The following is a 60,294-nucleotide window of genomic DNA, read 5'->3' on the forward strand; positions in this document are numbered from 1 at the left end:
AAAAAAAACTAGCAGGTTAAGGTGACATTAAAGGAAGAATTAATAATAAATGTGATTTTCAATTTAACAAGTTTAGTGGTTGTTGTTAACCTAATTTTTTTTATTATAAATAACATCAACTAATTTAGAAAGATGTTATGATTATGTTTAGTAAGGTTAATAAATTATGAGTATATTTGGTAAGATTAATAAATTTCTTAATAATTTGTTTGACTAAATTATAAGATTTAACCAGTACAAATGGTTTGATAAGGATTTTATTTTTGAAACTTACTAACTTAATTAGTATATAGTTTATAACATACTTAATTTTCTCAATTATCATTGTTTTATATTTTAATATATCTTATTATCTTAATTTCTTTAGTTATTACTACTTATTTTTAATTTTATAAATACAATCAGCTACTGTACTATTTTTGTATTTGTATTTGTTGTATTATCTTTATTTTTTTATCTAATTTAAATTAATTATTTTTAATATTACAATTTAAAATAACTAATGTTTACATAAAAATTATATATATTTAAAATTGAAAAGAAATGTGAAAGTAGTTTAAATTGATAAATAAAAAATAAATTCATAAAAATTATATTAGATTAGTACCTATTAATTTAACTAGTTTAGATAAAATAAACTATTCAAATAAAAAATATACAGTTTAAAAATTATAAAAGCATTAATTTTTAAATAATACATGTTTGTCTAAAAATAAAAATAAATTTTCAAAAAAATTCTTATAATTTTTGTAAGCAACTCAACATTAAAAATAAATAAATATATATTATTTTAATTCAATTTTTTATTTTTTATTTTTGATTTAGATATAAATTATTTAATTATGATAAAAAAGTAAAACTTACAATCATTTATGATATAAAGAAAAATAAAAATAGCGTAATTTTTAATTCATTTTGTCAAAAAAGTAAGATTAATTTTATTTAATTTTTAAATTTTAAAGTATTGACATTAAGGGATATTAATATAAATGTACTACCGAATATTGAAATGATAAAGTCCTATAATATATTATCGAGTATTGAGATGACGAGGTACCGTAGTGATCTACCAAATGTCAAGATGATGAGGTCCTTTAGTCTATTATCTAATGTTTAAGATCTCGAAGTCCTTTAGTGTATTATTAATAAATGTATAATAATAGCTGAATATTCAAAGGGTAAAAGGCATGTAAAATGGAAGGAATAAGCACAATTATAATCTAGGAACATGTCAAAAATTTCTAACTCAAATTGCACATGAAGAAAACAAGGAATGTGCGTAGAATTGTGCAAAAAAGTGAAAAAAAGAAGACAAACAAGGAAGGATTTGCCCAGTGCATGGATAAGGGATCAACATAATGAAAAATATCAAAACAATGATCGCATCTTCATCCGTCGGGCGAATTGAGCCCAAAACACATGAAGTTTCCAAAAACTAAAGCCTTGAACAAATCCCAAAGGGTTGAGCATATCAAATACTTAACCATGAAGAAAGTCCAATTCCGCTAAGAAAAGGCTCAAGCCTAAAAGTTGGAACTTGGAAGATTTATCTTGGACCTGAAGTCAATCTAACCTTAACTTATAACCAATATTTGGAAGACATTAGAAGGATCTAAGGCTAATCCCGGATGATTCTTTGACTTTGGAATCCTTGAAAGCCCAAAGATTGAAGATTAAAGCTAAAAAGGATTTATTAAGGATGAAAAAAGCCAACCCGCTAAGCAGATTGCCAATTCCCGTGATCCCTGTGAAGCCCAATTCTAAAATCTATAAATAGGGACTTTGGATTAACATCCAAAACATTGAGAGGTAGTGAAAGATACCTATAGGTATCAAGAATTAGGATTAGAAAGTTCAAGTGAGATCCGTCAAAATCTAATCAGGCTTAGTAGGTCAGAGCCTTAGAAGAAGTGAAGACCAATCTCTAGAGAAAGGAGTCTTGAAGCCATGTTGGCCACAACATCAAAAGGATCCTTGTTGTTGTAATTTACCTTCTCATCATGCCTTCTACTGTAAGATTTCATTATGAGTTGTTAAATATACTTTGTTGGGATTGGATGACAGTGTGATATATTTGGAGTTATTATTGTTTGTAGATGCATGTTTTTCTTTTGTATTAAACTTCCTTGTGTCTGATAATGTGCTTAATACTCAACGATGAGGATCGACCATTGATTGTCCATAGGGCATGAATGACACCAAAAGGTGATTTCATGTTTTTGAACCCTATTCAACCAATCATGGGACTCAATGGTCGTAGAGCGCAGAACTTATATCATAGTGAACTGTTCCATATTGCATATGTGATATCATAATAGTGACTTACTGCTTTAGATGACCTTGCGCGAGGAATCTTCCTGGGTTGGCCAAAACTGGAACATGGATTTTGAATGAAACATTACATATATGAATAGCAATAACAAAGGAAAGACACATGGTTATTCCAATTCCAACATCTGTACTATGATGATATTTCCTTGCTTTCGTGATTGATCTAATACTTCATGTAACAACGTTTTTTTTTTAAAAACAAACAAAACCCTTGCCCTCCGTCACGCACCATTCTTCTTCTTTCTTCTTTCTCCCTCCATCTCTCCCTTTTATCTTCTCTCTTAATTTCTCACTTCATACCTCATCTATTTTAGAATTTGATCATACCATGTTGTAGTTGAGGAGCTAAGGAACATTTCTACCTGGTCAGAATTTCAAACAGAGTAAGTTCATTTTTACTCTAAATATTCTTTGTTCTCTGTTTTTCCTTAGGATTTAGTCATCAATCTTGGTGGAGTCAGTTGAGAAGATTAATCCTCTCAACTTATTCTACTATATACTGAATTTATGTTTTGTTTGGATAAAATGTATTAGGCCCTTAAATTTTGAAGCTTATCCAGACTAGGAGGATAAAATTATAGAAGTTGCTTGGAAAGCAAGCAATTAAGGTAAGAGAATCTAACTTTAAATCTCAATAGTACCCTAGGCTAGAAGATCTGCATATGGAGGGGACGTGGTCCCAATATTCAAATTCTCTTGCAGGGATGTTATTTATTTATATATTGTGTGTTTGTTTATATATTATTTAAACTTTATAAATATTATATTTTGATAGTTTGAAAGTTAAATATTGTTTTGATGTTGGAAAAGTTCTTGAATGATATAAATTTTTAAATGTTCTGATTGAATGATATGTATTATATATGAATGATGAAAATTGTATGAAATTGATGTCATACATTTCGGATAATGTATGAGTTGTTATTTGATGGTACATTAAGTATGAAAAACCTATGTTTAACAGAGATCCTCTGGCTTCATTGATGATCTAACTCATTTAAACTAAAATATCAGGTGGTGAGAAGCTGAGAGGGAGTTCATACACACCGGGTCCTGCTTACACTCGGTATTGGATGTTTGAACTTACCCTAATCCTTTCTATTGGATTCGCTGATAATCTTTGGATCAGGTGTTAGTCTCTGGTAGGGGCATACTTAATGAGTCCTCCGGAAGATGAAGTGGGATTGAAATGAAATCCAATGATTGTGATTGAAAATAGATCCATGTGTGGTCTATATGAATGGTAAAATTAATATTGAAATTTTATATGACAACATTTAAAGAAATGTTTATAAATGATTTGTTTGATTGGTTCATTTTGCAAAAATTAGATATGATATGAAATTTCTTTCCTTAGCTTACCCTTGTTTTTCTTGTTGTGTTTGAACTACGATGACTGTACTAAGTACACGAGCATATGACCATACAAGTGTTGGAGGTTCTAGAGGGCATTAGGATGTTCTTTTGAACCGTATATTGTAAATATTTGTATTTCCATAAGTCCTAATCATGTATTAGGACTGTTTTGAAAAGCTCCAAGTTTGTATAGAAATCGGTACAACTTTTATTGTAATATATGTAATTTATGGGGTGTTACATTTAATGGTATCAGAGCAGTTCATCCTTAGGATAACCTGAGGGTAGTGGGTTTATTGTGTTTCTCCTGCGTGTAAATTTTTGTTTAAGTCTAGCTTTAAGGCTTAGCTAAAAGTGCCTAATAGGATGTTTAACAATGTTGTTTTCTTGAAATTTTGTTTGTACTTGAGTCAAAGTAGTTGTTATGAATAAAAATGAAAGTATTAAGAATGAAAAAAATCTTGATAGAGTGGTAAGGGTGCACACTCATGAACAGATCAAGATTATTTTCTATCTTAATTCTAAATAGCTAAAGTACATTTTAGAGATAAGTTTTGATTGGTTTTTACCTGTTTCGTATGATTATTTCTTTTAAGTTAATTTGTCTTAAAGATGTAGCGGGAAATTTTTAGTAATTTCTAATTCAATTCTTTATGTGCTTAGAAGATGGCACGTAGACCACCTACTCCACCTCCACCAGTAGATATTCCCAACTTAGCTCGGGAAATAGAGATGATGGCAACAACCTTGCAACAATAGAGTGCTACTATGGCACAACAACATCAGGCCGCCCTTCATCAATTAGAAATAACTAGATTAGCAGCTGAAACGTCTCAGCTTCATCAACAACCTCACACCTTTAGTCTAGAGGATTTTCTGAGACACAATCCACCCAAGTTTAATGGGTGAGAGATATAAAAAGAATCTTTGAAGCTACTCAATGCTTTGAAGAGAGAAAGTTATTCTATGCCATTTATGTACTAACTGAAGAAGCTTGATTCTAGTGGATAGGCATAAAGCAAATGATGGAAGACAGAGGAGAAGATGCCACTTGGGAGAACTTCAAAGTAAGATTCTTGGAGGAGTATTTTCCTGATAGTGTCAGATATGCAAAAGAAATTGAATTCATGCAGCTGGAACAAGGAAATCTTTCAGTCACTGAATATGATACTAGGTTCAAACACCTAGCTAGATTCTACACCCAGACCATGACTGAGGTTTGGAGATGTAGAAAATTTGAGTTCGGGTTGAAGCAAGAGCTTAAAGAAGTGGTGATTCCTATGTCTATTAGAGATTTCCTTGCTCTAGTGGAGAAAGCAAAAGTAGTGGAGAGTTTGAAAAGTAGTAGCAGACTTGCCAAGCCACAAGTGGGAGGACCTTCTAGAAGCACACCCAAATATGAAGATAAAAAGAAGCCTTATTCCAGATCTCAATACTTCAGGAGTGGAGGGCCTACTTCTCAGTTGCTACTAAATGTCAAATGTTTTAGATGTGGTGGGGAACACATAGTTAAATTTTTTCCTCATTCAGTGTCAAACGTTACATGTGATAGATGCCATAGATATGGTCATGCTACGAAGGACTGTCGTGCCAGACTTCCAGTCCCAAATATTACTGGAATGCGACAGAATAATAATCAGAAACCTAGAACAGCAGGCAAAGTTTTTGCTATTAATGGAGCTGAAGCTTCACAATCTGATAGCCTTGTTAGAGCTATTTGTTCTATCCTTGGAACACAGTTATCTGTATTGTTTGATTCTGGGGCAACCCATTCTTTTATATCTTTTGATTGTGCTAAGAAACTTAAGTTGCCAGTCCGAGAGTTAGAATTTGAGTTGGTGATATCTACAACAACAGAAGGTATTATAGTAACTTCTTCCATGTGTGCTGAGTGTTCAGTAATTATAGATGGGCAGAGATACAAGATCAACATTATTTGTATACCTTTGAAAGATTTAGAGGTTATATTGGGAATGGATTGGTTATCTGCTAATCATATCCTTATAGATTGTGGTCAGAAGAAGTTAATTTTCCCTGGATTAGAAGGAATGCAGGTTATCTCAGCTCATCAGTTTGAAAGAGAGATACAATAAGGTGCAAAATGTTTTATGCTCTTGGCTTGTTCTATAGTTACAAATAAAGTACAAAAAGAGATGTTTGTAGTTCAGGTGTTTATTGATGTATTTCCTGGTGAGATTCTTGGACTTCAACCAAAAAGAGAGATAGAGTTTGCAATTGACTTGATTCCTGGAGCAGGCCCTGTGTCAATTTTTCCATATCGAATGGCACCAACAGAGTTAGCTTAATTGAAGAAATAACTAGAAGATTTATTGGAGAAACAATTCATTTGACCTAGTGTTTCTCCATGGGGAGCTCCAGTGTTATTAGTGAAGAAGAAGGATGGTTCATCACATTTATACTTAGATTATAGACAATTAAACAAGTTAACAATAAAGAATAAATATCCTCTTCCTAGAATTGACGATCTGATGGATCAGTTGCATGGGGCAGTTGTCTTTTCTAAACTAGATCTACGCTCAGGTTATCACCAAATTTTAGTGAAAGCGGAAGATGTTCAGAAGACTGCTTTTAGATCAAGGTATGGTCACTATGAATTTTTGGTCATGCCATTTGGTGTGACCAATGCTCCAGCTATCTTCATGGATTATATGAATTGGATATTTAGACCTTTTCTTGATAAGTTTGTGGTAGTGTTCATAGATGATATCTTGATCTATTCTCGTACAAGTGAAGAACATGCAGAACATCTTAGAACTATCCTGAACATTTTGAGAGAAAAATAATTATATGCTAAACTTTCAAAATGTGACTTCTGGATGTCAGAAATACAATTTTTAAGACATGTTATCTCTGCACAGGGAATATCAGTAGATCTTTCTAAAGTGTAGGTTGTACTTTAGTGGGAACGTCCTAAAACTGTTACAGAAATTAGAAGCTTTGTCGGGTTAGCAGAATATTACAGAAGATTTATAGAAGGTTTTTCTAAAATAGTGGCTCCTTTGACTATAAAGGATCATCCTTTTGCATGGACTGAACAATGTGAGAGAAGCTTTGAAGAGTTGAAAAGAAGGTTGACTAATGCTCCTGTATTGACAATCCCTTATATCAATCAGTCTTTTGAAGTTTTCTGTGATGCTTCCTATCAGGAATTGGGTTATGTTCTGATGCAGAATAAGAAAATATAATTTAATTGATTGTTAACTTTGAAATTTATTTTACTTTATTTTTAAATCATAATTATTTTCATCTCTATCTGTGATGATCTAATTATGAGATTATTATGCATATAAAGATTGTTGATGGCACTATTTTTATGATACCAAATAAAAAAAAAACTATGACATTAAGAAAGACTAAAGACTATCGTTAATACGATTGTAACTTGAATATTTGTGAATATATACTGATTAAAATAGTATAACACATTTTACACATTCCCTCTTTTGAATCGATTAATAAAAAACAAATACTATCACCAAGCATAATTTTAAGTCATCAGTAATAAAATGATAAAAACACTGATTATAAAATTAAAAGTTGTCTTTTTCCAATAAAACATAAATATACTCATTTTTTTCTATAGTTTTTAGTGTATTTTTATATGATTTATAATATTTTAATTTTTTTAATCAATGTTCTTTCTAAAATGATAGAATATCTTTATGGAAGATATCTGGAAATTGTTTTGGATGGTTAAAAATAACTCTTTCATTAGATAATTCTCTATTACATCCTAAAATTATCTAAACATTTTATTATTATTTTTTATAAGCAACTCAACTTTAAAATAAAACAAAATATTTTCCTTTAGTTTTAGATTTTTTAATTTAAATATGTAATAGGCAGAAATTACAAATAGGCACCAACATCAATTGCAGAATTTCTTTTATTTTTAAATATAAAAGTTTTTCTTATTGATCATATTACTCATAAAAATAGAATGTGAAGTGGTTGTTGAAATTGAAAAAAAAGATTTGTCTGACACCACATATACCTTCCAAATTCTGCAACAGTGAATCTTTTCATATTCCAAAACAACCTTTTCATATTCCATTTTAGAAAACAGAACATCTTTTGGGATTCTTAAATCTTTTTAATGCATAACTTCACTTCCTACTTTATTTTTAAAATTCAATTTTATTTTCCTTCTCACATGCTAACTCTATAAAACCAGATGACAGTTGCTTCTCTCATATCATTCTCACATTCATACCAATCTACTTGTTTTTGTTACAAATTCATTCTAGTCAGTAATCCCTATATTTCATATTTTCTTCAACTTTTTCTTTTTTGTTTGTATTCAACATTCCAAACTTCCAAAATTTAACTTCATCTCTAATTTGTGTGTGATTATCTACTAGGGTTCATCCGCTCTAATTTTTTTTCCAAGTGGATATTAACATTTGTTTCCTCAATGGGGAATAACAAGAAAAGGCTTAAGTTGATGTTTGAGAAGTATACTTGGAACATCACCAACTTCTCTAAAGTTTTTTCCTTTCAACTTTTCTCCGACAAATTTATACTCGATGGCCAGACATGGTACTTTGTTCAAATTTTGCTTACTGATTACGCTTCTCACAATGTTTTCTTTTGTTTGTTTTAATAATGTTTTAACTTTTCTTTTAGGCAGATTTTTATCACCCTAATTCCGAGCAAGGACGATTACTTGGAAATTTATTTAAAAGCAGATACGGAATCTTCTAATTTACGTGTGGGCTGGGAAAAAGCTGCAAATTTCAGATTTGCTGTAATCAACCAGGTTAATGACAAAATGACTATAAGAAAAGGTATTTTTCATACTTTAGTCTTTCTAAATTTTAGGTTTTGTTCACTGCTTTTGTCAAAGTAGACCTTGTAATCTATTTAAGACCAACTTATTATGCTTTGGGAGGAGAGATTTTGGGTGGAAGAATCAAATTATGATTTGTTTTAACCTTAATGAGTCAATTTTTTTAACCTGAAACAACTAACCCTTGGTATATGAATTTTCCAGGATATGATTATGCATCTGGCAATAGTTGTTTCGGTCATATCTCATCTTCACATGGACTTAAAGACCCTGGTAGTGGATTTATTGTGAATGATACTTGTGTGATTGAAGTTGGGACTTTTGTCACCAAATATGTGGATGAGAATAAAGAATATCAGCCTGTTTGCAAGATTGATGACAATCCTACGAAGGACAACAATAATCCTTTACTTCATGAAATGTTCAGAAGTTCATATGAAAAAATAGAGGAAGATTTTGTTCCGCTATTAGTAGAAGCATGTTCACAGCATCCCTCACTTGTTGTAAGTCAGGAGAAGAGAAGTTGCAGGTTTACTGAATGGGCATTCACAGCTTTGGGTCGAGTTCTTCATTTCCTCAATACTAAAAAATTAAAAGATATGGATGAAGAAGCATGTAATCATCTCCAAATTTTGTGGGATGAACTTAAGACATGTGGGTTTGATTTGACTTGGTTAGAGTTTTATGTTGAATCTGCGTTGAATGTGAAAGATTATATGGAGAATGTTGATGAGATGAGAAAGAGTTTGTCTGCTTTAAAGATTGAAACAGATAAGTTGAAGGCAAGGTTGATTGAAAGAGAGACACAAACTTGAAATGTCAATTTGGAACAATTATAAGGATTTTGAAGGGAAGCATTCATAATATGAATTTCTTTTGGAGACTGATTAGCTTCATCTAATGTCAATTTAGTTTTATGAAACTTCTGATTGGTGCTGATATTGCAATTTGATTAATGATTATGATAGTATTTGCTCTAGAGATTATATTTAATATGTTAGAATTAATTGTAATTTTGACTTTTTATATTTTAAGAAATCTTTAATTTTAGTTTCTAAAATTATTTTTCATAATTTTGATAATTTAATTTCTAATTATATTTAATTTTTCTCTTTAATTTTTTTTAAATAGGTTTTGTAAAATGTCAATATATAAAACTACAGTTGATCATTTTGTGGAAGTTATGTGTTTTATATATTCATGTATTGACACATTAACTTATTAATTAGTTTAGATTAACTTTTTTAATTTTAATTTTGAATAATATGAACATAATAAATATAATTATTTTTTTATAAAGTAGAATAAATAATTAAATTTGAGTAAATTTATAGGTGTCTCGTCTAGATCCATATACAATTGATTATATGCTATTGCATTTCTACTTTCATAAAAGTTTAATTTCTAATATGTAATTTGGATTTTGTATATTTTCTAAGTTGTTTTTTTTTTATATTTCGGATTATATAATAAAGATACATTTTAAAATATATCTCTAGATCTAAAAATATTTTTCAAAATGCATATTCAAAATACATTTGTAATCCAAAATATAAATATTTTTAAGAGATAAATTTATCATTTTAAAATTTCAATACAAGAGGCATACCCAAATCCAAATCTCAAAATTCTATATAGGAGGTTATTGTAACATTGGAGGAAGAATTAATATAATAAAGGTGATTTTCAATTTAACAAAGAAAGAAAAAATTTAGTGGCACTTGTTCACCTAAATTTTTATTATAAAATAAATAACATTAGGAAATTTAGAAACATATGTTATGATTGTATTTAGTAAGGTTAATAAATTATGCGTATATTTTGTAAGATTAATAAAAATAACTTATATTAGATTTTCTAAAAATGAAAAGAAATGTGAAAGTAGTTTAAATTGATAAATAAAAATAAATTTATAAAAATTATATTAGATTAGTACCTATTAGATTAACTAGCTTAGATTAATTATATTAGAAAAAATATTCATTTTAAAATATATAAAATTATAATTACATAATAAATAATCATGTTTGTTTATAAATAAATAAAAATATCTAAAAAAATTCTTATTATTTTTGTAAGCAACCCAACTTTAAAAAAAATATTATTTTACTTCAATTTTAGACTTTTCATTTAAATAAAATTAAATATAAATTATTTAATTGTGATGTAATAAGCAGAAATTACAAATATGCACCAACTTCAATTGCAGAAATCATTAGTCATGGTGTTTTTATCTTAAAACTCACATCAGGTATAAATAAAAATAAAAATAACACTATGTTTAAATCACTTTGTCAAAAAAAGAGAGTAAGATTTCTGTTATTCAATTTCTAAATTTTAAAGTATTCACAATAGTAGGAAATATTAATCATAACATTTAATATTTATAAGATTTTGTATCAAAGAAAGAGCTAAAATTTGTATAGTAAAAGATAAAAAATTCTCAAATTTTGAAAGAAAAAAAGTCATATTGTAAAAGAAAAAAAAATCTAGAATCTCAAAAAGTTACTCAAAATCTTAAATAAAATTTATTATTAAAAAAATTAAATAAGATATTAAAAGATGAAAAGAATTAGTGGAATGTGATCTTACACTAAAAGGATGTATTAGAATCCCATAAGCTTGACCTAGACAGAACCCAATGCCACCATTTACCTTCCATAACCAACTTTTCATTTCCCCTTTTTAAAAAAAATACATATTTTCGGATTAAACTTCATTTCTTATCTTATTTTTAATATTTCCTACTCAAATAGATTCGTGTTAATGTCACGTGAGAATAAATATTTACAAATAATTTGATAGGCGTTCGATAATGTCAATATAATAGTTTCTAAATAATTTTGATATTATCTTAACAAGTGAATTTAAGTTTAAGTCAATTTTACAAAATTAATAGATAAAATTTATACTTTATACTTACTTGTGCACTATAAAATGTACACTATGAAATGATCTTATAGTTGAAGTAGGTCTTCTAACACTACACTTTACGTTTTTTATTGTTTCTGTTTTTCTTTCATTCCTTTTAGTTAAACTTCCATGACATTAGTGTTGTTATTGGAATTGAAAACCACTAAAGAATGCAACTCTCCAACCATTTTTCAATCTACTTTTGTTTTCATCCCTTGCCATCTATCTAATTCCCCCTTAAATAGAATGAATAAAACTTAAAGAATTTGAATATTCTCTTTATATCAAAGAAAACAATTCATGTCATTTTCCAAATGAATATGGTAGAACTAATTGTAATTTTGATATTTAATATTTAAAAAAATTGATTTCATAATGTCACAATTAAATATAAAAAATTAGTAAAACTTGTTGTGTCATCAGACTTAAACAAAAGATATTTCAACTGATTTAAAATTCGAATCAACTAACTAAAATTAACACAAATTTAAAAATAAAACTTTCAAAAGAGATTTCAAATCATACAAACTTAGATCATAACTATGTGCAAATTAAAAACTAAAAATCTACCAAACTATACACACACACAAATTCTTCATGGCAGATTTGAAAATCATCAAAGTCACCTTGTTCAACATTAATGAGTACCATGACGAGGTCTCGTGGTGTGTTACCAAATGCTGAGATGATGAGGTCATGTAGTGTACTATCTGAATCTCTAAGATCTCAAGGTCCTGTAGTGTACTACTGATAAATGTATAATCATAGTTGAATTCATAGGATAAACGACATGTACAATGGAAGGAATAAGCACAATTATCATCAAGGAACATGTCAAAACACTCTAACTCAAGTTGCACATGAAGAACATGAAGAAAACAAGGAATGTGCAGATAATTGTGAAGATAAGTGCAAAAAAAAAAAAGGCAAACAAGGAAGGAGTTGTAGAGCCAATTCGCGAGTGCATGGAGAAGGGCTCAATAGAATGAAAATACCAAAACAATGAGCGCATCTTCATTCATCGAGCAAATTGAGGCCAAAACACATGAAGTTTCGAAAGACTGAAGCCCTGAGCAAATTCCAAAGGGATGCGCAGATCAAATACTTAACCATGAAGAAAATCCAAATTCGCTTAAGAAGGGCTCAAGCCTAAAAAACCAAAGTTGGACTTGGAAAATTTAGCTTGTATCTAAAGCCAATATAACCTTAACTTATAACCAATATTTGGAAGAGATTTGAAGGATCTAAGGCTAATCCCTGACGAATCTCTAACTTTGGAATCCTCGAAAGCCTAAAGATTGAAGATTAAAGCTAAAAAGGATTGATTAAGGATGAAGAGAGCTATTATGATGAACAAATTGTTAATCCCCATGATCCATGTGAAGCTTAATTCAAAAGCTATAAATAGGGACTTTGGTTTAACATCCAAAGCATTGAGAGGTCTTGAGAAATCTAGAGAAAACCCATTGAGAGGTACTGAAAGATACATAGAGGTATCAAGAATTTGGGTTAGAAAGATCAAGTGAGATCCTTAGAGAGACTTAAATAATGATGTTCTGTTGATTCAAACTCAAAGAGCCTGAACCTTCAGAATCCAATCAGGCTAAGTAGGTGAGATCCTCATAAGAAGTGAAGACCAATCTCTAGAGAAGGGAGTCTTGAAGCCATGTTGGCCACAACATCAATAGGATCTTTGTTGTTGTAATTTAGCTTCTCATCATGCGTTGTACTGTAAGATTTGATTATGAGTTGCTAAATATACTTTATTGGGATTGGATGACACTGTGATATATTTGGAGTTAATGTTGTTTGTAGATGCATGTGTTCTCTTTTGTAATAAACTTCATTGGGTCGGTAGTGTGCTTAATACTCAACTGTGAGGGTCGACCATTGATTATCCAGAACTTGGGTTGGTCAAAACTGGAACATGATTTTTGAATAAAACATTGCATATATGAATAACAATATCAAAGGAAAGACACATGGTTATTCCAATTTCAACATATGTACTATATCGATATTTCTTTGCTTTCATGATTGATCTAACACTTCACCTCTCAATCTAAATATTAATTAGTATGTTGTTATTATTATTATTACTATTACTCTTACTATTATTATTATTATTATTATTATTATTATTATTATTATTATTATTATTATTATTATCATCCTCATCATATACGTAAACCATCTCCAATTCATGTTTCACTTCATTATAAAAGATAAAATACACTTTGATATCATTAATTTCCTATGGATCCATTGGTTGTACTACAGTTGTCTCTATCCTCTTTTTGACTAAAAGAGTGGAACTTATCTGAGCTTAATTAATTTACACCAAAGATCTCTGACATCTTGCCAGTTATTAACACAAACCACTCATCAAGTACCCAAGTGCTCAAAATGTCAAGGTCCAACTCCACATCCCGAAATCTAGGCAACAATTTAAAAATGATGATTAACGGTACTTGGACCTACTCGGATCTAACCTAGTCATCCATATATAGGAGCAATACCATCACCATAAATAGGTGAAGACCAAAGGAGAAAAGGTAATAAATTTTTGACTTTATTATATACTCACTACTTCGAGAAGTGACTTAAACATCGGAATATAATCACAAGTACCTTATCAAGGACTTGAAGATCGAATACTCCATATCCTAAATAATTAAAAGAGTGCGTAAAATAGAAATTAAACCCTATAAAAATATTAACAAACAATAAAATTTATTATTTATAAGACTTTCTATAAGAAAAAGCTAAGATTTGTATAGTAAAAAATAACAAAAATTCTCAAATTTTGAAAGAAAAAAGTCATATTGTAAAAGAAAAAAAAAATCTAGAATCTTAAATGCTATTTAAAATCTTAAATAAAATTTATTAGTAAAACAAAAAATTAAATAAGATATTAAAATGAAAAATAAAATAGGGGAATGTTATCTTACACTAAAAGGATGCACTAGAATCCGAGAGTGGCAACGCAGCTTACAAAAGTTTGGTCTAAACGGAACACATTAATGATTTTGCAAACTTTTCAAGTCTTTTTTTCTGTCCTACCAAAACTTGAAAAGTTCTTTGAGTATAAGAAATGACTGCATTATGTTTTCGTTGTTGTGTGTGAATATCTACTAGGGTTCATCCGTTCTTATTTTTTTCCTCTATCAGGTTGAAATTTGTAAGTTCCTGAAATGGGGAATAGCAAGAAAAGGCTTAAGTTGATGTTTGAGAAGTATACGTGGAACATCACCAACTTCTCTAAAGTTTTTTCCTTTGAACTTTTCTCCGACAAATTTATACTCGATGGCCACACATGGTACTTTGTTCAAATTTTGCTTACTGATTACGCTTCTCACAATGTTTTCTTTTGTTTGTTTTAATAATGTTTTAACTTTGCTTTTAGGCAGATTGTTATCACCCCAATTGGGAGCATGGACGATTACATTGATATTTATTTAGAAGCAGATAAGGATTGTGCTAATGTACCTGAGGGCTGGAAAAAGGCTGCAAATTTCAGTTTTGCTGTAACCGACCAGGTTAATGACAAAATGACTATAAGAAAAGGTATTTTTCATACTTTGGTCTTTCTAAATTTTAAGTTTTGTTCACTGTTTTTTTGTCAAAGTAGACCTTGTAACTATCTAAAAACCAACTTATTATGCTTTGTGTTAGAGGATAAGGTTTGGGAGGAGAGATTTTTTGGGTAGAAGAATCAAATTATGATTTGTTTTGACCTTAAATGAGTATATTATTTTCAATCCGAAACAACTAACCCTTGGTATATGAATTTTCCAGGATTTGAATTTGAGTATAGTGCAAATGACTATAGTTGGGGTATTGATGATTTCTTACCTTTACAGGAACTTAAAAACCCTGGTAGCGGGTTTATTGTGAATGATACTTGTGTGATTGAAGCTGGGATTTTTTTCACCAAGTATGTGGATGAGAATAGTGAATATCAGCCTGTTTGCAAGATTGATGACAACCCTACGAGGGACCGCAATAATCCTTTATTTCATAAAATGTTCAGAAGCTCATATGAAAATGTGGATCAAAAGTTTGTTCCACTATTAGTAGAAGCATGTTTACAGCATCCCTCACTTGTTGTAAGTCAGGAGAAGAGAAGTTGCAGGTTTACTGAATGGGCATTCTCAGCTTTGGGTCGAGTTCTTCATTTCCTCAAGACTAAAACAGTGAAAGATATAGATGATGAAGCATGTAATCATCTTCAAATTTTGTGGGATGAACTTAAGACATTTGGGTTTGATTTGACTTGGTTAGAATTTTATGTTGAATCTGCCTTGGGTGCGAAAGATTATATGGAGAATATTGATGAGATGAGAAAGAATGTGTCTGCTTTAAAGATTGAAACAGAGAAGTTGAAGGCAAGGTTGATTGAAAGAGAGACAAAACTTGAAATGTCAAGTAAGGAGTTGATGAAAGCAGAGAAAATATGTGAAAACTCAATTTGGATGTCAAAATCAGGATATTGAAGGGAAACATTCAGAAGATGAATTTCTTTTGGAGACTAACTATTTAGTTTTACGAAATTGCTGTTGATATTACAATTTGATTAATGATTATGATAATCTTTGCTGTAGAGATTATCAACTATATCTGAAGAAACAAGAAATCAAGTCAATCTCATTTTCCAAATGAATATGTTAGAACTAATTGTAATTTTGGCTTTTTATATTTTAAGAAATCTTTAATTTTTGTTTCTTAAATTATTTTTCATAATTTTGATAATATAATTTCTAATTATATTTAATTTTTCTCTTTGCTTTTTTTTTAAAAAAAAATATAGGTTTTGTAAAATGTCAATATATAAAACTACAATTAATCAGTATTGACACATTTGTTTACCTAACTTATTAATTAACTTGTATTAACTCTTTTTATAATTTTAATTTTGAATAAGAGGAACATAATAAATTTTTAAGTATTCATAGTAGGGAATATTAATCATAAAATTTAATATTTATAAGATTTTGTATCAAAGAAAGAGCTAAGATTTGTATAGTAAAAGATAAAAAAAATCTCAAATTTTGAAAGAAAAAAAGTCATATTGTAAAAGAATAAAAATTCTAGAATCTAAAAAGGTTACTCAAATCTTAAATAAAATTTATTATTAAAACAAAAAATTAAATAAGATATTAAAAGATGAAAAAAAATTAGTGGAATGTGATCTTACACTAAAAGGATGTATTACCTTCCAAAATCTGCAATTATTTTTATAAAACTAATTTTTAATATAAAAAATTAGACTAAAGGAATAATTAAAAAATGTCTGAGCCCGGGTTCGAACCGGGGACCTCTAGTGTGTGAGACTAGCGTGATAACCAACTACACCACCCAGACTCCTTTGAAAATAATAAATAAAACATTGTACTTACACTTGTATTTTCTTCACAGAGAGATAAATTGTTTGTTTTATGTGCAATGTGGACCTCACCATCATCATTATTATTTAGTAGAATAACAATAAAAATTAAAATATTTAAATAATGATTATATATTATAATAAAATAAATCTTTATTTCAGTAAGTATGCTGAAAATTTATTTTATAATAATATTTTTTAAATATTGATTTTTTAATATTTTTGTGTAAAAAATAAATAAAAAATCATGTTTTAGATCTATAAAATTATATTTAAAATCATGCTTTAGATTTTTTTTTTTTAAATTTCACCTATTGTCACTTGAAAATAATTTTTTTGTTAAAAATAAAAACATTTAAAGAAAATCAAACATGTTCATGAGTAGTAAAATTAAGCTTGTTTTCGGTATGAAAAAAAAACAATAAAAAAATAGATTGATTCTCTATCTGTGAAATTAAATTTAGTTTAGTTTTTTCATTAGTCGATAAATATTTTGGTTATTATTTTTAAACTATTAATAACAGTCGCAAAACAATAACTTTTACATATTAACCCTAAACCACACACTATAATTAAAAAATGTAAAGATGTTAACTAAAAATTAAAATAACTAGCACCAACCACTTTGAAAAATATTTCTTTTTTTTTGGTCTTGTCTCTTATAAGTGTATATGAATAAATTTATCCAAATCAATATAATAATTTTATATATTAACTTCTGTATAAAAATGTTCATCTTACAATGATCTCTTATGTGATTTGAGTTTTTGTTTGTTTGTTTTCGTTTCGCCAAATATTATCTCTTCATAAATACCATTAACAAAAACAATAATTATAATGATTAAAATAATAGTAGAAATTAATCTTCTCTTTTACAAGTTTGATCTTTGATTTATATATCACCATATTTTTATTCATAAATTTCTTTTGATTTCAATAATGTCTCGAAAATGTTGTAATATTTTTGTTTGATTTCAATAATGTCTCGACAATGTTGTAATATTTTTGTTCCATATGGTATGTTATATATTTTAGAATAACTATATGGTGTATCAAAGAGAAGTAAGGTGTAATGACTATGATAACATATTATATAGTGCACTTTAAGCTTAAGTCAACTCCATAAAATCAGTTCATGGGTGATGTTTGCATCCACTTATATACAATGAAATATTCTCATCTCTAATTGATGTGAGATCTCCAATAGAAATTGTACACTATCAAGTCTTAACAAATGTTAAATCACACTACTTAATGAGAGTGTTATTAAGCCTTAGAAATTGTAAATAGAAAACATGATTTTGTTTGTCTTGACAAACTCTTTAAGATCTTTAAGATTTGTACATGTGGTTGTAGATTTCATGTCGATTAGAATTAATGACATTTCATTGTATATAAATGGTTGCAAATATTTTCTTATAAACCAGTTTTATAAGATTGAATTATACTTAAAATTTATTTTTTAATATCTATCATGAAAATAATTTTAGTTTGGGATGATAATTTCTAGATGAAGTGAAAATTTCATACGAAAAAACGTGTTATTAACATTTTCTATTTCTCTTTCTCCTCTATGTTATCTAATGAAGAATGAAGATGGTGGAGAAGAATCACCAATATCACACCAACGAAGAAGATGGTTATTAATGTTGATGATTTGGAAAGTAATAATGAAGTCATTATGCGTTGTGTTCCAATCTTTAAGCTCAAAAACTTTTGTTCTTCAAAAATTGCTCACCAAAAATTGCTCAAATGACTTTTCAATTTTGAAGCTAGTAAATTTATTAATAAATCAAGTTTGGTTTGTATTTGCATCATGTTAACACGTTATCAAAGTGTTGATGTTTTAAATATGAATATTTCAAGAGATTGATAATTGACTTTTAATTATGAATATTTCAAAGAGATGGATCATTATTGACTTTTAATTATGAATATTTCGCTTTTATTGAAAAAAAATTCTTTACAAAATAAAGGCATAATATGATTTTAACTTAAAACGCCTAATTAATTTTATATATTTTTATAATTATTTATGAAAAAATTACAGGAACAAAGGCGGCTTTAAAAATTTTGACCTCTTAATAGTTGGTTAAAAAAAATTAAATAATATAATAATTATGAAAAAAAATGTGAATGATATAAATTATAATTAATAGTTAAACTCGATATTCGATTTAATCTAAAAGGATTGTGGTTGTTTTTTTTTTATATTTATCCTTTTATACATTTTTCATTAAAACATATTTTTTAATATTAACCTCAAATCATGTAATAAAAGGGACACAATAACAACTTATGAATTAATGAAACCCAATAAACTTGTAATTATTATATTAAAACAGTAAGACATGATTTTGAGTATAAGACTAAAGAAAAAAAAATTAATTTTGAGTATTAGTAAAATAGTAAAAAGTGAAGTTTTTAACAAAAAGATTGTTATCAACGACACTATAAATATCTCGTGGACTGCTATAGAAATCTTTTTTCTTTGTTTTGCCGCAGTTCTTAGTCGAATCCCTTTGTTGGTGTCAGGTGAGTCTCTTTCTCCATTCCTCCTATCACAAAAATAAACAAAAAAAAAAATGAATTGGTTTTCTTATTATATTGATCTTCGATTCGTATCTCCCGGATTGTTTTGGCGTTTACTTTCAAATTTGAAATTTTTGGAATGGATGAGAAATTTTGTGTGCCCCTTTGGCTTTTAGATCTGGAATTGCAATGATTCTGGGAAAGGGTATGTAAAGAAGTTATCTTTTGCATTTATTCTTGAATGGGTTGCTTCTGGTTTTGCATGTGGTCTAGCTCTGGTCTAGGTTTATATTAGGACTATATTTGGATTCTTTTTTGGGAGTGTGATGCTGAGAATGATTAGGAAGCTTGTGATTGTAGTTTGATAGTTTCTCCATTTATGGCTGATTTGTGGGCAGTTGGGAACCCTGCTTGTGTTTTGCTTATGTGACTTGGGCACTGATATTCTTTGCCTCAATATTATGCTTGAAGTTAAATTTGTATTTTCTTTCATATAATTTGACAGAAGAAGTTTGTTTCTCCTTTTTGGGTTGTCTGGTTGTGTGTTTTGATAACTAATGCCTGCAAAATGGAATAGACTTATTTTTGTAAATTGTGTTTGTAAAGGTGAAGGTATTTCACATCATGGTTAAGCTACACATGTTCATGTTCTGTAGGGGATATAATGAAGAAATTATTGGCATATGTGGGTCGAAGGAGAAGGAAAATTTCTTTATAGCTAGAAACTATAGACATTTTTGGAGGTTGATATTTTATAATTAGTCTGCTGTCTGTTTAGTGAGGCTTGTAATCTGATTAAAGTGTCTGCAGTCTGTTTATGTTTAAAAAAGGGTTAAATTACATGATCTGTGCACTCTTTTCATGTCAATGTTAAGCTTTAAAAACTGTACAGTGCTGGTCTGACAAAACTTGATCTTGTTTGTGTCTTGACACAGCCTTTGAGTTTTATATCTGTCATGATATTACTTTCAGCTTGGGATCATATTGGCTAGATGTTTGTTGTGCAATGTACGCATAGATAGTTGAAAGGGCAAGTGCAATCTTGATCTGATAAGAGTTTTACCAACATTTATCCTTTCTATTCAGGTCCTCTTTTTTTACTATCCAATGGAGAATGTAAATGATGAAAAAGAATCTTCAAATAGTGTCAATGAAGTAGAAGACACCAATTCTGCACTTATTTGTGGCCTTCCAGATGATATTTCTCTAATGTGTCTGGCAAGAGTTCCTAGAAAATATCATCCAGTCCTGAAGTGTGTCTCAAAGAGATGGAGGGACTTAATTTGCAACGAAGAGTGGTGCACTTATCGTCAGAAGCACAAACTGGATGAGACCTGGATTTATGCTCTGTGCAGGGACAAATTAAATGAGACTTTCTGTTATGTTTTGGATCCAACCGCCTCAGGAAGATATTGGAAGCTCGTTGATGGTCTTCCACCTCACATATCAAAAAGAAAAGGCATTGGTTTTGAAGCTTTGGGAAATAAGCTATTTTTATTGGGTGGTTGCAGATGGTCAAGAGATTGTACTGATGAGGTTTATTCATATGATGCTTCCTCAAACTGTTGGGTTCAAGCTGCTTCCATGCCAACTGCTAGGTAAATATCCTTATGTCATTTCCTTTAGGAAGCTAAGTTTGTATGTGCTAGGTGAATATCAATCTGCTAGGATTTTTCATCATAGATTTTAGGTAGAGTTGTTGCAGTTACTTGAGTTTTGAAGGATTGTTGATACCAGAAAACTAGAGATAGCCACAAACTAAGTATTTTACTTGAAAGAAAATAGCTTATATATATGGCATCCAAATAATTTATTTTCATGATTTGTGACTTCTATCCTCTGTTTAATTGGACTTGGGTATGGGTCCAATACGTACCAAAAAAGTACCCATATGTACCAAAATTGAAGTACCCAGTTTTTCTTTGTAAAATATTTCTGGTACAGCATGATTTTAGGACTACGTATCCTTCAGATTTAAGAAATAAGGTTTCTCTCCATTCTAAAAACACAGTTATCCTTATGCTGTGATTCACTTTTTTCTACAGAGCTTTTGTTTTGAAAGTATAGTTTTAATTAACAACTACTTTGACATCATGCTCTCGTAACATTGACAAAGAATTATTGGTACTTATTTTATTTGTCAATTTAGCTGTCTAAATTTTACTATTGAAGTTGAAATTGCATGTTGTCTTTGTCGGCCTTTGTTAGCCCCTAGCAATGAAGACATCACTGGTTTCTTTTACCAAAAACTTTCAGGTGCTTCTTTGCTTGTGAAGTTTTGGATGAAAAACTATATGCTATTGGAGGATTAGTTTCAAATCCAAGCTATTCTCATTCTTGGGATACTTTTGACCCTCTGACAAATTGTTGGAGATCTCAGAGAGATGTTATTATTATTTCTGATGTTGAAGATTCAGTGATTCTTGATGGGAAGATATATGTTCGATTTTCCAGATATCCTGTAACTCCTTATGTAAGTGCTATTGTATATGAACCATCAAGTGGCACATGGCAGTATGCAGATGCTGACATGGTTTCAGGGTGGACAGGCCCTGCAGTTGTTGTGGATGACACCCTTTATGTCTTGGATCAAACTTTGGGAACTAGGTTAATGATGTGGCACAAAGAGAGACGCCAGTGGATACCTGTTGGAAAACTATCACCATTGCTTACTAGACCACCTTGTCAGCTTGTGGCAGTTGGTAGAAGCATTTTCATTGTTGGGAAAATGCTTAGCACTGTGGTTGTTGATGTTGGTGATTTGGGGAATGAGGGCCAGGTGATGACGACTTCTTCCATACCAGGACTGGCTTCTTCCATACCAAGATTGTCATCTGATTTCACTGTAATAAGTTGTAAATGCTTGTCTATCTAATCGTTGAGTTTTTGTGTTTATTCATGTTAAGATACATGTATCAATGTTACATAGTTTTATTTTGGTTTAATACCACTTTTCGTCTCTTTATTAATGTGCAAAAAATAATTCTGTCTATTAGCTTTTAAAATGTTCAATGTGGACTAAACTGTTTTAAAAATAATTTAATGTTGTCCCTAATATTTTGATACACAAAGTGAAGTGATAGATATGAACTTTAATTTGAAATACATGTAAAGGTTCATTTGAAACACATCATTCGTAGACATTTGATAAGGTAGAAATTTTATGTGATTCGAGGTTGTTGTCAAAGGACTAATTGTGAGATTTGGAGAGTGATATTGTGTATTGTAGGGATGATGATTAGATTTTTGTCGTTGGTTTATGTAGTGAATGGTTTTCTATTGATTTTGTAAGGTGAATCTCACTTTGTAGACTTTAATTGTTTTGAGATTCCTTGGTTTAGGGGTTTATGATGGAATTAAATATTATTTTTTGAGGTTTTAATTGTGTAGTTTATTAATTTCATTCTACTTTGTCAATTAAGTAGGGTTTAGACCCCGCAACGTAGAAATTTTGTTCATAATCTACCATTTAATGGACTAAAATATGTTGATGGATAAGTAGTCATGTGACCTAGATAGATAAAGTTATTTTTGAGATATCAGACATGAGGTATATAACAATGAAGGAGTTGTAGTATTCTCATGGTAGGTTGCACAAACAATAATGATGCAATTAATATGGTCAACATTGCAAAGCGATATGGTAAAATATATTTGTTTGTGGTACACATTGTGTCTGAACCTTAAATATTGATAATCTTTTGGAATATAAGACTGGGAATGAGGTTGAGAGTGGTAATGTGGGTGAGAGGGAGGTGGAGAAGGGGAATGAGGAAGGGGTTCAAAGAGAGATTGTGGTTGGGGTTGAGAGTGAGGTTGAGTGTGATAATGAGAATGAAGAGGCTGAGGCTGATTATGACCATCAATTTGAGCAGGCTGAGAGTGGTCATGTGGCTGATACTAAGTCTAACACTATGAATGATGGTGAGGTCAAGCTGAAAAGATTATTGTGGAGGATTATGAGAGTGACATGTGGATGAAGTTGATAACGTTTTAGAAGATTTTTCTTGGTTAAGGGACCCCAATGAAGAACTTAGGGATGTGGAAATTGAAGATGATATTGACAATGAAAGGAAGGAAGGATTATGTGAAGGAAATGTTGAAGTTGATATGGAAGAGGAAATATGTACTTCCAAGAGAAAGAGGAAAAGAAGTACAGGAGTAAGAGAAACACCAATGAAAGATTATGAACCACATTGTGAGGATGATTTGCAATTATTGGGTGATGATAATAACCCAATTGATGACATAAGTGTGAATGACGGAGGACTGTCAAAAACTGAGTGAGAGTTAGAAGATTTGAGGAAGATGATGATGAGTCACGAAGTAATGATAAATTTGGTATCTTTATAATGCCTAAAAACATTAATTTGGGACCCATTTTACTGAAAAAGAACAGTTTAAAGATGCAATAAGAACATATGTTTTCCATTCGTGGAGAAATTCAAATTTTTTGAAAATGATAACAAAAGAGTTAGGGTTAAATGTAATGGGACACAAGTAAAATGTGAGTGATTTGCATATTGTGGACAATTACCATCAAATAGTTGTTGGCAACAAAGAAACATTAAGAACATACATACTTGTAGTAGCTAATTCAAAGTAAATTTATTTAGTACTAAATGGTTAAGTGAGAAGTTGGAGTCTTGTATTAAACAAAATTCAAATATGAAAAATTCTTACACACACAATAAAGGTGTAAAGAAATGAAATACAACTATTTTAAGGTCAAGGCAAAGTGGGAAATGGAAATGACATCAAGGCATGTGCATGGTTCATTTCAACAATATAAAAAGATTTACAATTATGTCCATGATGTGTTGAGACAAACCTTGGATCAACAGTGAAAGGGAAAATTGAACAAATTAATGGGATCACTGTCTACAACATGATTCATGTATGTTTAAAGGTATGCAAGGATAGTTTTTTGCCCGTAGGTCCATCATTTGTTTAGATGAGTGTTTCTTAAAAGGCTATTATGAAGGTGAACTTTTAAAAATAGTTAGAAGTGACCCTAATGACCAAATATTTTCATTGACATATGCTTTATAGGGATGACAATATGGGATGGGTTGTACGGGCCAACCCAATAAGAAAAAATGCGGGCTAGGTTACCTATTTTAACTTGCTAGTATGCTTAGATTCGCCTTGCATAACTTGTAGTCTATGCAAGCCAAGTGCAAGCCAAGTGCAGGGTGGGACAAACTGACCCATATAATTTATGTATCTTAAAATTCTGTAAATTTCATCCCGCACCTTTATAATTTCTTCCTACTACACCCTTACACTCTCAAAATTTTCAACATTATCTATTTCCAATTCTACAATTTAGAATACAAATTTGTATTTCATATTGTACAATCCAGAATAAAAAATTTGTATTATGCATTGTGTAATTTGAAATACATAGTATTGCAAATTGTACAATCAGAAACACAAATTTTAACTTATAGATCTATAACTTGGAAAGTTTCAAGATTTCACATTTCGAAATTAAAGAAAAAACGTTCAATAAAAAATATCAAAAGGATAATTTGATTATTTTTTTAAGTATGAGATGTAGGAAGAAACTCCCTTCAATCCCTAATTCATAACACCTTCACGAAATTTGGTAAGACTTCATGATTTTTTTATATTGAATAGTTTTTTTGTCTTTTTGAAATGCATAAATTATTTAACTTTCAATATTCATCAAATTTAGTAATTAAACTTAAGTCATTTTTATAATAAAATTTAAATATGATATTATATATATATATATATATTATAGATATTGTTTTATATATTTTTTAATTAGAATAGTAATTTGCATTTGTCTATTTGTATTATCTTAAAAAATTATATATTTAAAATGTATATATTTAACAAAATATTTTATTAGTTAATTTATAAGTACGATTAAAATTTAAATTTCATTGAAAATTAAAATATTAGAATAATTTTTTATACATATTTTATTATGCATATTTTTTTAGAATAATATTATGAAACTATTTACTTAATTCATTTAAATAAGAAAAATAACTAACTTAATAACAAAATTTATATTTGAAGATTATTTTTTCATTAATTTAAAAAAATATATTACTTATTTGGGTTGACCTATAGACTCGCGAGCCAACTCTTGTGCAGGGTGAACCAATAAAATAAATCCGTATTTTCTTCGTGAGGCAGGCCAACCTGGCCCACATTTGCAAGCCAAATGCGGAGACCCATATTGTCATCACTAATATTTTAGTTGAGGTTGAGAAGAATGACTTATGATCATGGTTTTTACAACTATTAATTTAAGATTTGGTATGTGCAATAGTGTGTACCTCAGACACATTCATCTCCTACCAACAAATAGGTATGTATTGCATCTGACTTGTGTATGTTTTTCTATATGAATTGCATATGACTTGTGTACGTATCCAATTTGGTAGGGTTTGCTAGCCATGCTAGAAATTTTACCTGGAGTTGATCAACAATTTTGTGCTAGACATCTGTATTCTAAGTTTAGAAGGAAATTTTTGGTGGAAAATTTGAAAACTGTTATGTGGAAGGCAACAACAATTACGTAAATGCAAGCATGAGAGAGAGAGGGAGAGAGAGAGAGTTAAAGATGAGGGAGATTAAGGATGTTAATATGTGACTTTTATATGTAAAACAGTTGTTTTGACGACTAGTTGTTTGGGATAAGACATGTCTCCCTCATTGAAGATAATTTTGTTGTCGATTTGGACGAAAAGGGAGTGTAGTTTTAAAAAGTGGATGGTCATTAGCACCCCTTATCATTCGTTGCAATGAAGTTTTTGAATTTGAATGGAGTTGACTTCATCTCAAATTGCTTCAAGAAGATGACATATGAGTGAGTATGCCCCAATTGTATTTCCAATTAATGGTCAAATTTTGTGCAAGAAAACTTCATGTCCTTATGTACTTCCACCATCTAAGAAGAGGTTGTTTTAAAGACCCAAAAAGAATAGAAGGTTGGTGTAGGTGCAGTTGACTAGGGGATTTGAATGAAGCCTTAGACTTTTTTTGTGTGTAGTGGATAATTAGATTATCTGGTTAGACCGTCTAATGAATCATATAGTAAGATTGTTTAACACATTGTTTAGTAAAATTGTCTAGCAGATCGTCGAATAATGAGAATTAAAGCAACAACAAGAATAAAGAGATATCAACACAAAAGATTTATCTTGGTTAACCCAAATTCGAGATATATTTAATTCTCTTAAGCAATTGCTTAAAAGTTTCCACTAACCAACTAGTTATAACAAGTATTCTCACATTTCCAAGTTCAACAAGTCTTCTCACATCTTTAGGTTACAATAAGTATTATCACCTCTCCAGGTTACAACTTTTTAACCTCCCTCTGAGATTAGGAACTCTCTAAAGAAACAATAAAAAAAAGAACACAAAGAAAGCTCAGATAGATATTACTTTACAACATGAAGAATTAAAATGGTTAAATACTTAACCCACTAAATTAGACACTTTAATAACTAGATTAAACACTCACTACAACTTTTCTATATTTTCAACAAAATTACTAATGTGGATTTTGTTGCTTAACTTGACTTACTTTGTTTGCTCATTTAATATATATATATATATATATATATATATATAAATTTAGCTTTAATCCTTGAATTGGTTAATGTTGAATTTTGCATTATCTTCTATCTTCATCTGTCTGATACACGATTCTAAAATATAACATAAAGCTTGGATTTATAATTTTTCAATTTGTTTTTGCTTTGAATCTGTCTAATAAAAATAATTCAAAAGTAATCACAATATGGGTTAGTAAAAAAAAATTCAAACTTAAATTGATAATTATCTTGTTCCCAATTTCTCTATCCAAACACACTCCAAGCATTTATTTGCATTTTATTGTACCATCTAATTATACAAAGTGAAATTTACGTAGATTACATGATTAATACTAAATAATAATTTAAAAAATGGTTTAAATCATTATTTGTCAATTATGAAATTAATAATTATACTATCAATTATGAATATATAATTTGAACTTTTTAGAGTAACCTTGCGATGAGTTAGGTTTCACTTGTATAACCTGTTTTATATGGTACTAAATCCATGGTATATTGTTCTTTTTATCAACAAATATTTGTTAATATGTTAAGGAGGGATCCAAACTCCACCTATCTCCCTCTCATAATCTTTTATCACAAAGTCAATCCTATCCTTATATCTCAAAATCCATGGTTTATACGAGAAAAACATTTTTAGAACAAAATATAAATTTACATATATAATTGAATTATTAATATAGTATGGATACGAGAGAATTCTAAAAATAAAACTATAAAAGGGATACATTGTTCACAACTTGGATTTAATGGCTGATTTTCGTTGATTAATTTTCCTGGCTAGTCCTTCTTGAACCAATGATACGAGAAGCTGCAAGATTAACAGAGTAGCAGGTGTAAAAAATAAAAGATAAACAGGGAAAGAGGGAAAATGAATTGATATAATGTGGTCATGCTTTACCTCTCCCTTCTGATTGAACATTTGGCCGGTCACAAAGACGCGTGCACTATGGGCACTAGGAGTAAAGATCTGTACAGCCAAATGTATTTACAATCAACACAGAAATAAATAAAATGGATTTTAGTATAACAGAACTTTGATAAAATTAATTTTGAACTGTCCAATGTTAAATTTTATATTGAAACAAGTGCCATCATCTGTGAAATTGTTTTTCGTAGTAAACCAAATAGGACTGCAACTGATAAATGAATAACAGTTTACTGAATTTTGATTTGTCATTGATCAGAAACTGAATAATTTTATGAAAAATTCTTTTGCTGTAATTTCCCCCCAAAATTAAACGTGAGAAACAAGAATGAAACTAATACGAAACTCACCGCAAATAGCACCCAATCATCAGCTTTTACAGATCGGTGAAACCACATACTGAAATAAAATTTCAAAAAAGCAAGAAAGGAAAATTCATACCTTGAAAACTTGTTGCACATGACCAACATTTCTAATGTTAACCAATAAACTATTTAGCTCACCAAGAGGATTAGGATTTCAAATACTTACGAGTGGTCCAGACTAACAGAACGTGTCCTGAAATCCTTCTCACGGTGGGGATTCAAACTTACTTGAAGAAATATTAGATCTGAAGCAAATGCCACCACGCACCTGCAATGCGTAGTATGAAAAAGTAATGAAATGCAAGAAATCAAATACCACTTCTTGAATTCTTCATTCAATCTTTGGAAAATTTTATGTGCTGTTTAAGTATGTTAAAGAGTATTAAAATTATCCAGAGATGCAGGTTCAAAATATATGCATATGGTACGACCATATTTTTGGCAATTTCCATTTCTTCAAACTCTGGCAAGTAATCCTTTATTTATCAGGAGAATTTTTCAGTAGCAAGACAGATTTCTGCTAAGTAGCTCCAGAATTACATGTGTACTATATGCGACCGAGAAGTCTTGGCACAAGAAACTGATGACAACATACTAATAAAAACGAGTAGAACATAGATCCACAAGGCCCAAAATGATCTTGGAAACTGACACACACACGGGGAAACTAATGCGACATTTAATTAAGAATGGCACTAATCCCCAATCAACCACACTAAACTGCTCTTACTGTCAAATTAATACAGGATTAACTACCCTAATAGAGGTCCATCCATGAACAGGCCCAATCCAAACTCTAAATAGGTTAGCACATGACAGGTAAACATTACATTATTCAATAGTATTTATTACTCATATAAGATAAATATATCTAACTAATTTGAGTGTCAGAATACTTTTTACAGGTCCACCGTCACCCTGTCGGACCCAAGATAAACAAGCATAACCTTTCAAACAGATCATCACAGAATAAGCACAGCGGCAATAGTCAAGGACGGTGCGTTTAAGAACAACATGCATTACGGGAATCTTAATTCAATTACCAGTTCTGCTATATAACACTTGGAGAACCAGACACATCTAAAGTAAATATATAAGATATGTACCTATGCAAGGCTTGATCATCTGAAAGTTTTCCCTTTGCTCTAAACCAGTATCTCAAACTGCAAACAGTAGTTACACAAGTTTCAATGATATCTAGCATTTAAAAAAGCAGACATTAAGGTTAGATTTGTAAAAGAAAGGAGTGCGATGTTCCCTTCCAAATCTTTCACATTGCTTAAAAGGTCAGTATAATAGTAAGAAAAAAATTGCAGACCGAGCATCAGCCTAACCTTGGAGGAGATTTTGTCATATTTGTTGAAATTTCATATTCACATAATCGTATCTCTATGGGCCAGGGGATGAATTGAGATGTAGCTACTTTGTTCCGGTAGGATCTGATGCAACAAATTGTCATTATAATTCAGAAAATCATCATGCAAGTGATCAATGTACACTACAAGAAAATAATTAAATATAAATTAATTTTAAAGATCAAAATAATTAGTTACTATTTAATTAAATTAGAGACCATTTTATAAACTAAAAAAATTATTAGTATGTAAAGTAGTTTCTATTATTAATAAAAATTTATAAAATAGTTTCTAAATTGATATCTAAACATTAACTATCAAGATTTTAACTACTTACTATTTTATATTTTAAATTAGTTTCTATTAGTCTTTTAGACACTAATTTATAATCTAAAATATTAGTAGCTAAAATCTTTGGATATCAATTTAAAAACCATTTTATAAATTTTTATTAATAATAAAAACCACTTTAAATACCAATAATTTTTTAGTCTCTAAAATAATATCTAATTTAGTTAATATACTAACTAATTATTGTGTCTTTAAATTTGGTTACTATTTAATGATTTCTTGCAGTGATAGTTCAAAAATCATGCCACACTTTGGCCAAAAAAGAAGTATTCACAAGTCAGTGATGATAGTGCATCTAGAACTAAAATGCTTAACGTAAAACTCACTGAAAATCCTTACATCTAAGAGAGTATCATCAGAGCATCCCGTGGATAATTATGTAACAGTGGGTCACTCAATTACCATAACTCTAGTTTTTTTAATAATGATACAGAAACCTGAAAATCATGACAGTTTTCTTGCATTTTTCAAATAATTAATTCAAATTTCCACAGGAAAATATTGAAGGACTTGTATGGTTTGGGAAAACATGTTATGTTATGTTTGTACTTCCTGTTTTCACACACAATTACAGAAGTGTCACTTTGTTTCTTGTGTTCAAAAGTTTTATAAGAAATAATTAAAACATTCTGTTGTTTTCAGTATTTCCTATACAATCATTTGAAAACAAAAGATACATTTAATACAAGATGACATTTTTGTGAACATGATGGGAAAAAAGTTATAAAAATTAAGAAAATCGGAAACCAAACAAATCATAAAGAAACATAGTTTTGATAATCTCTTCATTGGGCTTATTATCTCACAATATCTCTTGTTAAACCAGTACTTTAAAAGAAACAAATTCCAGTGAGAATATCTGGTGTGATGTTTTCTACAGTTTTACCAATTGAGAATCAGAAAACATTATGTTTCACTGAATCTTTACAATGTGGTTAAGAGAACTATATTAAGAATTAGCGAAAATCTAATCTTCAAAAGTGTGCAGTTCTTAATTGATGCAAGATATCCTTGGAATGAGTATATCCACCAATTTAAGAATTGTTTATTAGCCCTTGGCATTTTAACTCTAACATCTTTAAGAAAATATCATACTATAAATACCAAAATACTGATTTGTTCTTGATGAATTTTTCCACAATTCACAATATCTAAAACCAAAAAAATGTTATTACAGCCATGAATTCATTATTTGTCAAAACAAAAAAATGGGAATGCAAATCTTTCAAATAAACCCTGACACATTTGTTGGCAGTTGCGACAACTCAAAATGTAAAATGATATAAAAGCAGCAATTTAATTGATTTACAAAATAGCAATAAAAACTGAACAGGGATAGTCCAACAACTCTAGCTGAAGAAGCCTTTACAAGATTAGCCGTATAAGTTTCTTAAAATTAGAAATCTAGTGATATAATCTACTTAAGAACAAATATATCAAGTGCAAAATATACACTTATGATTCAATCAGCAAATATAAAGGAGGGGTAGTCTTTTCCTTGACTCTTGCTTTTTCAGTAATCATATTTTGAAACTTAGTATGGTTATTGTACTAAAAAAACGAGCTAGCAAAATCCTTGAACAAGTAATACTAAAACAAAGTTTCCACAGGTTTTAAGTTCTTCTGGTTTTGTCCCCAAGAAAACATTTTAATGATAAAGGACCAGGTACCCCAACGTAGTAGTCCCAGGTTCAAATCTTAAAGCAAGGATGGATTAATGGGAAGGATATGGGCTTCACCTGTTGTATAACTCAAATTCCAATAGACAGAAACCAAAATTACTTTCATGTATACCCTTTATATATTGTGACTGATATATTTGATAAATAGAGGAGATCCCATGACCATTTTGCAGTAAACAAACACATCAACATACAAAAGAAGATAAATAAAAACAAATATAGTCTTATAGAACAATATTGCATCAACCATGTCTTTATAATAAATCTTACACTGGTAAACGAGGGTCAGTAAGACGTCTCTCCCGTAGCTCTTCCATTGGCAGAAGCTATAAGAAACAGAACAAAAAATATTAACAATCAGAAGTCTAAAGTAATAAAATATCTTAACAGACAACCACATCTTGCCTTATCTGGAGATGGGACAGATGGTATAGATACTTTCTGGTGAACCATCCCCAGTTCTTCCTTCTGTAGATTAAGAAAATAACAATGATAAATGCGTTATAAATTCAGAGCGTAATTCCCTAACTAGAGCAAGAGATTATATGTTAAAAGAACATGTAAGCTGACAACAACCAGACTGAAGATGCATTAGCCATACTGTGTTTTGCAGTTATGAAAAAATTAAACATAGACAAAAAGAAAGTTATCAGGGAAAATAAAATTTACATTTTTATGTAACAGAACTAGTTTCTTTTTTCTTATTTTGACCTTTAGAAAGAATTATCCAACACAATCTTGAAAACTTGTAGATGTTCTTAGGTAGCACTCATAACATAACAGTTATATATGAATGTTATAGCCTCTTTTGTGGAAATGTGATTCCTTCGACCTGCTTCACCTACTGGATCCATTCTTGATATTTTTTACCATATGAATTTAAATTGTAGTCATAATTATACCCAGAAACCATAAATCCTCAATTCTGTGCAGTTTCCTAAATATATAGTCAAATAGTCTATCAATTTAAATATCAATATTTTTACATTCTTGTTTTATGACAGATGATCTTGGGCTTGTTCACTTGCAGCCAACCATAAAAGACCAAAAACCAGATATTTTATGTCTGCTAAGATACTATCCTGATGGTAACCTAATTCTATTTCCATGTTTCCTTGTTTTAATTAATTTCTTAGAAATTTTGGTTATATTATTTTATATATGTTAAGATACTATCGTGAAGGTTTGATTCACACTGTGTGTAGATAGTGTACAAATTGCTTAGCAATATACAAGAGATATCACTCCCTTTTATCTCAATATTATTGTTAGATATATCTGTTTAGGGTTTAGATATATAAGAAAATCCGATATTTCTTTTTCTTTATTTTAATATAGTATTAGAGCTAAGGTAGAATCCTTGCCTTTTCGGTGAAGTTATGAGATGTCCAAAATCCTCTGTAATTTAAAATAGAATTAGGGTATTTTAAAAATAAATACCAAACAAAAAAATAGTAACAGACAAGTGATCAAGTGGCTTTAATGCAGGTAATACATGCATCAGCAATGATATCCTTTTTCACTATGTTAAATAATTAATGATCTACGTGCCATAACCTAGGTAAAAATATAAACGTTCTCATTTTCAATTCCAGAAGGGGCCCCCTTCTGCAGCACTGTGTTTAATCATCTAGGCCTCCTGTAATTAACGAAGGCAGTGTTATATATCTGCAACATCTTGGATGTTCTTCCGAATGGTATTTTCATCTTTAGAATTTCCTAGTGGTAAAGTCTATAATATTAAGCTAGCTTTATCTATATAAACTAGAGAAGTTATCTTCAATGAAAATGTTTTGACGACTATTCTTCAACGAGAACAATTTTAGAAATTTTTCTTAATTAACTTATCTCTATCAATCTCTTATTTTCATCTTTGTTTCGAAATTGAATTTCAATATTTTTTAAAACAAATTATCAATAGCTAGAAAAACAATGTATCATAATATAAATTGTTTATCATTAATTTAAAATATATTTATATGCTCAAAAATATTTATTTACTATGAATTTTAATTACAATAATATAATTTTTATATATTCAAATGAATTTATTTATTATAAATTTTCGTTATATAAAACAAACATTTATCATTTTCGTTATATATAACACCTGCAGAAATACTAATTTAGTACTAAAATTTGGTTCGACAGATTATATTCCATCGAATATAACAAATAAGTTAAAATATAAATATAAGAGAGAGAGAGAGAGTAAAAGCACAATAAGGCCAAATTCACAAATAAAATAATTATTAAAATATTTAATTCATCTAAGTCAAAAATAATATAAGATTACTTGAAATGAAGCCAACAGAGTGAATATGACAATTCCCTTTTGAATTCCATCTACTTTCCTTGTAGCAAAGCTCCTCCCATCACGGATACGATAAACTTTATATGTAATTGGCACTGTAAAAAAAATGTTCAAACTATGTATAATTTGTTTACAAGCTAAAGCCCAGAAATAAATTTGCAGTACAAGTATGATAATAATGGAATTCACACATGAGACGTTTATCAAATCAATCATAAAGAATATGACATTATTAACTCAAAAGTTAATCCTAAAAAGGGCAAAGTATACGATCTACTCTCTAGTAGAAACTATGAAAGTCAGCATAAAACTAGCTTACAAAATATTTTTCCAACTAAGCCCTAGCATAAGGAATTCATGATAAAAAGATATAGATTAGAAGAAAGCACGGAGTTAAGCTAATGACCAATATAGAGCTTGAAAACTCACTGACGTTTTTTTCCTAAAAAAAGAGGGAATTTCATTGGATGTTAGATGCACTGCGAGCCTTTGAGGCATTGCGGAAAAGATTGTTAGTGGGACCTGTTTATGTGACACCTAATTTTTCAAAACCATTCATCATTGAATGTGATGTTTTGGGGACAGGCATAGGGCTGTTGAACGCAGGAGTGCAGACCCGTTGCTTATTATAGCAAGGCTGTTTTAGATAATAATTTTCTGAAATCAATTATAGCACGCTGCTTTAGCGGTATCCTGCAACATTGCTGTCCTTATATTTTCTGCAAAAATTCAGCCTTCACGGTCAAGAAAGTCTTCACCATCTGTTGAAACAATGAATGACAACTCAAACTAGTAGGACCAATAGTTGGATTGCAGGTGTGAATATGAAATCTCACACGGGAGAAAAGTGGACAAATTGAGCAATATCTAAGTGAGAAGACCTGCAACCTAGTTTCGGATGGAAGGTAGTATTAAGTTTACTTATGTGGTTTGTTTGTGACCCATTTATAAAATTCTCCTAGTGCTTTACCCGCCTCATTCCCAACAAGTGGCACTAGGACCACTAATGCGACCAGGTGAACCTTGAGTCAAACACTTCCCTCGTGTTCCCAACAAATAGTATCAATGGCAATGGAATGATCGGCTAAACAACTCAAACAAGTATGGAGTCATGGTGAAATTGGTGGTGAATTTGTGTACAGGAATCCCTTGTATCAAAAGTCTTATTTTTGTGTGTACAATGGCAATAATGAATTTCGAATCTAAGACCTAACATAAACAGCCTAAACCCTTTGCCGTTAAACTTATCTTTGTGGGTTAGCCTCTTTCAACTTCTAAGTTGAATTTCAATAATTTTTTCAAAACAGAATTTTTCTATGGTTAAATTAAAATTAACTTTATACCAAAATTTAAATATTTATCATAAATTAATGGGCAGGATCAGAAAAAGAAGATATAGCTTTCAAGTTTCATAGTTTATGAACCTATGATAGGACACATCTCATCAGGAAAAAGAAATGGAAAGGGAAGTCAAGTCAAGTGATCAAACATGCTTACTTTCTAAATCTCCCGCGAGAATAAAATAGGCATGCAAACTATGAACAACCTTTAGACAGTCAACGGATTTTGATGCTGCGGCCAGTCCCTGCACATTAAACATTTCAGTAATTAATATATGTATCAAAAGTACCACTGACATGGATATCGTGCTATAATTATGGAAGATAATCATACCTGTCCGATCATCTGCCCCCCAAACATTTCAGTAATTAATATATGTATCAAAAGTACCACTGACATGGATATCGTGCTTTAATTATGGAAGATAATCATACCTGTCCGATCATCTGCCCCCCAAACACCTTTCCAAATCTTGGAGCATCTGGAAGAGTAATTCCTTGGAAGATATCTACCTTCCAAAGAGAATAACAAAATGTTTTAGGGCTTAATTCCAGGGTATTACTTCATACCATCAAAGATACACCAAATATATGAACGAATTATATACCAAAATTTTACCATCATAGAGAACTAGGATATTCATATCATTCTATTTTTTCCTACCCTTGTCTAAGAGCAATCAAACATCTATCCATATTCAACAATATTTAAATTGCTGAACCATCTTTACTTTCCCTATTTTTTTATTTTTCACCTGTCTGCATGTTAGCATGTCTTTTCTGAAAGCCATGCACAAACTAGTTGTGAAAAGATCTACGAGGGTCAAAATGAGTACTAAGCAGGCAGTTAAACATACAATTATTTTTCTTGCACAAATAAAATAATCACTCTATAAAAGCCTCAGTTTGTAAACACCTCATCAAGGAGAAATCAATAATCAAATTAATGATATATATATATATATATATATATATATATATTGAGAGCACCTCCAGGGGTTCCAAATGCAATATATTCTCTACAGGTGAGCATGTCTCGACGCAATTTTCGGCTCTCCAGATAGATTTTGGCTGCAGCAGTGTTGAATGCTCATGGGGAAGCACTAAGCATGTCAGCTGCCACATCAAACAATAAGTGTAACTGTTGGAGTTAATAATTCATTTCATTTAAGTGATCTCAGGTGATTGCTTGTACACTCAACCTGAGGTTTTTTGACATTGGAAAGCAGTGAGACAGGAAACTAAAAGGGCACCTTAGACAAAGCAACCACACCTGCCTGGTGAACTGTGTTTGACAAACCTGCAATTAGCAAGTTCACACCATTCTCATGTCTCGAATGACAGAAAATAAATCAAGACAAAAGCAGTACAAGAATTTTGAACAAGACAATAGGGGTGTAATTGGCAAATGAATATCCAACTAATCCAAAGAAAAAGGTTAACGGATAAGAAAAATAGCAGTGGCAAAAGTTCTACAAATTTTGGTGTCAAAAAATAGTATTACAGAGAATGAAGGACTGGAGAAATTATAGCAACCAAAAACTAGTCAATCCTTTTCCTGCTAACTTTAAGCATCTATGTCTCAGATAGATCAATGCTATAGCGGTAAAAGTTAACGAGTGTAAGTAGGGTTGTTGAACTTCTATACTTGTTGTGCAGCAGAAGAAAATAATTACGGTTTACCAAATCATGCCTAAATTACCAGACAAATATGTAGTTTATGGGAAGTGTTGAAGATCCAATATCTATTAGAAATAAATAAGATCAAATTATAATATATAAGTATGGTGTAATACTCACCTTACAAGTTAGTTTTATGAAAGTTTAAACTCACTTCATAATAGGATAAAAGGAAAATACTTAAACAATAAAGTACAATTTGAGGAATAAGAATTAAGTTTACTACCATAACCAAAGTAGTCATATCTTTTCAACTGGAACTCTGGGCGATTTTCATCATTGGCACTAACGGATCCCACAACCTCAGCCTACAAGCAATAAAACAAGATTTCAGCATAAATTTGTTAAATGAAATGCTACTGGTAAAATAAAGCCATTCATGCAGTTTCACTCATAAGTTTAAGCTATTGGGATAAAGTTCATGACATGGTATCTGCTCTATGACCTTGGCCACGAGTTTGATCTTGTTTACTGTTCTCACTTGTAATTACAAAATTGCCACCTAGTCTTCATTTTGTAACCTGTTTTTGAAGATTTGCAATAGACAAAAAAGATTGGCAATAGACAATCTCTCAAGCTCTGCCATTATATTTGCCCCGTGATTGGGGCAGGGTCTTATCAAAACTGCCATATAGAAAATCCTTAGGCAACCCAATGAAACCTGGCTGACAGTTTTTGCTTCTCTAACGTCTAATAACATAACTATATAAGCATACCTCTCCATCCAATATGAAGTACACGCCATCTCCATGTTCACCCTCGCGAACAACATACTCTCCCGGCTCTGCACAAGAATCCATCAATCAAAAATTGAAAATACTAATCCATGCATCTTCCAATTAATGTTTACAAATCCTGAATATGAAGTACCATATTTTTTTAAGAAAAATAAAGACTTCACTAACACCCTAACGAAATTTTAGAGCAATGCTCCGAACATAATTTAAGATAATTACTGGCACAAATTCCAATTTCACGGTCTTAAATCAGTGTTCACAATTACAATTACGTAGCATTGCAGTTTTGTAGGTTTCCACAACCACTATAACTTCGGCAATTACCTAGCCACTTTACTGCATTTTCATGTATCACTACTAATTATCGTAACGCTAATTAATTATCACAATATGATTACAAGTGCAACTGCAATTTACAAACACTATCACAATCCTCAAAAAAAAGGAAAAATTACCACAGCTTTTGACATCCACAAGTTGAGATATCTTCCTCACAGACGAGCTCGGAAGCCTCTGCAGAAGAGGAACGCGTCCGAGAAACTCAAACGCTGCAAATACCAAAATCCAAAAGCGTCAAACTAAAAACGAACCATACAAAAACGCAAACAAACAAAAATCAGCCCCGAAATTCATCTTCATCATGTTTTGATTGCTTAGAGAGAAAAAAAACGGAGAAGCATTTCATGATTTCTCATTGGAACTCACCTTTCTCGTTCTCCATTTTCACGCAGCGATTCAAATTCATTTATGTTTATTCTGTTGAAACACTTAGCACGTGGATGGGGGTGTAGATTGGGTACGGTATATATAGTATAGAGGACGGTGCGGATCCAGTGTGCTGCGGTGTGGGGTTAATCATGGACACGTGGGATTTCAACCAATAATATCGCACCGATGGCCGCGGTGAGAATGAAGTGCGCGAACTGAGTGTTGAATTGTTGAATTGCGGCGTCAACGTGGATAAAGGTGGTCGGCGGGTGCATGAGTTTACGCCGCGGTGGCCCACACCAGATCTACCCTCCACTAAGGGCAGTTTCATTTTTTTTCTCTCTTTCTCTCCATTTCAATATATCCAAATATTCTTGGCAAATAATTCAACAGTTTTTCTATGCACGTGCTGTTTACTCCAACATTTTTTTTTCTTTTTTTTTCCTCAAACATTTGACTCCTATATTTCATAAATTCACAATTTTAATTTATATATATGGTATACATTATTTGTTTTAAATTTGGTATAGTTAGCAATATCTCTATTTATGTTTATATTTTTTAATACAAAATTATGATTTTAAATATTTGTATATGAGATGTAAAAGACAGAAAACAATCGTTGCCATTGTTTCGTACAAATTTTGAAAACAAAAGAAATTAAAAATAAAGTGACAATTTTTTAGTTAAAAAGTAAAAGCAAAAAACAAAATTGTAAGAAAACTTTTATTTAAGCCTTTTTTTTTAATGATTTAATACATGAGATTTATCTAAAGATAAATTTTAAATGAATAAAGATTAGAAAAATTATAAATAAAAAGTTGAATATTATATTTTATTTTATTTTTCTAAAATTCATTGTTTGGAAATTTTGCTATTGTTCCAGAAAAGTTTTACTATAGTTTTTGGACGGATTACAGTAAGAATTGAGTGAATGTTTCGAAGTTAATTTCTCTGTTTACTGAAAATTTGTGTTCTCGAGTTGAATAAAAAACTTTAAATATGAATCTGTAAAATTGGACTCCATCCTTATTTTAATTTGAGTAAAACCTAATAATTCATGAAACAATTCTTAATTTATTTTATTAATAAGTGAGTTTTAAGTCTAATTTAATTTTATAAAATTAATTTAAAGTTATTTTTAATATATTATCAGTATTTAAAATTTATCATAATTATTATTATTTTTTGAATTTATCATTATCAGATTATTATAAAATAATTCATATATTACAAGTTTTATGTAATAGTGCCGACATGAAGAATATGTTGGATATTTATGTGAAAGAATGCATGAGAAAGGAAAAGGTCACATCTCACCACTTCAGAAGAGAGTTGCTTCTGTGACAGCATGCCAATTTTGTACCTTCCAGCAAACCACCGCATTCTTGTTAAATCCGCCCTTTACTTTATAATCATGCTTCTGAGTTTTTTTTTTTTCATAATAGAAGCAAAGAAATTTAAACTTTACTAGATTCTCAAGCAAATTATTGCTCTTTAAAGTGAAATTATTCATTTGTTTAATTATCATTTTATAAAATCAAAAGCAAATAGTTAAAATTGTGAAAAACAACCAGATTTTTTGAGGTTTGTGATTTTTTTTCTTAAAAGATATCTCAAAATATTAAAATATATATTTAAATTATTTTTAATTTTAATTCTTATACTATATCCTAATCAAAACCTAAGAAAGAGGGTTTGTGTTGGAAACTATTTTTTCACTCCCTCTAATAAAGGATTTAAGAGAATGATAATTCGTTTTTTAAAACCAATTTTCCATTCTCTTAAAAAAAAATCATTTATTTTTATAATCTCTTATTGATTTTCACAAACAACATTAATATTTTAACTTTAATGTAATGAAAATAACATCATTAAAATCAATATCAATCCTTTTAAAAATAGAACTCCATCATAATTATTTATAAAAAATATTTTAAAAATAAAAAAAATACATATTTAAATTATCATTAATATTGACGTCTTAAAAATAGAACTCAAAAAAAATACATATTTAAATTGTCATTAATATTTACGTTAAACTATACAAAATTATTGGAACAAGAATATTTACAGGTATATATATAATACCTTCCTAGCATTATAATAGGTTTTGAAAAAAAAAAGTTAACATTCAAAATTAGTGTTATAATTATTGGAACATCTAATTTTCAAAGACACAACTGCCAAACACTTGCTGCGTGGAACTATATAATATTATTTATTAAAATTTAATTTATGTTCATCGTGTTACATACATATTCGGTAGGAAATATGGTATTGTCATAACATATAAATTATAATGAGTTATAGGTTCGGAAGGCTATGTTCTCTAATTATTGGTTTTATTTTTTTACATATAGTTTTGACAAATCAAACAATATTACGTTTCTCATAACTAAGAGATTTAAATATCTTTTTTATTCATGTATTATAATATAAATTAGTTTTCAATTTTTTTAAATTTTTTTTATCATTTAAATACTTATAATATGAAAATAATTATAATTAATAATTTTATATGTAAAATAATTGTTAGATTTTTTAAAAATTTGATATTTATTTTTAAAATTCTTTGTTACTTTGATTATATAACAAAAAATACCCATTTCAATTAATTCTATACAAATATCTGAATAATTTTAAGTTTAAAAAAAATCAATTTTGTGTTATAATACATAAAAAAAATTTAACACATATTTACTATATTCAAAACAAAGCATTGCATTTGCAATTATTTATATGAATGAAATTTAAAATAATATTTTTTATTAAAAAATCACAAAGAAATATAAAATTTGTATCACTCAAACTTTATTACGTATGAATAGTTAGAATGCTCTAATTAATTTTCAGTTTTTATAAGATATCAGGTTAATGCATTTGATATTTTTTTATTAAAAATAAGATTAGTCTCAAATTTAAATTGATTTAAATTATAGTTTAGTTTATGGTTTGTTTCTAAACTCCAATGAAATTGAATTTACCTTAATTTCAGTCTCTTAACACATACTTAAGTTTCTTAAGAACGAAAAAACAAAAAAGAAAAAGAAAAAGAATGATTCGAGTGAGTATATTCTCGAAACCCACCCTTCAACGTTTTGACTAACTGGCAGGTATGCTTGTCTTACTCTCACTCTCACCTAAATCCTTTTGCTCTTTCCTTTTTCTTTTGCTGTGTTTCCTTTCATCAATTTCCCTAATCTTCACTCACTGCTTCAATTCCCACTCTAATCAAATCTATCCAATGCTTAATTTCCCCTCCAAAAACAATTCTTCAGTTTACGCTTTGTGTAAACTGAATTTGTTGGATTTTCCCAACTCTCCCAAACTGGGTACACTTGAAAAGAGTTTATGAACTCTAATTCAACATAAAGTTAGCATTTTTAGTTTATTCATATGCGTCTTCACTTTAACTTAGATTTGTATGTAGCTTCCATCTTTGTTCATCTCTGAAGGGATAGTAATAGCCTCTCTCAGGCTTTCAGTATACATTTTAGGAATGATACATTGATTCTGTTGATCACTACCTGATCAAACCCCAGTGGCATAGGTTTAGTTTCTTGTTTTAAATGTTTTTTATGTGAACACTATTGTTTTGCTATGTTAGATTTGTGAGCATCCATTAAGCATAGCCATTGATGTCATTTATATGTGCTATTGTTTTTTTGAGGCATATGAATTCTTATTTTGCTGTGTAAGATTTGTGGACATGCCTAAAACATAGGCATTGATGTCATTTTTGTGTGGGCTTCCTTTCCTTGAGTGTGTTTATTGTCTGGCCTGTGCTCGTTGGGCTTGGAAAAAATGTCTGTACAGTGCAGGCTATGAGAGTGAAAATTGGGGGCTGGCTACTGCACAAGAATTTGAGCCTGTGCCTCGATTCTGTCGGCTAATCTTAGCTGTCTACGAAGATGATATTCGTAACCCTCAATGGGCTCCCCAAGGAGGTTATGGCATCAATCCTGATTGGGTTATCTTGCGGAAGGACTACGGCGATAACGAAGGTCGTGTTACACCATACATGATATACCTTGATCACGATCATGCTGAAATCATACTGGCTGTTAGTGGACTCAATTTAGCAAAGGAAAGTGACTATGTTGTTTTGCTTGATAATAAGCTGGGTCAGGCGGAATTTCATGGTGGTTATGTTCATAATGGGCTATTGAAAGCAGCTGAATGGGTTTTTGATGCAGAACATGAGGTTCTTAGGAAGCTGGTGGCAGAAAATCCAACTTATATGTTAATATTTACAGGGCACTCTCTGGGGGCTGGGGTGGTGGCCTTGTTGACAATGCTAGCAGTTCATAATCGAGACAAATTGGGTATACCGAGAAACAAGATAAGGTGCTTTGCAATAGCTTCTCCTCGGTGTATGTCTCTCAACTTGGCTGTAAGATATGCAGATGTGATCAATTCTGTTGTACTTCAGGTTGGACAGTCTCCTTTTGATATGAACTTAGTACAATAACTTGACTGATTTACTTGTTGTAGTCATCTCATGTTTAAAAGGACAAAATTGTATGTTAATCTTTATCAAGATATCATATGCATGAAATCTGCCTTTTCATTTAGGTTGTGAATGAAGCCTCTGGATTCTTGTTTGTACACATAAAAGGGAGGATCTACTAAAAAAACAAGGTGATTGGACAACTTTAAGAGTGGTGGAAGTTAAAAGGCTTCTCTTGGTGATGTAATAACATGAGGGTGTACTTGGATTTCTTTCTGGTGTTAAGTGTTGATGGATTTTATAATACATCTATATTTGCATGTCTAGCAATCAGTAAATGATTTTCCTTAAGTTGGTGTTGCGAATTTATTTCATGTTTAGAAGATATATTTGTATAACTAGATCCTAGATAATCGATGAACTTGTATTAATTGTTAGGATGGTCATACTCTGTCAATTTGATATACTGATTTTGCATGATTAAAGCAGTAATAATAATTTGAGAATGAATACTCATACAATTGGTTATGCAATATTTGTTTGGGAGAAAAGAAAAGAAAATTGATGTGCATCCAGAAAAATATAGTGATTGATGAAAGAATGCTTTGAGAAATTTCAACAATTAGATGAATGTGCGCTCCACAGAATTAATATAATAATTGTTTTTCCAACTGGGGTATTTATTCGATTATTATTTTTATTTATCAATTTATTAGTTATGTGCACTAATTTTCTATGCTTTTACTTTGACAAACCAGGATGATTTTTTACCTCGGACAACTGCTGCTTTGGAAGATGTCTTCAAATCACTTTTATGGTAAAAAATCTTCATATTTTCCTCCTTTCCCTCCTTCCTTACATTGTGTTAGGAATAGAGAATTTTACAAGTTTAAGGAAATTAAAATACATTGAATCTGAATTACTTCAAATTGCTTCATTTTTTCAAAATGTTTTGTTTGGATAAGACAATTAAAATTTCTTGAATTTTAATCTGTTTGATTAGAGTATTTTAATTATCACCAAATACAAAATTTTATTGCAATGTTCCTTATCAATGTTAGCCACAAATGTGACATTGGTCAAAGTTATTATTTTGTTGTTGTTGGTTGAAGTTATTTGTTGAGCAACTTTTCGATCGCTATGAGGCGACATTGTTGAAAATAGTCCTACTTAAGATTGACCGAAAGTTTCCTCAATCAATGTAAGAACACTAGTGTCATTGATTGAAAACAACTCTTGTTGACATCGATCAAATAATACATCAACTGAAAAAGAAAATACTAGTTGACATCAACCGAAAAATAATCTTGCCAGCATTAGTTAAGAAATTGCTGACCAATGTTGATTGAGAAATAAATTTGGCTCCTCTCATTAGAAAAATAATCCTAACAATGTCAACAAAAAATACCCCTATTGGCAAAAACTAAAAAACCCTAACTTACGTTGAGAAAAAAAATAATCTTCCTAGTTAATGTCAACTTAGAGATGTTGATAAACAACAATGACATCAATGGAAGATAACCCCAATTAATATGATGAGAAAACAGAAGTGGGGACCATTTTGATATTCATGGGGAAGGCTATTGAAGCCACACCCAAGAAAGATCAGAAGGGGAGTAATAAACTATGATGCACAGATACCATACGAGTATTGGATAGGACACGTATCCAATACGATGATTCGTCTTGTATTGAAAATATAGGATACGATACATTTAGATATATTTGAAGCGTGTGTGTATGTGTGTATATAACTGTTACAATATTTTATTTATTGTTAAATATATTTTAAAATTTAGTTTATAATCCATTTAAAACTTTTTTTATTTGTTGCTATTATTATTTTAAAATTTGATTTAGAAACAATCTCAAATTGTTCTCTGTATATCCTTGTGATATGCAAAAGATAAGTAATTCTGTCACAAAATCGATGTTGAGTTATGCCTCGACTGTGGTCGAGTGAACGACATCCCAATTGAGGATGAGTTGACTGTGCCCCAACCTCAAATAGGATCGGGTTTGTTAGAATTATAGGACTAAGTTCAAGAGGGGAGTGAATTGAACCATCCCAAAATTTTGAAATGAAAGAGCAAATGCTTTCTCCAATTCATTGAACAAGAAAGTAGCAGACAAAAGTTAATGTATAGGGATGATTGATTGCAAAAGAACAAGACAATTTACAATATATAAAGTAAAGAAGATAGAGAGAGAGAAAAACCAAGATTTATAGTAGTTCACACAATCATCAGAGCTACATCCAATTGTTCAGCCACTCCAACCAAACTTATCCACTAAACTTTCAAGTTTTACGAGCACTTTAAAAACAAGAAATAAAGCCCAAGAACTATTGTCTTGAACCCTACCAAATTTAGTTCAGCCTCTTGTGACACCTTATCACAAGAACAACTTGAAAACCCTATCCAAGTTCACACCATTACCAGAAAAACAATTCAATATCACCTGAGAAAGTTTAAGCACAATAGAACAACTACAAAGTCAGGTGATCACTCAAATGTTCTTCTTGTTCCATGGTATTTATCACAAAATTCAAGCAAGATGACTCCAAGAAGAATTTTATTACTCAAGTCTTAGTCTCTCTAAATAGACAAAGTGTTTTCAGAAAGAATGGCACTGATTTCGTATAGTTTTGAAATGAGAGATATAAAGATTTTAGAACATGATAGTGTTAATCGATTAAAACAGAGCTTAGAAGAAGCCTCTCAGGGTTTTAATATGTTAAAACAACATTTTAATATTTTAAAATCACTTAAATTTAATTGATTAATTTATCATATTAATTAAAACAGAACGAGTTTGAAATGACTTGAGATTTAAGTGTTTTTAACTGATTAAAAACTATTTTTAATTGATTAAAACAGAGTCTAATGTTCAACTTTGCGTCTTAAGTGATTTTAATTGATTAATTCGTAATTTTAATTGATTGAAATGTTCTTCAAAGCTATTTGAGAAAATCTAAGAACATTTTAACAGATTAAAACAACTGCAAACCCCAAAGGGTTCCATACTACTTCTAAAAGCTTTATTACTTGATATATGAATCAAATCAAGGCATAAAAATAACTTAGAGCAAAATTTAAGCTTGAAACAATCATGTGAGACACACTACAACCATCCTTGACTTGAGATCTTCATCACTCCAAAATCTTAACTCCCCCTTCTCTCCTTGCATATGTCTTTATCAGCTAACAATATTGGTTGGAATCATCAATTACATTGCCTGTAGCACACATGTCATCAGAGTTGAGGTTGAAGTATCAAAAGAATAGACACAAATGTGAGACACAAGATAATATGAAGAAATTCAAATTTTTACATTTTAGAAATTCTATAATTTTAAGTAATCATATTACTCATAATTTCTAGAATTTCAATTTCTTTTAAAAATCTTTATCCAGACAGCGTATTTTGTCTGAGTATTTCAAATTCTCTGAAAAAATGAATTAACCTTCTAAAAGGTCTTCATTCAAACGCACTTTTAGGGTATTTAGATTGTCCTCGTGTTTGTTTAATACATCAAAGACTAATTTTACAAAGCCAGTAGGGCTAACAGTGTGGAGAGATTCAAATGTGCCTGCAGTTGTGGAATATTTTAAAGTTAAAATTATTTATTCAAATCAGAGAATCAAACACCTGATCTCCTACATTTTTGGGTTTCCATTATTCACAAGTTTGATAGAATAAGAATCTTTTCGTAGGATAAGTTAGAGGAATGCTTTTTGTGCGAGATACAAAACCATTTTTGCCTACACCTTACAGCTTAAACTCATGGGAGAAGTTGAGATGGTTCCAAAGCCAAGAATGCATTATAAAACTGAATTTCAGCACAAGATGTATGGGGTCTATGCTTCATCTGTGCTTCAAGCTGAAAGGCTTATGTGTATAACGGGGCATGTTAGAGATAGAAGTCGTTTTTGGACTTAAATCTGGCTGGTTTAAGCTCTTTAGAAGTTAGTACTTAACATTTTGAAATATCTACTGGTAACTACCTGCTTTTTCAAGATTTTCACTTGTTGACTATTTTTAAGTTACCTATTGATCATCAGCTGAACACTTCCCTTGCCAGCAAAAACAGTTTTTTCTTCCTGAATTTGTGTCTGATTCCAACCAGTGAGGATATTTATTTTCTCTGATGAATTCTCTGCTCGTGTAATGTATTTATTTAGAGCTTTCGGGACTTGTATGAAGCATGATATAATAAATTCATAATACTGACCAGAACACTATAAGTTTTTTCAATTTTTCATGCATATGCATTGGATTGGTGCAATTAAGCTCTTGCGGTTAAAATGAGTTACAGTGGATGTTATCCGTTCTTGGCAGTTGGCCCTGTTTGTTGTGTATAATGTGCTTAAAGGATACCTGCACACTGGAGGAGAAGAAGCTCAGAGATCCAAGGCGTCTATATGCACCTGGTCGGCTCTATCACATTGTGGAGCGAAAGCCCTTTAGGTAAAGTATGATGCTCTCAAATTTTACTTAACATTTATTTATCTCAAAGCTGTGGCATCTTATTGAGCTTCCTCTACTTAAAGGAAGACTTCTTACTGGTCTTACTATGGTCACTATCCAAAGTATAATCATTCATTTTAACAAAAATGTATCCTATACTCTTGGTTTTGAACATTATCCAGCATAGTAGTGAGTGAACTAATTTTGGAGGACAATAGTGATTGTGGTCAAGGGAATTGATTTTATCCTTTAAATTCTGTTAAGGAGAATATTGTAATTAGGAAAAAAGAAAAGAACTGAATAACATTCTTCTGTATTATTCTGTAAGAAAGATACAAGAGTTTATATATAGTCAAACAAAATACTTAACAGCCTATATCTACATAACTAAATGCTTTATTACCTAAACAGAATTAGGTAATACGGCATTCAGTTAACAGTCCACATGCATGTGGTTTTCCCTGGAAGGTTTTAGACGGCTGCAAGCAAATTTACCTTATTTTTATTTTGTTCACCTATAAACCATGTGATTTCTATGCAAATTGGTATTAAAATATTATGAACTACCAGTAAGTGTCAAGCCCTAGAAGTTTGTAAGGACCTACTCCAATAGAATGCCAGCTCAAACATGAAGAAGCTTGGGCATTGGATGGATAGTAATGCATGTGTTCCCTCTGATTGAGTTAAGAAGCAGGCCTTTATGGATTAAACCATCTCAAACCCTACTTTCCCTTTGATTTTTTTCTCATTCCTAGAGAATTGGACATAATATAATATTAATGTATATTGATAAGGTATTTACAACATTCTACAAAATTTACAAAATCTTGCAACTTTGTAAAGCAACAAAAGTTGCACTTGAGAATTTTCATCAAGAGATAAATTTTCAATAGAATGTTGTAAATGCCCTGTCTGTCGGTACTCAAGACTCAATACAGTTATTCTGGGTGCATTATATGTTTCTGGAATATGATTTATTGAATTTGACATTTGAGTCTTCCTAAGTATGACTCATGGTTTGATGGATGCATTTACGTTTAAAAGGTTCTTTTAATCTACATTTATAGAGCAGAATGTTATTTGTATGCAGCAATAATTAGGATTATAGTCTCTTTTGGTTGCAGGATAGGAAGATTTCCACCTGTTGTTAGGACAGCAGTACCTGTTGATGGGAGGTTTGAGCATTTAGTTCTTTCTTGCAATGCAACTTCTGATCATGCCATCATTTGGATAGAGAGAGAATCCCGACGGGCTCTCAGTGTAAGCAATAAGATTTTTTCAATAATAGCAGAGTTTTCTACCAAAACAGTATATATAAAGTACGTAGTTCTCTGCAACTAGTGCTTTAATGATATTCCAAAACCTGGCTTGTATTCAATGATTCATCATAGCCGTGCAACTTTTTTCTTAAAAGGTGATTCCAGTCCTACTTGTGCTGCTGCATAAGCACTCATGATATTTCCAGAAGAGCACTTCCTGTCTATAAATTTATAGTCTCTAAAATATAAATTTATAGCCTCTGAAAATGTGCCTATGCAGTCAGTGATACTTCTTCCTGGAACGAGACCTCTTTGCTAGGGAAAGATGAGGTTCCCTAATAACCAAAGCTAATCTATCAGTAAGAATCTTAGAAATAATCTTATATTTGAAATTAGCCAAAGCTATTGCTCTAATATTTTCATTTACATTTGCACCGGGTTCTTTAGGAATTAGGATAATGTGATTGGAATTATAATTAGTGAGCAAGCATTCATCAGTCCCTGAAACACTGCAAAATAGAATTAAGAACATCATAGAGTTTCTCTGTTGTGTGTCTAATCACATATGTAAATCCTTTATTTATAATAATTTTAAGTATCACATTAGCATTTGATGAAAGGCATGCTACCATAATCTATGTTATCAGAATCAGTTGAATGCTCTTGTTCAGAGCCAACCTTATGCAAAGAACAGTTACTCCCTTTTTGAACAACCCGATTACCTTCAGTCATAGTATCTTACAAGATCGACTCTCGATTGTCAAAAGTATGAGCCTCACTGTTATGATAGTCTTCACGATTCAGATTACAAACCAAATCTTGTTGATGAAAAACCTCTTTTTCCTGAGTATTCTGCTCCCATATCTGATTAGTGGATACATGTCCTGGAAAGTCCATATTAACCACTGATGTAGCTAAATTCATCTGTCAGATTGATAATGCTCAACATCAGCACTCATGCTTATATCAATATTATTTGCCGCCCTTGCTCCTTTAATACTACATTCAGGCACCAATGCAGTGGCTCTATCTTATTGATCATTGTACTCAAACCATATAGCATTACATTCCCTTAGCAACCTTACATCAACGCATAATCTGTCACGAGTGATCCATGTATGGGGTTTCAACAAGTAGCACAACCCTCCCATTTTACCCGAGCTTGGTATGAGTTGTGGGACCATAGATGGAGTTAAAAATACTAATTTTATCTATAACTTTTTATTCCTTTCAAACCCTACTGCTTAATTTGGCTTTGATTTCCAATTTAAATTTTGAATCTTGATAAACTATATTAAGTTGAAGATATATTTCTTTTTTTGGATAAATTGAATTTTATTATTATCTTATTCTAGTTAATTTGAGTTTGATTTTGAAATTTTTATATATATAATATTAAAAAGATGAATTGTCTTTATTGGAATACTTTATTTCTATGATTTACTCCTTTATTTTAATTTTTTTTTATCTATTTAATTTATCCTGTTTAATAAAATTGAATATTCAATATTAGCAATGTAAACATTTAATCCCATCTCTCTAATTTGATTTTATTTATAATTTTTGCTTAAATCGAAAAGTTTCCATATAATGCAAGAAAAATGCTAGTTATATTTGTAATTTTTTACTTTAACTTGTAGAGATATTATGATGCTGTCAAGCACTTGGTCACATTTTTTACTTACGTTCTTATGATACCATATGCATTCTAGTGTATTGACATGTAGCCATTGATTAAGAAATTTTAGAAAACCACATTGTAAATGTTTCAGTGCAGTCATTCTTGAAGTATCACATCTTGTTCTTGCCCCCAGTAAGCATTTTCCCTTTTGTTAGTGTGGTAAGTGTTTTCCTACAGCTACTGGTGACTGTATTCTTTAGATCTTTGTAAGCTGAACTCTTTGTACACAAGATGGGTATTTAGAGAGATAAATTTTTGAAGGAACTTAAGAAAAAGTAATAGATTATTTTCCTAGAATTAATGCCATCTGAACTTGGGCTAAGCCTTTTGTTGGTGTTGTTATTTGATATATGGTATGAACTCATGTGCATTCTCATCTATCCACATTAAAATGGTAATGTCTGTCATTAAACATTGATTTCTTGCATCTCAGTTAATGCGAGACAAAGACGAGCATATGGAGATTCCAGCGAAGCAGAGGATGGAGAGGCATGAATCCATAGCTCGAGAACACAGTGAAGAGTACCATGCAGCCCTTCAGAGAGCAGTTGCTTTGGATATTCCACAAGCATACTCCCCTTCATCATATGGAACATTTCATGAAATTGATGTTGGAGAGGATTCTGGAAGATCAAGTGAAGGTTCCTCCTTGTCTCATAAGAAACGAACACAAAGTTGGAATGAATTTGTTGGACGATTGTTTGATGTGGATGATTCTGGTCATATGGTGTTCAAAAAGACACCTCCATGAAATATTTCTCCCTACCTAAGCTTAATAAAGCACCATTTGTTTCTTTTTTGGCTTATTTCTTGGACTATTTCTTTCCTTAATCTCAACAATATCAGTTTATGACTAATTCACATTGGTATCCAATGATTCAAACACATGCACACAACCACGTCTTTTGCACAAACATCAACCATATCAAGCAACCCTTTTGACCTTGTCCACAAACTTCCAACAATGGTAACAATGTTCAGCCAATGCATGTGTACTTTTATAAATTTTTCAAGCCATAATCGATTATGTACACTACTCTATCCAATTAACCAATTTGTCATAATCGATCATAGCCACAACACACCCCTTCATCATGCTAAATTCTAGCTTTCACCAACTTCCAACACAAACACATGAATGTTCAAAAAACATTCTTATGCAAGATTAAAACGGTAATTTAACTCCAATCACCAGCTTTCCATGCAAATTTCCCCGATTGAAAGGGGATGTTTCTTTCCCTTTTTCAGCCTTCAAATCTTCTTCAATAGTAAAACTAATCATCCAAACAAAGGTTTAATTTTTCATTCTCATCAAACTTAATAATGAAAGTTTTTCATCAACCATTCTTAATAAGAAAATTATAACATCTTATAATATTTTATTGATGGTGTATGCTTTTTAACATTAATCTTTTGTTTGGATTAGGGAATGAATTTGAAGAAAAAGTGTAAGTAAAGTGATGTTCTTTATATTAAGATAAATAGAGTGGAAAATTTGTAAATAATGTAATGAGTGTGATTGAAATTTGAATTTTTTTAATAGATAAAAAAGTAAGGTTACGAAGTTCTCCTTATAAATACCCTTTTTTTCATACTACTCTTTCTATATATAATTCAATAATTTAAAAAAATTGCATATGGAATTCAAAATATCATGCTATAATTCTTCTTTTTTATCATTAGCTTTCGTATTTCCTCAATTGACAATTTTTTATACTTATGAAAAAAATACAAAATTACTAGATTTTTATTCTCCAAAATTTATCTATTTTATAAGATTGAATCGACTAAAAAATAAAATTAATCATTTTAGATAGTATTTTCATGCTTAGTGTGTGACCCGTTAGATTTTTAGAATAATTCATCATGAAAAAACCTTGATCTAGTCAGGTTCTATTGATCATGTCCCCTTCTCCCTTGTCTTGGGGCGTCTTTGGCTTTACAAGAGAAAGCCCGCCATAAAAAAAAGTCTTTATCTTCTTGTCATGGGTCATATTCCTTCTGGATTTCCAACCATAGTGACATTTGTTAACCCGATTCGTCCTTCTCATCTTACTATAATGAACTACATCCTGACTGTCTAAGAAATGTCTTTTTTAAGGTGTCTATAGAAGCGATTGGATATAGAAAACTTGTAGATAATAAGGGTTCATTATGCCCAGCTCGAGGAGGGAGTTGTATATGTTTTCCAGTACTGGAAAATCTTCAACGTCCCCATCCAAGTGGTCAAAGAAATACCACTTCCTCATGAATTTATCCTACATCAAGATCTTTTGGTTCAACTTTATCCGAGTTTTGGAAAGCCCATTGCTTAAGACCCTCGATTGAAAAGTCAAAGATTGTTCGTGTTGTTCCGTATATAGATAAGACCATCTCTAGTTTTTGAAAACTCATAGTAGTATTTATAGACAAAAGTATTCAATTATTGGAGAAAAAATAATATATTTTTAATATCGAATCGGGATCAACATAGAAATATTTAAAAATAATTGAAAAAATAATATGATTTATTAATTTGTGCATTTTAGTTATTTGATCATGTCCCCTTCCTCCTTGTCTTGGGGCATCTTTGGCTTTACTAGAGAAAGTCCGCCATAAAAAAGTCTTTATCTTCTCGTCGTGAATCATATTCCTTCCAGATTTTCAACCTGACATTTGTTAACCCGATTCCAACATTAAAAATGGTACATTTTAGTTGTTTATACTTAACATATTATTTTTTTGTATGGTCTAAAAATTCATTTCGAACAAAATATAAATGATGTAAAATTGTCACATGAAAAATTAACATAAATTTGGTATGATTAAAAAAAAATTAATATTTATAATTATAAAAGATGTGTGCGAAAATTATAAAACAATAAATCTAAATAAATAAATAAAGTGAAATTGTCCATAAAATGAGTGCGTAACAAATATTAAACGATTTTACGGTAATATGAATAGAAAAAATAATATTAAAACAATGTTTAAAAATTAATAATAATTATATAGTCAAATATCTGAGTTAAAAAATAAAAATAATCTAATATTATCGATAAATGAAAAATTATTAAATAAAAATAATAATATTTAAGTATTTATAATTATAAAAAATTAATTAAAAATTAATTTTTATATTAAATTTAAATAATAATATTATGTTTATATTTATTTTTTTATAATTAATATTATGATTATATAAATTTAATTTTTATTATAAATAATTATTTTTATTTTTATTATATTATAATTTAATTTAATTTTTATTTTCTTTTATTAATAATATTATTAAATATTTTTATTATAAATTTATTTAAATTTATTTATATTATATAATCGATTATAATATAATCTATAATCGATTATATTTTATATATAATAATATTAATATAATAATTAATAAATTAATATATTTTATAGTTAATTTCATATTTAAATACATATTTTAAGTTAGTGGTGATTAAAAATATGAGATAGTGTTTGCATAATCCATTATTTAAGTTTGTGTAAACAAAAAGCTAAAGACAACATAGTAAGAAACCAAAAAAACTACCATTTTGTCGTTTGCATTTCAGCGTTTTTCAATAGATGCAAGACCACACCACCATTTTCATCTGCATGAACAGTGCAAACAAAGACAGAATAAATCTTCATCAAAAGTTTTAATTTCCCCACCAGAAAGATTTTCCACTTTGTTGTTTAAGCTACAAGAGGATGCTGGAAGCATTTAATTGGAGTCAAAAGTGATTAATAGAAAGAAAACACGTTAGTGGTAAGTGCAAATCAAAAAGGACCTTTTTGGATACCAATGATGAAGTGAAATCATAATAAATCCACTGCAATCTAGTGCAAAGATTCTGCATATCTTACAACTTGTTTGAATATCATGATGATTCAACAACCATTTTTCTTCCTGAGTCAATCTTTTTCTAGTCCTAGAAATCACTTTCTCACATTGTTTTCTGGTTTTCCAAGTCATGGAATGTCTTCATGCATCAATCTTGGGTAGCCAAAAGCATGATTAGGATAATCTACAATTTCAGAGCACACATATCAGAAAGAAGAAGAAAAAACATCTCCAAACATTTCTGACAAACTATAACATGATTCTTCAAAAAAATGGATACACACTACTTTCCTTATTATAATGTTACAATATACATGTTGGTGTCCATTTTTCCAATAGACAAGTTTGAAACACAACTATTTTAAAAACAAGAACAAAAAAGTCATCTCTAGAAACTTAAACCACAATACTATATTAAAAAGGTACAAAACTTCAAACCTTATGCATCATTTTATTAGTGTCCATCCTTCCATGTATGTACAGAATATGAGCATGGAATAAATGCAACAAACCTCATGCATGTCTATTTTGATACATTTATGTACTCATTTCACAGATGTTTTAGGACAAATATTTTTGCACATGTGAACGCATTATTATATTCATATCTGAATTTGACAAATGCAGAGCCGCTAAAAGTGTCTATATGGTTTGTACTTTGTTGATATGTTTGTCTTTTACTTAAGCAGCTAGATATACATTTTGACTAAGTACTTAGTCAAATCTTTTCACAGAAGAAAGAGAGTTCCATGCATAACGGAATATGCAAACTAATTGTGGTTGAGATGCTTGTTTCCCAGCCTGTCTTTCTGACTCTGAAGGCATATTATAAAAGTGGCAACTAAACTAATGAAAAAAAGTATCTTCATTCTTCAACATCTTCAATCTTTCATTAGTCTCTCTGCTACCATTTTGTTGTTATCCCTTCATCACTTTCTCACTCTCATATATATCCCAATTATACCAACTTTATCTGTTAACTATGTGAAATAAGAAATTCCACAAGAAGGTGAGAAAAAGTGTATGCACTTTTAGCAACAGAATAGGTATATCTTTATTCGACCCTTGTGCATGTAGCCTTTTATTTATAGCCTTTTTCAACAAGTCATGGTCATAGACACATGTTAGCATATTACCACTCAGTTTGAAAATCTTATATTAAATGAATTTTTAAGTAATTACTGCAAAGATCAACATACTTAGCACTCATGTTAATTTATAATAAAATCACACTATTAAACCTTTTTATCTATTTCATATCCTAATTCCTTTTGACTCTAAGCAGAATACCAAGAAGTTAGTTTGGTGTATATAGCTTTATGGTGTATATCTTTGTTGGCACTTCCCCACTTGATTGATAAAAATAATAGACTTGTCTTATCTATACTCTGTCTTATACCTGTATTCTGATTTAAAGGTTCTGACCAAACTTCTATATATTAAATACCTCAAGACTTTGGTGGCAGCATAGCATATCTCTTCTCCACATCTTAGACATAATGTCTAAGTCTGAATATGTTGTTGAGCTTCCTATTATAGACATTTCTCAGCCATTACAGCCATCTTCTCTAACCTCTCTCTCTAAAGCCTGCAAAGATTGGGGATTTTTCCACATAATCAATCATGGGATCTCCAAAGATCTTTGCAGCCAGATCCATTATTTATCTAAATGCCTCTTCAGCCTCCCTTCTGAGGCTAAACTTAAACTTGGTCCTTTCTCCTCTATAAAGTCTTACACCCCTCACTTCATTGCTTCTCCATTCTTTGAGAGCCTCAGAATTAATGGACCAAACTTCTATGTTTCTGCTAAGAGTTCTGAAGACATCCTCTTTGACAAACAGAATTCCAAATTCAGGTAATGCATAACAAGCTTGTCTATGATGCCTAATTTATTCTTCTGTTTCCATTTAACCAGAGAATAATATTGTTTCCTTTTATGGGTTGAACAGTGAGACACTGCAGGAATATTGCAGTAAGATGGCTGATTTGTCTGAGAGAATTCTAAAGCTTGTGCTGATGAGCTTAGAGGATGGCTTTGATAAGCTCTTTCATGATTCTGAATTCAACAAGTGTCAAGGTTACTTAAGGATAAACAACTATTCTGCTCCAGAAAGTTTGGAGGATGATGTTGAGGGGCTTGGAATGCACACTGATATGAGTTGTATCACCATCTTATTTCAAGATGAAATAGGAGGGCTTCAAGTGAAGTCACAAGATGGAAAGTGGATAGACATTAGCCCTTCTGAGGGGACCCTAGTGGTGAACATAGGGGATATGATGCAAGCATGGAGCAATGATAAACTAAGGTCTTCTGAACATAGAGTTGTTTTGAAGCAGCCTGTGAACAGATTTTCCTTGGCTTTCTTTTGGTGCTTTGAGGATGAGAAGGTGGTCATGGCACCAGACCAAGTTGTTGGAGAAGGAAACAAGAGGATCTACAATCCATTTGTTTGCTCAGAATACTTGAAATTCAGAGAGAACAATCAAAGAGGAAGGTTTGAAAAGGTGGGGTATACAGTTAAGGATTTTGCTGGAATCAGGTCTCAAAAAGTTGAAAATCAATTCATCACACACAGTAATTTATGCTTGCTGTGACTTACATTTTGATGGTGATCTTTGTATACAAAATAAGTAGACAGAAAGACTTTGTTGGTCTTCAAATAATTTGTTCTGTTCTTGCTGTTCATTTGTTGGTTGTACATAGCATTTATTCAGCAAACAGTAATATTAGTCCACTACCAGATAACTGTGCCATTGTTATTCACAAAAACCCTTCCTTTGCATGCACTGAAACTTTTTCTATCAGTAACATGATTAATTGATGTGTAAATAATCACTTCAGTATAAATTGTGTCTACACATGTTCATTTTCAAAAACTCTGGTTGAGTTAACTAAAATGTATAATAAAACAAACAAAATAGCATAAATTCCATAATACTTCATAAAATATTTTGTTTAATAAAGTAATATTTAACTAAATTTACAAAAACAAAATCTAAGAAAAGAAGCACCAATCCAGTGGGTCTTGACTTGTTGAGATGATGAGTTATACATTATGAAAAGATCAAATCACTTTAATTGTTTTGAAAGGTTAGGTAAGTTGGTAATGTAGGAGTTTTAATATCTTAATATAAAACTTAGATATTGTAAAAAAAAGTTTTATTAAAGCATAATGATGTTACATAATGTAAAACTGATTTCTATTAATTAAAAAAAATAAATTGATATTATCCTATTCAAGAATATAACAATTTTGACAAAACAATTTTTGCAGATTTTGGCCTCCAAAAATATTTATCACTGTTACATGAATTCCAGAAACCTTCTAAAATAGTTTCTGAAATTTTCAATAGTTTGGCATAAATCTCTAATTTTAAAATTTATTATTTTGGTTTCTTTTACTGTAACAGCACTGTATTTTCATAGTTAATATTATCACTTTAAGTTTTTGAATTAAAATATATAAAAAGTATACTTTTTAATTTTTTTTAATTTGTATTACTGTAATAACATTGTATTTTCATAAATTTAAAATGATGATTTATTCATATTTTTGTCTTCAAATTTTAAAAACATACTTTTTAAAAACCGAAATTCACTTACTTACAAGTGATTCAAAAAATTATATAAAATAACTACTATAAACTAATTTATGTATAAATTATTGTTAATATATATATATAGAATTTTTTCCTTATTAACTTTTCTCTCATCTCAGTTTTGAAATGACATCACCTTAATGATGTAAAAGTAAAGTCTTTTAAAATGATTAGCATGTTCATAGTGCACCATCTTTAATGGCCATATTTTGTTAACTTTTTTCCTTTTTTGATGAATATTTTTTTGTCTTTATGAGATGCTTAAGACTAAGATTGCATTAATTTTGATTTTGTATTGTCATTAGCTGCTAATTACCCATATCACATGCTTCACGACACTCATTCATAATCATAAAAATAATCTTATTCTTATCTCATTCTCTTTCTTCACCATCACACCATATTAATTATGATTAAACCTAAACTATTTTATTTCCTTCTTTTCAACAATTCTTTCTTTAATTTTCATGCCAAGTGTGATCACAATCATTAATTCATTATTTTGGCAGCTCCTCACATTACGCAATTCTAAATAAATAAGTTCAACTAAGAATTGTTGTGATTTTGCTGAATTTAATTTTAATCAAAATAAATTTTGATTAGATTTTACATAGTTGAATTCAAAATTTTAAAACACTAGTGAACAACGTTTATAAATAAAAATTAATTTTACGAAAAAAAATTATTTGTACAAATAAAATAATTAATTAATTAATCAATGGTCAATCATTTCATCACTCATAAAAATCTTAGTTGAGTTCATGATTAATCAATCTACTTCCCAAAAGATTGGTGGTCGTTGAAATATGCCATCATTAAGTATATTACTTTTGTGGTTGAGAAAATAGAATATTATCATATGGTTATTATAGTAAAAGGATCCACAAAGATATCTAAAGGATGAGACATAAAAACAAAATATAGCCAATTTTTAATATATATATATATATATATAACATTAAATATGTATCATATATTAATAAATTGTTAGTCTAATTGAAGTAAAATAAATTAAACCCAATAATAATGAGAATTTTTGGATATTTTTTGTGTTTGTCACGAAAAGTTAATTTTGGTATCATGAGTTGAAAATTTGACATCACAACCATTTCAAAGCATTTAATATTTTAATTAAGAGGTCAAATACACTGATCTAATATAACTTAATCTTTCGTGAATCATATTTTATATAATTTATTATTGGTCAGATAGATTAGATCGAATTAATTTATTTATTGTTTAAATTTATGTTAGTTTTGGAAAATTAATGTGATCATATTCAATTAAAAGTTTATAAGTTTGATTTAATCTATTTAATTCGGTGAAATAAGTTTAATATATATATATATATATATATATATATATAACACTATAAGAAAATCATGAAATATAAATCAATTTGTAGAAACCAAAATAATTAGTTACAATAGTAACTAAATTAGAGACCATTTTAGAAACTAAAAAGAAATTTGGTTTCTAAATTAGTTTTTATTATTTTATATTATTGTTAAATAGTTTCTAAATTGGTATCTAATTAGCAACCAAGATTTTTGCTACCATATTTAGAAACTAAATAATTGGTAGTTAAAACCTTAGTTGCTAATTAGATACCAATTTAGAAACTATTTAACAATAATATAAAATAATAGAAACTAATTTAGAAACCATTTTTTTTAGTTTCTAAAATGGTCTCTATTTTAGTTTCTATTGTAACTAATTATTTTGGTCTCTAAAAATTGGTTTCTATTTCATAATTTTCTTGTAGTGATATATATATATATATATATATATATATATAAAAGTACATTTTTTTCAAAATTTTAAAATAGATTCTCACAAAAAATTATGATTCAATTTTTAGTAGAAATTAATCATCGATAAAATACATTAAGAAAATTGCACAACATTGGCTGAGTTAGGTTGTCATCTTCAATGATTAAGAAATTTCAAAAAAAATTATATAACCATAATTTGCACACTAAATAATATATATTATAGATGGTTAAAGACTGCACCCTGGAATTGAGCAAGATATCATAAATAAACAAGTTGATGGCACCACTAAGAATTATAAAGTAAATTTCACATTGAGAAAACAAATCCACACGAAATGGATCAAATAAAGGATAATTTTATTTAATTTTATGTGAAATATATTTGTTTAGTCTATTTTTAATTATTAATATTGTTTTGATAAGTTGAATAATATAGTTACATTGTTTAAGAGTCGAGAGTTCAATAACAATAATTTATATGCATTTTTTTCCTTAACTTTCTAATATATCTTTAAATAACAAAACAAAACTGTGACTAAACGCAATAGTAATTGATGTAAAAAATCACAGAAAATTAAATTACAAAATGGGAATATGGTAACAAGAAAGCAGTATTTTTAAACACAATAACAAAAATCAAGGTTCATACCAAGGACAAACATATTCTGTTAGGAAGCAAATAAATGTTCTAGAATTACAAAGTTGTTTAATCATATAAGTATTTACTATTACTAACACCATCATCACAAATCCAAACAGGCAAATCAAATATTTCCATATGCTTTCCAGAGTGCTTCTTTGATCATCCTCATTGGTGCTGTTGCTGCTCCTCGAA

The 60,294-nt window shown here is 30.0% G+C and overlaps 7 protein-coding genes and 1 non-coding gene across 15 annotated transcripts in view; 5 read left to right on the plus strand and 3 right to left on the minus strand.

Moving 5' to 3' along the window:
* The first annotated feature begins 4,895 nt into the window (after positions 1-4,895).
* LOC137817994 (uncharacterized) lies at positions 4,896-5,993 on the plus strand. The gene is made up of 2 exons (XM_068621220.1): positions 4,896-5,741; positions 5,856-5,993. Exons 1-2 carry the CDS (start codon positions 4,896-4,898, stop codon positions 5,991-5,993), a joined length of 984 nt encoding a protein of 327 aa, XP_068477321.1.
* A 2,030-nt stretch (positions 5,994-8,023) lies between these two features.
* LOC137819127 (MATH domain and coiled-coil domain-containing protein At3g58250-like) lies at positions 8,024-15,942 on the plus strand. 4 transcript variants are annotated; one of them, XM_068622886.1, is made up of 3 exons: positions 8,024-8,247; positions 8,335-8,495; positions 8,702-9,433. In XM_068622886.1, the coding sequence occupies exons 1-3, from the start codon at positions 8,123-8,125 to the stop codon at positions 9,310-9,312; spliced, it is 897 nt and encodes a 298-aa protein (XP_068478987.1). In that variant the 5' UTR covers positions 8,024-8,122; the 3' UTR covers positions 9,313-9,433. The 4 variants fall into 4 exon arrangements, with proteins under 4 accessions (XP_068478987.1, XP_068478986.1, XP_068478985.1 ...); XM_068622885.1 differs by lacking the exons at positions 8,335-8,495; positions 8,702-9,433 and adding exons at positions 14,817-14,977; positions 15,209-15,942 and having other exon boundaries at positions 8,093-8,247; XM_068622884.1 differs by lacking the exons at positions 8,024-8,247; positions 8,335-8,495; positions 8,702-9,433 and adding exons at positions 14,390-14,729; positions 14,817-14,977; positions 15,209-15,942.
* A 758-nt stretch (positions 15,943-16,700) lies between these two features.
* On the minus strand, positions 16,701-16,774 carry TRNAV-CAC (transfer RNA valine (anticodon CAC)). The gene has a single exon. It is a non-coding gene; the product is annotated as a tRNA-Val (tRNA).
* A 2,488-nt stretch (positions 16,775-19,262) lies between these two features.
* On the plus strand, positions 19,263-22,293 carry LOC137819128 (F-box/kelch-repeat protein SKIP4). Its single transcript, XM_068622888.1, has 3 exons — positions 19,263-19,331; positions 20,415-20,926; positions 21,585-22,293. The coding sequence occupies exons 2-3, from the start codon at positions 20,436-20,438 to the stop codon at positions 22,201-22,203; spliced, it is 1,110 nt and encodes a 369-aa protein (XP_068478989.1). The 5' UTR covers positions 19,263-19,331; positions 20,415-20,435; the 3' UTR covers positions 22,204-22,293.
* Positions 22,294-27,565: 5,272 nt separating this feature from the next.
* LOC137818770 (acyl-CoA hydrolase 2-like) lies at positions 27,566-38,726 on the minus strand. Of its 2 annotated transcripts, XM_068622376.1 has the most exons (17): positions 38,390-38,726; positions 38,140-38,232; positions 37,664-37,731; positions 37,174-37,255; positions 36,521-36,567; positions 36,258-36,383; positions 35,703-35,780; positions 35,425-35,512; positions 33,910-34,022; positions 32,019-32,081; positions 31,884-31,939; positions 29,560-29,664; positions 29,332-29,388; positions 28,392-28,493; positions 28,211-28,259; positions 27,834-27,902; positions 27,566-27,743 (listed from the first exon to the last, which is right to left on the minus strand). In XM_068622376.1, the coding sequence occupies exons 1-17, from the start codon at positions 38,427-38,429 to the stop codon at positions 27,666-27,668; spliced, it is 1,314 nt and encodes a 437-aa protein (XP_068478477.1). In that variant the 5' UTR covers positions 38,430-38,726; the 3' UTR covers positions 27,566-27,665. The 2 variants fall into 2 exon arrangements, with proteins under 2 accessions (XP_068478477.1, XP_068478478.1); XM_068622377.1 differs by lacking the exon at positions 28,211-28,259 and having other exon boundaries at positions 38,390-38,640.
* A 2,707-nt stretch (positions 38,727-41,433) lies between these two features.
* LOC137819129 (uncharacterized) lies at positions 41,434-51,061 on the plus strand. 3 transcript variants are annotated; one of them, XM_068622891.1, is made up of 6 exons: positions 41,434-42,827; positions 43,604-43,662; positions 47,187-47,315; positions 48,440-48,575; positions 48,855-48,933; positions 50,689-51,061. In XM_068622891.1, the coding sequence occupies exons 1-5, from the start codon at positions 42,126-42,128 to the stop codon at positions 48,891-48,893; spliced, it is 1,065 nt and encodes a 354-aa protein (XP_068478992.1). In that variant the 5' UTR covers positions 41,434-42,125; the 3' UTR covers positions 48,894-48,933; positions 50,689-51,061. The 3 variants fall into 3 exon arrangements, with proteins under 3 accessions (XP_068478992.1, XP_068478990.1, XP_068478991.1); XM_068622889.1 differs by lacking the exon at positions 48,855-48,933; XM_068622890.1 differs by lacking the exons at positions 48,855-48,933; positions 50,689-51,061 and adding an exon at positions 48,730-48,748 and having other exon boundaries at positions 48,440-48,634.
* A 4,460-nt stretch (positions 51,062-55,521) lies between these two features.
* LOC137819593 (gibberellin 20-oxidase-like protein) lies at positions 55,522-56,830 on the plus strand. The gene is made up of 2 exons (XM_068623490.1): positions 55,522-55,939; positions 56,034-56,830. Exons 1-2 carry the CDS (start codon positions 55,584-55,586, stop codon positions 56,677-56,679), a joined length of 1,002 nt encoding a protein of 333 aa, XP_068479591.1. The 5' UTR covers positions 55,522-55,583; the 3' UTR covers positions 56,680-56,830.
* A 3,224-nt stretch (positions 56,831-60,054) lies between these two features.
* Positions 60,055-60,294, minus strand: part of LOC137818939 (transcription factor EGL1-like) — a 4,865-nt gene continuing 4,625 nt past the window's right edge. For both annotated transcript variants that reach the window (XM_068622602.1, XM_068622601.1), the window contains exon 8: positions 60,055-60,294. This exon is cut by the window's right edge and continues 1 nt beyond it. In XM_068622602.1, coding sequence (XP_068478703.1) covers positions 60,224-60,294 — 71 coding nt within the window. In that variant the 3' untranslated portion in view covers positions 60,055-60,223.

This window comes from Phaseolus vulgaris, chromosome 10 (genome assembly GCF_000499845.2).
Source record: "Phaseolus vulgaris cultivar G19833 chromosome 10, P. vulgaris v2.0, whole genome shotgun sequence".
NCBI lineage: Eukaryota > Viridiplantae > Streptophyta > Magnoliopsida > Fabales > Fabaceae > Phaseolus > Phaseolus vulgaris.

What these genes read in the sequence shown, in the direction of transcription:
- LOC137819128 (XM_068622888.1), top strand. Translation starts at nt 20,436, where the DNA reads ATGGAGAATGTAAATGATGAAAAAGAATCTTCAAATAGTGTCAATGAA. An exon ending in GCTTCCATGCCAACTGCTAG is followed by an intron (nt 20,927 to 21,584) that starts GTAAATATCCTT and finishes AAAAACTTTCAG; the next exon opens with GTGCTTCTTTGCTTGTGAAG.
- LOC137817994 (XM_068621220.1), top strand. Translation starts at nt 4,896, where the DNA reads ATGACTGAGGTTTGGAGATGTAGAAAATTTGAGTTCGGGTTGAAGCAA. An exon ending in CTGGATTAGAAGGAATGCAG is followed by an intron (nt 5,742 to 5,855) that starts GTTATCTCAGCT and finishes TTTGTAGTTCAG; the next exon opens with GTGTTTATTGATGTATTTCC.
- LOC137819593 (XM_068623490.1), top strand. Translation starts at nt 55,584, where the DNA reads ATGTCTAAGTCTGAATATGTTGTTGAGCTTCCTATTATAGACATTTCT. An exon ending in AAACAGAATTCCAAATTCAG is followed by an intron (nt 55,940 to 56,033) that starts GTAATGCATAAC and finishes TGGGTTGAACAG; the next exon opens with TGAGACACTGCAGGAATATT.
- LOC137819127 (XM_068622885.1), top strand. Translation starts at nt 8,123, where the DNA reads ATGGGGAATAACAAGAAAAGGCTTAAGTTGATGTTTGAGAAGTATACT. An exon ending in ATACTCGATGGCCAGACATG is followed by an intron (nt 8,248 to 14,816) that starts GTACTTTGTTCA and finishes CTTTGCTTTTAG; the next exon opens with GCAGATTGTTATCACCCCAA. An exon ending in CAAAATGACTATAAGAAAAG is followed by an intron (nt 14,978 to 15,208) that starts GTATTTTTCATA and finishes TGAATTTTCCAG; the next exon opens with GATTTGAATTTGAGTATAGT.
- LOC137818770 (XM_068622376.1), bottom strand. Translation starts at nt 38,429, where the DNA reads ATGAATTTGAATCGCTGCGTGAAAATGGAGAACGAGAAAG. An exon ending in GAAAATGGAGAACGAGAAAG is followed by an intron (nt 38,233 to 38,389) that starts GTGAGTTCCAAT and finishes TGGTATTTGCAG; the next exon opens with CGTTTGAGTTTCTCGGACGC. An exon ending in ATGATTGGGTGCTATTTGCG is followed by an intron (nt 27,903 to 28,210) that starts GTGAGTTTCGTA and finishes TTGGCTGTACAG; the next exon opens with ATCTTTACTCCTAGTGCCCA.
- LOC137819129 (XM_068622889.1), top strand. Translation starts at nt 42,126, where the DNA reads ATGTCATTTTTGTGTGGGCTTCCTTTCCTTGAGTGTGTTTATTGTCTG. An exon ending in GTCTTCAAATCACTTTTATG is followed by an intron (nt 43,663 to 47,186) that starts GTAAAAAATCTT and finishes CGTTCTTGGCAG; the next exon opens with TTGGCCCTGTTTGTTGTGTA. An exon ending in AATCCCGACGGGCTCTCAGT is followed by an intron (nt 48,576 to 50,688) that starts GTAAGCAATAAG and finishes CTTGCATCTCAG; the next exon opens with TTAATGCGAGACAAAGACGA.